The sequence below is a fragment of the Carlito syrichta genome, unplaced genomic scaffold (assembly GCF_000164805.1).
Source record: "Carlito syrichta isolate Samal-C Ts95f unplaced genomic scaffold, Tarsius_syrichta-2.0.1 Scaffold307669, whole genome shotgun sequence".
Classification (NCBI taxonomy): domain Eukaryota; kingdom Metazoa; phylum Chordata; class Mammalia; order Primates; family Tarsiidae; genus Carlito; species Carlito syrichta.
This window is the reverse complement of record NW_007251765.1, coordinates 248978-320306: the sequence shown is the minus strand read 5'-3', so window position 1 is coordinate 320306 and position 71329 is coordinate 248978. Positions and strand designations below refer to the sequence as shown.

The following is a 71329-nucleotide window of genomic DNA, read 5'->3' as shown; positions in this document are numbered from 1 at the left end:
GTCAACCATCTACCAGTAATAGTCAACGTGCTGCCCAGTGCTCACCTGATAAGGGTCTGACAATATCCCTTATCTTGGGAAACCAAGATTGGCATCCAAGTTCACCTTCAAAGACTACTAAAATTTGGGCTGCTCCAAAAGTGCCAATCTTCATGGAACACTCCTGTGTTGCCTATGAAAAAAAACCAGGCACCAATGACTACCAACCTGTCCAGGACCTGCGGGCCATCAACCAAACCACAACAACCATCCATCTGGTGTTCCCTAACCTGTATGCCCTCCTAGGCCTCATACCTGCAGAGGCCCAATGGTACCCCTGTCTGGATCTGAAGGATGCTTTCTTCTGCATTTGTCTGGCACCCGTAAGTCAGCCCATGTTTGCCTTTGAATGGAAAAACCCCACCACCAGCTGAAAGAAGCAATTAACTTGAACCTGGTTGCCCCAGGGGTTCAAGAACCCCCCATATTTGGAGAGGCCTTAGCAGAGGATCTGACACACTCCCCAAGTGCAGATTTCAAATGTACACTCCTATAATATGTGGATGCTCTCCTCCTGGCAAGCACAACCTTGGAGGACTGCACTAAGGAAACAGAGACACTGCTAGACCTACTCCAGCGAGCTGGATACAAGGTGTCTCTTAAAAAGGCCCAGATTTGTGAAAAAACAGTCAAGTACTTGGGGTTTCCAATCTCAAAAGGGCCTCGGGCCTTGGGGTCTGAATGGAAAAAGGTAATTTGGGCCCTTCCAACCCCGAAGACCTGAAGGCAAATCCGAGAGTTTCTGGGGCCGCCAGTTTCTGTCGCATCTGGATCCCTAATTACTCATTACTAGTCAAACCCCTCTATGAAGCCACAAAAGGGGAAGAAAAGGAGCCATTCCAATGGGGGCAATGGCAACAAGAAGCCTTTCTTACCCTTAAGAAGGCTTTATTAGAAGCCCCTGCCTTGAGACTCCCTGAGGTAACTCGAGAATTTAATCTCTTCATTCATGAGAAAAAGGGAATCGCCCTGGGGGTTCTAACCTAGATCATAGGACTCTGGCAACGACCTGTGGTTTATCTGTCCAAACAGATGGACCCAGTGGTGGCTGGATGGCCACCCTGCCTGCGGGCCCTAGCTGCCATGGCTCTCTTAGCTGAGAGGCAGACAAACTTACCATGGGACAAATCCTGAACACCAAAGTCTGTCATGTAGTCACGACCCTAATGGACCACCTATGGCACCATTGGCTCACCAATCCATGCATGAGCCGCTACCAAGGTCTTCTGTGCGGAAACCCCCGGGTGCACCTAGAGACTGTCAGAACTTTAAATCCAGCCACTTTCTTACCTGCTGAACCAAGACCCCTGGACCATGACTGTATTGAAACAACAGGTGAGATCTACTCGAGCCACCCAGATCTCACAGATCAGCCTTTGCCTTCTCCGGACTGTGTCCTCTACACTGATGGAAGCAGTTTCCTGTCAAATGGAAAGTGTTTGGCGGGATGTGCGGTCATAACAGAAAAAGAAGTAATAGAATCAAGGGCCTTTCCAATGGGATGGTCAGCTCAATAGGCAGAGCTAATGGCTTTAATAAGGACCCTAGAATTAAGCAGAGGACAGAAGGTAAATATCTACACAGACTCAAGATATGCCTTTGCCACCTTCCATATACACGGAGCCCTCTTTAAAGAAAGAGGCCTCCTCACCTCAGGATAAAAAGCTATCAGAAATCAAGCTGAGATCCTACGCCTCCTAGAAGCAGTCTGGGATCCCACGGCCATTGCAGTCATCCACTGCTGAGGACACCAAAGGGAAAGGGAACCATAATCAAAGGAAACCAAAGGGCAGACATGGAGACCAAACGGGCAGCCATGACAGACCCCTCAGGCCCCTCCTGGCAAAATTTTGATGATCTTAGTCCTGCCCAAATGCCCAAGTTATGCCCAGGAAGAAGAAAACTGGATAAAAAGGGAAAAGGGTACCAAGGGCTCAGATGAATGTTGGCTTCTCCCCGACGGACGGCCCTTTGTCCCAAACTACCTGGCCCATCCCCTGGTACAACAACTTCATGAGAACACCCATATGGGAAAAATGGCATTAGAAACCTTAGCGAACTGGTGTTACTATATGGCCAGACTCCCCATGCTTTGCGGAAAGGTAACCCGGAGATGTCAGACATGTGTTCACAATAATGCCGAACAAGGACCTTCTCAGTCACCGGGAATACAAAGAACTGGACAAAGACCCTTTGAAGACCTAGAATTAGACTTTACTGAACTACCACCCAGCAAAGGATATAAAAATACCGAAGTGAAAAAATTATCTGAGCTCAGGGATCCAAGACCAGCCTGGGCAACTTGGCGAGACCTCATCTCTACAATAAATCAAGAAATTAGCCAGGCATGGTGGTACGCACCTGTAGGTTCCAGCTACTTAGAAGACTGAGGTGGAAGGAGTGCCTGAGCCCAGCAGGTCTAGGCTGTGGTGGCCATGAGCGTGCCACTGCACTCCAGCCTGGGGCCAGAGTAAGACTCCGACTCAAAAAAAAAAGAAATTCCTGTGGTCCCAAACAGCACACAGTAGAAGGTCTCCTTCCTGCTCCTTCCCCCCTTCCCCACCACCTGCTCAGAGACAACCACCATTTCCTATTTGTATGTCCTTCCCCTTGTGTCTCAAAGTAGAGGCCCTGCTCAGTAGCACCTGGAAACTTGTTGGAAATACAGAATCTCAGGCCCCACCCAGACCTAGAGAATCAGAATCTGTGTTTTAACAAGACTCCAGGCAATTTGTAGGTACACCAAACTTCCAGAAGCGCTGCTCTCAAGGTGGTCTGTGAGACAGCAGATCTTGCTCATTAAACTGCACACCTATGGAACTTCCGAAAAGTCAGCATCTAATTCAGGAAGTCTGCACTGAGGGCCAGGAATCTGAAGCCCCGCCCCCCCAGGGAGAGGCTGATGCCAGTAACCCCTGGACCACAGGAACTCTGAGCAGCTCAGTGGCTATGTGGAAGCGCCGACTTGGGAGGGCCATTCAGGTCAGGAAGGTCATGGAGATGGCTCTGTGGAGGATGGATTAGGGAAGGGGGAAGGACTGGATGGGAGGTACCTTAGAGAAGACTGTTGGGATGTCCCAGGTGCCCTGGGGGCCTGGAACAGTAGAGGGTATTGGCAATGACCTTGAGGGTGGGGACAAAGACCTGAAATCATCAAATAGTATTTAGCACTTAAATGAGAAGCTCTCCTGGTGATTTTAGAAGGTCACAGGGATGACAACCAGACTTCTAACTGGGTGACTGGGAGGGGAAATACTGGAAGCAGAGTTGGCTTTAGGGGTCCCAGGGCTGAGCTGTTGAAGCTGGTTTGGGATACGCAGTATTTGAGCTTTCTGTAGGTCAGTCCGTGAGAGATGGTCCAGAGAAAGTTAATTTGAAGTGATTAAGGCTGGTGTAACGTGGTAGTCCCAAATCTGAGAGAGCCCGCGTGTAATGTTCACCTCTTCCAAAGAAGTCACCTGGAGGTCCTGCATTGGTTTATTACACGTATGAGAGGGCACCCATGGCAGCAGGTTGGTGAGGAGTTTGCTTGAGACAGCACAGCAAACAGTTTTATAGTCATGCAAGTGAATGATTCAAATTCCTACACAGTGTTTACAATCACATTGATTAATAGTTACCTGCATCCATGACATTCCATGACTTACTACTGGGAATATGTGCATATCCTGCAGAGACCAGCCTCGGCCAGAGGTTGCTCCCTGGGAAAGGGACAGAAATAAACCAGATGTGGGGGAAAGAAGCAATATCCAGACAATCTCCTCACAGCTGGTGACAGTGCAGCCACAACCGATGAGAGTGTGGCCTTTAACCTGGATATACATGTGAATCTCTGTAAAACCCAGCTCCAGTATTTATAGGATGCATGGCTTTACATCTTCGAGGGTTGCTGGGAGAATTGATATAATAGGCGTAACAGGATATTGAGTGGGATTTTGCCTTGGAATTATGGTTCTAGCCCTAAATCTGGGGACATAGTACAGACTGGCCCACATTCTAAAGAGCCACCTGGCACACTCTCAAGACTTCTAAGAAGCCAGATACCAGTGCCATCCCCATCCACTCTGCTTCCTTCTCCCCCACCTGCCCAGAGGAAGGGGGAAGCCCAGAGGAACTCAAGGAGAATGGGCTGATTCTGCAGAACACATGGGTCTAGCAGGGCAGGAGTGTCCTTGAAACCTGCCAAGGTCAGACTCCTAACAAATTAGTATGTAAATGCTAAGCACACTAACAGAGAGAGTTATCAGCAAACAATCATTTGCAAGATTATTGCAACCCCTCAGGCACTGAAGCCATCCACTGCTGAATGGCACCCATGCCCTTTTCTGTCTGGCCTCCTTTCCTGACATGCTTCTTCCACACTTGTGCTGGGTGGACTGCTCCCTTTTCAGGCTTCAAGATTCAGCTCAGCACCAGTTAAGCTGCTCTTGGTTCCCGTGTCTGGTCCCTGTTGGGCTGGATTTTAAAGCCCAAATTGTGCCTGCCTGTGTTACAGCCGAACCAGGTTCTTATACCTGCTGCCCAGAAAAACCAAAACTGATGCAGTCATTATGTTATGGTCTGAGTAACACTCGGCTGCTCTCTCTTGATACCAATAAATCAAAGGGGCAGGGAACTGGTCAAAAGAGGTATATTTCTGAATTTGAATCCAGGGAGCAGATAGGGGCTTCTGGCCTATTTAAAGTGATTCTGCTCCCCTTTAAGCTTGATAGTCCACTTTTGTAACTTCAATGTTGTCGGTACCTATACACTGACTACGTGACTAGCAGAGCATTGTAAAGAACCTAAGTTACAGCTGCATTTTGTCAATAATGGCATGTTATGGTCCACATTTCCTGGCGCCACTTACCAGAGGTATCTCATAGTTTTTTGTCAGTAACACCCAGCAGAAGCGCTAATCAAGCTTGCCATAGAGTGAAGGGAGTTAACAGGGCCTAAGATATCATGCATTGTTATATGCAAAAGTTATACAAGTCACAAGACTTATGACTGAATTGATACAAAAGTTATACAGATCACGAGGATTACCTTGATATTACATTATTCAAAACTGTGACTACTAAGAAAAGGAGTGAATGGGGATTTACATCTCTTGGTTAATTGGGCACAGTCTGCAGGGAAGTGACTTCTTTTGAAGTCATTTACTGGGGTGCATAGGGGGCAAGGGGAAGCCCACCTTTTGTTAACGCTCAGGAATGTGGGTACATGCAGGAGTACTCGAATACTTGCCATGTCCTTCTCTAGGGGTTGTGGCAATATGGACAGACAATGGCGGGTCTCCGTATCAGTTGCAGTGGGGAAAGAGTTTAATACTACTGCAAAGCAGCTAAGTGAGGCGGGAGGAAGAAACCACTCAAATTCGCCTCCTGGAAGATTCAGAGGATAAGGTTTTTGAAGAGAACTTGGTGGGAAGAGGGATAGGGGCTATTGATGGGTTGATGATGTCCCTGGGGTTGTTGAAACTGTCTTCCTGGGGTTCTGTGACAGGGAGAGGACTTCCTGGTGTTCTGGGCCTGGGTAGGAGTTCGGGTCTGCCAGAGTACAAAATCTGGAAAAGATCTCAGATCCCATTCTTAGGTTTTACACAAACAGAGGCCGTCTGTAAAACAATTCCTCTGTCTGGCAGGTACTTCCTGCTGGCCTTGAGCCATTATGGAGGCAGTTCTGGAGGAAGGTGTGGAGGGAGGTGGAGGTCCTGGAGAAGGAAGCCCCTTTTTGTCTTCCAAATGGCTTCTTGTTCTCCTCAAGCAGTCTTATGTTGGCTTACATGGCAGCTTCCCCTCCTCCCCAGGGTCAGACAGGAAGGTAATTGCTAGTGAACTTAAACACAGCATATGCGTTAATTTCTAGTCGTAGCTGCAGCATTTACTCCATGACCCAATATTAATTCTGTAGAGGTTGTTTCAGTCAGGGCTGGTGCCCAGGTGGCTCCATATCTGTTGCTGCCTTGAATTGTGCCTCTCCTTGCAGCTTGGGCTGAACCCCACCTGGGACTCCTGACTGCCTCCCTCTGACTCCTGGATGACTCCTGGGAGGCACACCTGTGCCTCCCCCCTCACCCCCCAAGTCTTGCCAGCATCTCAGTCCACCTGACTGCCTGACCAGACCTCTGAGCCTCAAGACTGGACATTCCATTTCCCCTCCTGCAAGGCCCTCTCCTACCCACTGGGGCCTGGGACAACCCCCTCCCCCAAGCCTGCTTTGTATTGTTTACTTTTTATTCCAAGCATTTTTCTTCCTGCAATCAAGCAGCCCTTCATGACCTATGTTACACAAACAAGTGACAACAGTTATGTGACTAACCCACCTATCTGCCTGCTGTCCATCACCGTGATGTCAGTACCTGTGCTTACCTGCCCCTTAATGATGATGTAAAACAGACCACCACCCAGTCACCTTAAAGACCTGTCCCCATCAAAGGAAAGGTTTAAAAAGAATTCAGCCTCAAGCAGCAGTGGCCATGCTTCTCTTTAAGCCCTGACCTCCTCCTCCATCTGAGAAGGTGAATCTTCTCTCTCTCATCTACTCTTCTTTCTTTCTTTCTTTCTTTCTTCCTTCCTTCCTTCCTTCCTTCCTTCCTTCCTTCCTTCCTTCCTTCCTTCCTTCCTTCCTTTCTTTCTTTCTTTCTTTCTTTCTTTCTTTCTTTTTTTCTTTCTTTCTTTCTTTCGGTGGAGTCTCACTCTGTTGCCCAGACTTAGGGGTATAGTAGCATGCTCATGGCCACTGGAGCCTCGACATGCTGGGCTCAGGCAATCCTTCTGCCTCAGCCTTCCAAGTAGCTGGAACTACAGGCACATGCCACCATGCCCAACTATCTAATCTGCTTTCTAAATAAACTATACTTTCCAATCAAATTTCTGTGCACTTCTTTGCATCTTACCCACAGCTCCAGTTCAGCATACCAGCCTACCCACAGACTTAACAACCTTCTAGTGTGACACTCCCTTGAGTTGAGAAGCCTGTCGACAGGGCCAGTGGCAGCTCCAGGCTCAGGCATCCTTTGGGTTTGGCAGTGCCCTGCTTCATCTGCCCTGTTACCCCCTGCCCTCTTTTTCCGTCCCACTTCTCCCAGCTGGTCCAAGTTAGGTGTCATCCACAAGACCAGTGTGCTGACCAAGGAGTGTGTGTGACTTGGGGAGGAGGATTTTTTTCTTTTTTGTTTTTTTGAGCTGAGGTCTCACTCTGTCGCTTAGGCTGGAGGGTAGTAGCACAGTCAAGGCTCACTGCAGTCTCAACCTCCTGGGCTCACGTGATTCTTCAGCCTCAGCCTTCTGAGTAGCTGAGACTACAAAGTGTACACCACCATGCCTTTTCTCATTTCCCGAGCTTGGATCCAATAGAAAAAGCAGATACCACAGGCAGTGTTACTGATTAAAGCTCAAAAGAAGGTCACAGCTTAGGTTTGCATGGTGGCTCTCCTAACATTTGAGTGCAGAATCACATGGTCATTGTGGTCATAGGCAGAACACAGTGTCCCCTCTGGGGGGCTTGGCCTCCCCTGCTGAGCCCACATGGGGTAGAGAGTAGACCAGCCCCGTCCTCTCTGTAGGCCTGCACAGAACAGAGACAGGGCCCAGGCTTGGCTCCGTTCCTGCCCTGGATCTGACCACTGGGATCATGGGGGACACTTTTTTCTCTCTGGGAAGACAAGAGGACGTTTCTGGACTTCTAAGGCAGCATGAGGACTGGAGGCTCTTCCAGTCCCCATCCAACAGAATAGTTCAGTTTACTTCAGAGCAGAAACTCAGGAGCCATTGCTGGGCCTTCTCCAAGCATAGAAATGGACTGAGGACCGACGTAGAGATGAGTTGGAGAGGAAGTCTGGTAGAAACCCCTTGAACACTAGCTGGGTTTTCTCTGTTCCAGGCCCATCTCTCTTTGAGATGGGAGAGCGCATGAAGGAACTGATTTGGAACTGTAAGCAGCTCTGTTCTCTCAGCCATGTCCACTCTCTGCTGCCAGGCACCCCTTTCCCAGGTCACTAGCAAGGGAACAGGAAGAGCTCAGGCAAACTGCGGGCAGGGGGTGTAGTCATGAAACCTGATCTCCTGGCTTGAAATCCCAGATCTGCTGTTTACAAAGCTGTGTCACCTTAGAAGAATTACCTAACCTCCCTGTGCTCCAATTTCTTCTTATGTAAAGCAGGGATAATATCGATGCCTACCTAATTGGGCTATTGTGAGAAGCAGGTGACTTCATACAAAGCCCTTAGGACTGATGCCTGGGCAGTTCTAAGTACTGGCAGTGAGGGCAAGCTGCCATTTTTTTTTTGAGTCAGAGTCTCACTCTGTCACCCAGGCTAGAGGGCAGTGGCATAATCATGGTTCACTGCAGCCTTGACTTCCTGGGCTCAGGCGATCCTTCCAATTCACCCTCCCAAGAAGATGGAACTACAGGTGCACAATACCACACCCAGCTTTTCTTTTTTTTTTTTTCGCTGACACCTGGTCTCGCTGTGTTGCCTAGGCAGGTAAGATGCTATTTTTATGGGGCCAGGTCTAAGAGCAGGATCAAATGGACAGGGGAAAGGGAAAGCTCCCTCCTGTACACCGAGCTTTGCCATAGGGGCCAAGCACTATATAGAGACAGGGCCTGAGCTAAGTGAGTGCTGACGAGAACAGAGGAGGAATGATTATGCCCTAGTTTACAGGTTAAGAGTCCACGTGGCCCAGCGTTCCAGCAGGAATTCGGTCAACATCTGAGATACCCACTCTAGACCCCACGCCTTCGTAGCTCCCCGCCACACTACGTAAGGAGAGTGAGACAAGAAACACCAGAGTAGTTCCAGAGCTCAAGGACAGGCACCTACTGGGGTCTCCGTGAAGGAACAAGGCTGCTCCAGAAGAGCCAGACGGTCTTGACTTTGCTCTGCATGTTGGTTTCGGGCTTTATGGTTGAAGAGCTCTATTTTCCCCTCAGCCCACAAGGCTAGGCCTGGCCACTGGCAGCTTCTGAGCTTTACAGATTTCATCCAAAACACCAGAAGAAAATGAAATCTGGCTCCTGAATCCCAGCTTCAGAATTCCCAGGAGAGGGCATGATGGGCCTAGTTGCGTTGGTCTGTCCTTTGAGGGACAGGGGCCAAGGTTTCTCACGGGAACGTGGCATCTGCAGTCACGTGGGTGCTAGGTGGGGCTGGCGAGGGGAGGGCACTAGGCTGGGAGGACAGGGTGTCCACTCCATAAGCTTCTTCTTTGCTCTGAATCTTTCTTCCACCTCTCAGCTCCTTCTTGCTGATACTTGCAACCTGTTTTGACCTCTACTCATGCAAACGCTGCCTCTCCCTCAGTGTTACTTACTCCACCTCACAGCTTCACCCTCTCCTTACTCCCTCCCCATATGCCTCTGCCACTGCCCAGCACTCAATGTGCTTCTCCATTCAGATCTCTCTGATAACCCCGTGGTCCTGTCCATATTCCCACACTGGGCCACTTCACTGGCAATAACTCACTGAAAGGCCAGCTTCCATGGGGAACACAGCCTATATCCAGGAATCTGCTGGAGCCACACAATCTGCTTTTCTCTGCAGGGCTGTGGCCTGGGTGATTCCACTGTGGGCGTGGATCAGGGGCTGGTATCACAAGGAGACATCCATGATGCTTAGACACAGAAAGGATGCTCTTTCCAGAAGGTCTCCCCAAGCTTTCCCGCCCTGAGACCCTCTAGCTGTTGCACTGGACTCTTGAGACTGCCATGTGTGGCTGAGCACCCTGGCCCAGCTCCTTCTTCCATGGAGACCAAAATGTACAAAGACTTCGACAGGCTGGAAGCTTCTTTTTTGCTCCTGTGTCAATCGCAGATAAGCATTCTGGAGAAGATATGCCAGCTTCACGTGTGGAGGACCTACGCTCCTTCTACCATGCTGTCCTCCCATCCCCGGGATGCCGGCACCATCTTCTTGGATCAAGATGGGTCATCACCACGTTCCGGATGTGCTCTCCTTTCCTTTAAATGCGGGAGCCAGAGTTTGCACACGTCACATCGCACATGTCTCATTAGCCAGACCGTAGTTACATGGTTGTGCCAAGCTGCAAGAGGTGCAGGGAAATGGAATCTCTATTCTAGGTGGCCATGTGCCCAGCTAAGGGCAGGGGATTCCATTACCAAGGAGGAAGGGAAGAATGTATATTGGGGGACAATGGCGCCACCATTCTCCCTTCACCATTTAGGACCACTGTCCACCCTCTGGTTTGTCACCATGTGCTGGATCTTCCCATTCCTGATACTTTTCCCGCAGGGCTCTATCCATCATTCCGACCAATGCCACCATGGACTGGGTCCTTGGGTCCTTCTTGTTTGAGACCTGATGTCTCCCCAGAACCTCCTAGTGGATTCCCCTGCTTCCAGTCTCCCCCGGGGTCATTCTAAAGAGCAAATCTGATCATATGGCTTCACTGTCTAGAAAATTCTTCCATGGCTTCCCACTGCCCATAGGAATATTTGAAGTGCAGAGTTTAGAATCCCTGAAGTTACAAGTTACATGCAAGTTTTGCACAGATGTGCCTCTTTTTTTTGAGTTAGAGTCTCACTCTGTCAACCAGGCTGGAGTGCAGTGGCACAATCATGGCCACCACAGTCTCGACCTGCTGGGCTCAGGCGATCCTTCCACCTCAGCCTTCCATGTAACTGGAGCCACAGGCACATGCCACCATATCCAGCTAATTTTTTGATTTATTGTAGAGATGCGGTATCACCAAATTGCTTAGGCTATCCTCGAACCCCTGTATTCAGGCAATCCTCTCACCTCGACCTCCCAAAGTTCTGGGATTACAGGCGTAAGTCACCATATCTGGTCAGATATGGCTTTTGCTAAAAGGAGCCTTGCACTCTCAAAGGAGACTGCCATTCCCCCTCAAGTTATAGGCTCAAGCCCAAGTTCCTATCATAATATCGACACACGAGTGAGAAAGTTCTCTTGACTTCTCTCTCCCATCTCCTCTCTTGTTGTTTCTCTGAGATAACCAAAACTGAAGTCATTCCGACATTCTCTCCGGTGCCTGAAAGGCCACACCTTTTCACACACCATGTCTATTCACAAGCCTGCTGGTCTATCAAAAATGCCCTGACAAACTCCTATGTATCTTTATGGCTTAGCTGAAAAGCCACCTCTCTGGGAGGATCCCTGACTCCCTCTGTCCAAGCCAGTCTGTGCCTCACTATTCAGACCTTCACTTCTTATCACATTTTTTTTTTTAATTCGAGTGTCTCTCGGCCAGGCTGGGGTGCAGTGGCAGGCTCACGGCTCACTGCAACATCGACCTCCTGGGCTCAGGCAACCCTCTGCCTCAGCCTCCCAAACAGTTAGGACTAGGAGATACGTGCCACCATACCCGGCTAATCCTTTTTTTTTTTTTTTTGCAGAGACAAGTTATTGCTCTGTTGCATAGGCTGGACTTACACATTTCTCAGTCATCATTAGCTTACACTTGTCTCCTCCACCAAACCGTGAACTCTGAAGCCCAGGGCCCTGAATAGATAGTCCGCATATGTTGGTTGAATAAATTTCACTCATACTGAAAAAACCAGGGTGCTCTTTCTAAAATGTCCATCTGAGCGTGGCTTCCTGCATTCCCATTTCCTTCAAGACCCAACATGTTGCTGCGGCTCTCTCTGGCCTCACTTCGCAACCCTTCCCTTTCTTTCTCCAGGAACATGGGCGTTCTTTTCATGCCAGATCAATGTTCTCTGTTGTCTTGGTGCTCTACTCAGTTTCCTTGGAGGAACGTTCTTTGCTCCTCTTTGCCTGGCTAACCCTCACACATCCTTTAGGCAATGTAAACAACCCTCAGGAAGTCATCCGAGACCACTTGTGCACCCCAGGCCAGGCTGCGGGCTACCCCGGCACCCTGTACTCTCCCAGTTGTGATAGGGCTGGCATCACAGAAATGCCTCGTTCATCTTCCTCCCTAAAGTGCTGTGCACTCAGGGCCTGTCTTGCCTGTGATTGTAGCCCCGCCCCAAAATAGTACATGGAAGGGAGTGGGTCCCTGATAAATAGGTGTTAAATGTGGGTTGGGGGTCTGGAGTTCTAAACTCAAATCTGGCTTTAATAGCTTTCCATTGCCTTAAGAATGCAAGGGGGAACCCCCCCAAACTGGATTTATCTTTTGGAAGGCGGGTCCCTTGTAGTACACTTGGAATTGATTCCTCCGGATCAAACGGTCAATCAAAGTTTTTTTTTTTTTGAGTTGGAGTCTCACTCCGTCACCCAGGCTGGAGTGCAGTGGCATACTCACAGCCACCCCAGTGTCGATCTGCTGGGCTCCAGTGATCCCTCCGCCTCAGGATTCCAAGGAGCTGGAACTACAGGTGCGTGCTGCCATACCCGATTCATTTTTTTACTGTAGAGACGAGGTCTCACCAAGTTGCCCGGGCTGTTATCGAACCCTTGGGCTCAGGCAATCCTCTCGCCTCGGCCTCCCAAAGTGCTGGGATGACAGGCTTGAGCCACCGTGCCCAGCCAACCAATTTTTTAAAATTTATTTTTATTTTTTTAATTTGAGTTGGAGTCTCACTCCGTCATCCAGGCTGGAATGCAGTGGCACACTCACGGCCACCCCAGCCTCGACCTGCTGGGCTCCGGTGATCCTTCTGCCTCAGCCTTCCAAGTTACCGGAACTGTAGGCACACGCTATCACACCTGGCTAATTTTTTATTTATTGTAGAGACGAGATCTCACCAAGTTGCCCAGACTGGTCTCGAACCCACAGACTCAGGCAATCCACTTACCTTGGCCTCCCAAAGTGCTGGGATTACAGGCTGAGCCACCAAGCCCAGCCCAACCAAAGTTTTTCTCTGGACTTTGTGAGAAAGTTGTGTCACAATTTGCAGAAGAAACATCTCGAGTTGTGGCAAATGGGTGACCGGTTCTACCACCATGATCATGCACCTGGCCACACTGAGCAGGTATAGGTGTTTGGCAGTTTTTGACCAAAAACGGCGTGACCCCGCCCCACCCCACCCCATGTCCCAACCTCCCTATTCACCCATCTTGTCCCCAGTGACTTTTTTTTTTGTTTCCCTGGATGAAAAGAGTCCTCAAAGGGAAACATTTTGCTGATGTGGAAGTGGTGAGACAAAACACAACAGAAGTCCTAAAAAGCATCACAATTGATGAGTTTAAAGACTGTTTTGAGCAGGAAAAAAAGCATCTAGATAGGTGTATTACATCAAATGGAGAGTACTTTGAAGGTGACTGAAATTTGAACATGTGAGAATCAATACACAAATTTTTATAAATAAATTCCATTTTGGGGGGGTCCCCCCTTGAAGAACCTTACCACAGCTTTCAGAGCACTTTCTGATTTGGTCTCCATGTGTTCTCAGTCTCGTCTCTTAAAAAAAAAATCTCAAAAAGGATGGACAGAGTCTTTTTTGATGACAATGAGCAGTAGTCTTCAAACTTGAAGAAAACCAGTTTGCTTTCTCTGGTAAGTAAACTGGGCTTGTTATTTCTTTTTCCCTCCCTCCCCCCCTTCGTTCTCTTTTTTTTTTTCTCTTTTCCTCTTCTTTTCTCTTCTTTCCTTCCTTCCCATCCTTCTTTCTTTCTCTTTTTCTTGCTTTCCCCCCTCCCTCCTTCTCTCTTTCTCCATGGAGATTGGTCTCACTATGTTTCCCAGGCTGATCTCAAGCTCCTGGACTCAAGTGATCTTCCCAGGTGTGCAACTGGCAATAAGCTGTTTTTAATAGCTGGGCTTAAATGAGATATTAAAAGAGCGACCTGAAAAGTGTTACCCTAACGTGAGATGCAGAAACAGATCCTAAACTGGCAACACAAGACACAGACCCCTGACTGCTGTCTGCAGAGATACAATAGCAAATAAGTCCTGCTCTGAAAATTCCCAGGAACCAAGAGCAGAGGGATGCAAAGAAATTTTGAGGCAGAAGACTCAGAGGCAGCATTTTAATATACAAACAGTAAGGACAGGCCAGAGCCTCGCTACTGGGAGTGTGGGTGGGACCAATGGCATCAGCAGCTCCTGGGAGCAGGTTAGAAATACAGCCTCAGGCCTTGCCCCAGACCTGATGCTCTCTAACAAGACCCAAGTGATTTGTATAGATGTTTGCAAAGCACGGGGCTATAACATTTATTAATGGAGGCTTTTGCTTTTACAATGTGCTTTGAGGTTAAAAAAAAAAAACCCATTTAAAGCATTGTTAGCTCATTATTTGTTCCAGTCGCTCCACCTCTGAGCAGCATCAACATATGTCACGGTGACCTGGGACACGAGTCTCGCATACGAATCGCAATGGCATAGGCGGTGCATACATCGTTTCTGTAGACAGCCTTAATGGGTTACAAATTGGATTCCAAACCTTCCATCAGCGGCTCCTGGTGCAGCCCTCCTCCCAGGAGGTATGTTGTATGATGATTTCTGTTTTTAGAGATGATGAAACTGGAGCCCAAAGAGGCTTCACCCAGGGGGCACCCAGCAAATCAGCATCCCAGCCAGAACGACAACTCCAACTCTTGAGTTTCCAACGAGAAGCTCATCAGACGTTGACCGCCTCTACTTTGCACATAAGGGGGGCTTTTTGTTCATAAGGGATTTGAAGAAAGAACACATTCAGATAACCTTACGTGAGCTACCGAATATGAACCATGCTCGTGCAGGCCCAGGGGATATGGGAGCTTCAGAAAGAATTGCCCTGCCCTCTCCAGGTGCTCCTATGGTCCTGCTGCAGCCCCGCCGGAAGTTCTGCAGCCAGGAGCCTCGGAAAACCTTAGAGCTGGTGTTTGCTCACAGGGGCTACAAGGGGATGCACTGGGATGATCAAGAGGCCATGGAGATGGCTACGGAGGAAATGTGGTGGCTTTCAGGTGACGCTACCCCACCCCTGGAGGAAGTGCACTCCAGCTCATTCGTCTCTCCCCAGGTTCGGAGAAGCTGATGTCACTGGACTCTGCCTGGATACATGTGGTGTGTGCCATTGGACTGAATTAGTTAATCTAATTAATTAATCCTAATTAATTCCAATTTCCCTGGAGCCACTTGATGGCTCAGAAATGGTCAAGACTACACATCTGGCATTGACGCCCATGTGTTTCTTCCTGCCTCGTCTGAATTTAAGATATCATTTCCCTGTCAACCCTGTCTAGAAAAAGGTCCCAAATGGGGCTTGTTTGTCTGCATGGTGATTCTCCTAGGACCCTCCAGAGATTGACGATCAGGGGGTGGCTTAAATCCCCCTCCCACCTCTAGACATGCATATTCAATGGGACATACTTGTACAGACTTTATGAAATGAACCAAAAGACAGTGCACTTTAAAATTCCATGTAAAAAGTATTGCTTTGCTAATGTGTTAATGTGCTCCTGCCTGCCCAGTTGTACAGAGGGTAGAGTCACCAGAAGTTCAAGGCTGAAGGTGTTTCAGATGGTTGGATGACACCAGTGCACCTCACACCTTGTGCCTTGAACCCACTGGAAGCCCTCAGTGGTCTCCAGGCTTGGCCTAAGGCTAAAACTACAAAGCATCCTAATGAGCAGAATTTCACTACAGGAATGTATGTGCATATCTGACATAGTTTCCTCTCTTGAGGGGTGGCCCTTTGGCTGTGACCCCTGCCCTCTCCAGGGGCGAGGGAGGAGTCCAGAGAAGCAGTCTTTTGTTCTGGGTGCCTGTTCTTCTGCAGTCACTACTGCCCCAGGGACCTGCCCTGCTCCGTGTGGGCCCGCAGAAGCCCTGCGATTTCCATATGGGTAGGTGTCTTCAGAACCATGGACAAAGCGGTGCGGCCAGCCTACCGGAGAGAAGGAAAAGGAGAAGGAAGTTGCATCCCATCTGCAAGGGAAGGGTGAGTTGGGAGTGGGGGTATGCCCGGGGTGAAGGAGTCTGTTCCAAGCCCCAGTGGAGGGAAGATTTAAATGGCATGAAGATTATGAGAAAGGGGACCCCTTCCATGGAAAGGACGCGCACTCCTGGGAAATCTGTGCCAGTGAAAATTAAGAACAGTCGCCTGGTGTTTAATGCTTTTTTAAAAAATTGAAAAACAGAGGTAAGAAAATAACCCTTCCTATTCCATTAAATGGACGTAAATGAAAGTTGGCAACCTTGTGTTTCCTGCCAGTCTTTTCCCTTGTGCAAATTTGTTGTTGGTTTTTAAATAAAGGAATGATGGTGTATATCCACTTTGAATCTGCTTTTATTTTTAACTCACCATAGTATACTATAAGATTTTCTCCTGTTTTTTTGTTTGTTTGTTTTTTTTTTTTTGAAGCCAAGGTCTCACTCTATTACCCAGGCTGGAGTGCAGTGGTGTACTGGCATGATCATGGCTCACTGCAGCCTCGACTTCCTGGATTCAGGCAATCCTCGTATCTTAGCCTCCGAATAGCTGGGACAACAAGCACGCGTGCCACCACATGTGACTAATATTTTGACTTTTTGTAGAGATGAGGTCTCGCTATGTTGCCCAGGCTGATCTTGAACTCCTGGGCTCAAGCAATTCTCCCACCTCTGCTTCTCAAAGTGCTGGGATTACAGGTGCAGGCCACCGCACCCTTCCCCTGTTCTTACAGCCATCATAATGTGTCCTTTTTTCTTCTTGGCTATATAATATTCCATAATTTACTAACCCCTTCCATTGGAGATTTATGCTGTTTCCAAGTCTCCACCACCATAAACTTAATGCAAAAAGCAGTTTCCATTTTTTTTTTTTTAAATAGAGACAGAGGTTTCACTGGTTGCTCAGGTTGGACTTGAATGTCTGGCCTCAAGCAATCCTCTTACCTCAGCCCTTCCTAGTAGCTGGGACTACAAGCATGAGCCATTGCACCCAGTATTTTCCCCTTATTTTATTTTTGAGTCAGGATCTTACTCTGTTCACTCAGGCTGGAGTGTGGTGGGCACGATCATGGCTCACCACAGCCTCGACCTCCTGGGCTTAGGCAATCCTCTGCCTCAGCTTCTCGAGTAGCTGGGCTACAAGCGTGCACCACCACACCCCACTAATTTTTTGATTTTTTTGTAGAGACGAGGTCTCGCTATGTTGCCTGGCTAGTCTAGAACTCCTGGCCTCAAGCAATCCTCCCACCTCAGCCTCCCAATGTGCTGGGATTATAGGTATGAGACTACACCCGACCTTTTCCCATTTTTTAAGAAGTGGGCTCAGCATTGAAGGAAATGCACATTTTAATCTCCTGATACATAATGCCACAGCACTTTTTACACTGCCGTGGTCGTGCAAGAAGCTGTCAGTTCCACTGTCTCAAAAGTTTACACCCCAAGGGCTCTCAGCAGGCAACACGGCCATTCTCTACATAGATCTGGCAGCACTCTGGTCTCCACGAGGGCAGCCATTGCCTTTTACGGGTGGGTTCACTCCCGTATCCAGAATTCTGAAGTTGAAACAGCTCCAAAACCACGTGAACTCTTGGTAAACTCATTTGGAGGTAAAACCTGAGCTATGGACCTCCTGTGACTATTTTAACATTTTGCTGGGGAATCAGTTTGACAGGTAGGGGGCGCCCAAGACCCCACTAGATTGTTCTCTGCTATGTATGGGCGGAATTGCTTTCTCCAACGTGAAGCATTCCCTCCCAGAAGCAGATGGGAAGATGAAGATCCCGCGTGCGACCTCCAGGCTTTCCCGTGCACCAGGACGGAACCCAGCTGCCATCAGGCGCCACGTGCAAATAACCACAGTGCGCGGCAAAGTGTTGACCCAGTGGGGAACAAGGAGCAGAGAGAGAGTTCTGGGAGAGGATGACTGACCCCTGTGTACCAGGGTGGGGTGGGGATGGACGGGAGAAGCAGAGAAAGGAAGCCGGACCCCAAACATGGCACCGGGGCTTCTCGAAACATATGCAGTTCTTTCTCTAAAGGTCCCATGACTCCCTGGATTCTTCCTTACCACTCTTACCCTTTGGTATTTGTGGGGTTATTTGTGAAACCTCAGTCTCCATGAGGTCAGGAACTCGCTTGGGTCTCTTCACTGGTGCATGGGAAGGCCTGGCACTTGGGTGGCACTCAACATGCATTGTTGAAAGACAGAAGCCGGGGGTGATGGCTCATTCCTGTAATCCCAGCACTTTGGGAGGCCAAAGTGGGAGGATTGCTTGAGCCCAGAAGTTCCAGACCAGCCTATATAGAGAGACCTCATCTCTACAAAAAATAATTAGCTGGGCGTGGTGGTATGTGTCTGCAGTCCCAGCTACCGGTGAGGATTACCTGAGCCCAGAAAGTCAACACCGCGGTGAGTCCTGATCGTGTCACTGCACTCTGGCATGGGCGATAGAGTGAGACCCCAACTCAAAACAACAACAACAAACCTCCCCACAACATCTAGGGAGGCCAAGATGGCTAGAATTTGTCAGGCAGACTGGATAGCAGAGTGAGACCCTGACTCAGTTTTTAAAATGTGCGTGAGGACATAAAAGTGTTCATTTCTAGTGGATGAAAACCTGAGCAACATAAATCATCGTGTTCTTAAATTGCAAAATACTGGAACAAAGCAAAGACTTCCAGCAGGGAAGTCCTGTAAAAGCGCCCTAAGAGAGAGGCCTGGGTTTTAGGCTGGAGCTCCTATGGCCGGCACTCTGCCCCACTATGATCTGTCAACCCAAGGCTCTACGTCAACAAGGACAGCTGTGGTGACTGTTTATGGGAGAGAGCCCAGGACTGGTCCCAGGAGACGAGGAGGTCCCCCTCTGGAGGGTAGCCTGCATCTGTGGGCTACTCAGTTTCAGACACAGAAAGCGGGGACCCCACTCAGCTCAGGAAATGTGACCGGAAAGACCACCTGGGGAGGGTGAGTATCCCTCAGATGTTCTGCCAGAACCCTGGGAACAAGCCTGTGGCATGCAGCTCAAACAGGAACCAGGCACGGAGAGCCCCTGCCCAGCCACACTGCAAGCCTGGTGAAGGGGACCCCGACTCTGCCACCTGTAGAGATGGGGGCTCAGGCAGCTGGCATGCTTCGTGTGTGTATGTGGGAAGGGGAATGTCTTTCTATAGGACAGGAACTCATCACCAACCCGCTGTGTATCAGGCAGATGAGCAAGACTTCAAGACGTTTTCCATCTAATGGGAGCTTTAAAGAAGGTGCCAAAGCAAGATCTTCAAAGGGTGCATGTCTGGGGCCCAGGGCTCAGTCGTCACCACCCACTGCCTCCTGGTCCTTCACCCCCCTGGCGGCTGGTGAAGTTGGGTGGTGGATTTCCTTGAGATGCTTTCTAAACCCAGGGAAAGTGCCTTGCCGGCTGTGCCGGCAACTTTCAGTGTCGATGACACCTTCAATTTCAGGACACGAATTCTCTCTCAGACTTCCAAGAGAATTCCCAAACGATCCCTGCTACTAACATCTAAACCTCCATAAGAAAGACAAATATGGAAATGATATGGTGATAAGGGCTGAGCTTTCCTTTATCTGTTTATTTATCTTTTAGAGACAGGGCCTTGCTCTGTCAACCAGGTTGGAGTGTGCAGTCATAGCTCACGGCAGTCTCAAACCCCTGAGCTCAAGGAATCCTTCCATCTCAGCCTCCAGTGTAGCTGGGCCTACAAGTGCATGCCACTATGCCTGCTTTTTTTTTTTTTTTTTAGTTGGAGTCTCTGTCACCCAGACTGGAGTGCAGTGACTGCTCCCAGCCACCGCAGCCTCGACCTGCTGGGCTCCGGCGATCCTTCCGCCTCAGCCTTCCAAGTAGCTGGAACTACAGGTGCGCGCTACCATGCCCGGCTAATTTTTGATTTATTGTAGAGATGAGGTCTCGCCAAGTTGCCCAGGTGGGTCTCGAACCCGCGGGCTCAGGCAATCCACTCACCGCAGGATCCCAAGGCGGGGGATTACAGGCTGAGCCACTGAGCCCGGCTGCCTGCTATCTTTTTCAAAAAATTTTTTTGTAGAGACCGGATCTTGCTATGTTGCCCAGGTTGGTCTCAAGCTCTGGCCTCAAGTGACCCTTCCACCTTGGCCTCCCAAAATGTTAGCATTACAGGAACGAGCTACTGTATCTGGCCTGAACTTTCCCCTTAAATGGGAAGTACCCGGTGCAAACCTTGGTACTTGGTAGGGTCTTGTCAACAGTTCCCTCCTCCCACTGAAATTTCTCACTTCGTGGCTAGAGACACTGATTTCACCTGTGGGAAATTTGGGTGTGACTCACGAATCAACCCTGACCTAGGCAGGTGGCATGCGATGCGGGTGTGGGGGAGGTCTAGGACCCACCTTGCCTGTGGGCCTGCACATGCTGCCCGGGCACCCTTGCGCCTGCTGGGCTTTCCCGAACACGCTTCACCTCCCACTATGATCGAATTCTGCCTCCACGTCCTGGGTAGGCCCGCCAGTCCCTCCCTTCCAGGCTTAGAGCCCTGCCCCGACCTGTAGCAGCCTGGTCCTCAGCCTGGCCCGGCTCTTCCTGATCCAGCACTTTACTGGGGACTGGTTCTCCTCGCCCATTTAGGTTTCAGTGCTTGCCTAAACCAGGCCTTGTCGACTGCAGCACCATGGCTAGTTTGGGCCCGAAAACTGTGAATTCTTTGCTGTTCTGTGCATTGCAAGATGTTTAGTGGCATTCCTGGCCTCTACCCATGAGATGTCAGGAGCATTCTCTCCCCTCCCAGGGGCCAGCAAAAATGTCTCCAGACATTGCCAGATCTCCCTTGGAGAGCAAAGTTCGCCCCTGGTCAAGAACCACTGGTCTCAACCAATCAAATCGACTAGCTGGCTTCTCCCTTTGGGGGTCCGGCTCCCTTCTCTGACTGGCTCCCTGACTCCAGACCTTCTCTCTCCCTGCTCCCTCCAGACACTGCCTGCCAATGCCCAGGTACCCACTCATCAGGGAGGTCATTCTATTTCAGCTCTCACTGTCCATCTGTTCATAATTATGACAGTTACCACCAACTGCATACCTCCTAGATGTCAGGTGTGGGCTTTGCAAATGTTACGGCATTTAGGTAGGGTCAACTCATCCCATTTCACAGATGAGCATAGGGAGAGGCTCAGTGGTTAGGTGATCTATCCGAAAGCACACAGTCACTAACTCCAGATTCAAACTCATGAGCGTTTAATTTTAAAGTTTATGCTTCTAACAATCTCGCTTGGGTTACCGGAAGTGCAGCAGACCCCATGGCTCTTCCACCACCTCCAGAAAGCAGCCACATAGCTCTCTTCTCACCTAGCTTGGCTCTCACCTCCAGAGGTGCCCAGGAGAGCTCTCAGACTCACTGCCCAGCTAACCAGGGACTTCCGAAGCTCATGCCCGCCCATCCCATGGGTCTCCCTCCTCAGGCCTCTTCTGGGATTCAACAGTGATCACTTCTAAAGGAGTAACGGCTGAGTGTGGTGGTTCATGCCTATAATCTCAGCATTTTGGGGAGGCCGAGGCAGGAGAATTGCTTGAGTGCAAGAGTTTGAGACCAGCCTGGGCAATACAGCGAGGCTCTGCAAAAAAAAAAAAAGATTTAAAAATTAGCCCGGCAGGGTGGCACACACCTATAGTCCCAGCTACTCAGGAGGCTAAGGTAAGAGAGGATCGCTTAAACCCAGGAGGTCTAGGCTGTGGTAAGCCGTGATTATGCCACTGCGCTCCAGGCTGGGCAACAGAGTGAGATCCTGACTCGAAAACTCACTAAATAAATAAATCAAAATAAGAAAAAAAGAAAAGGGTCCCAGGCCTTTGGTGTACAGGCCTGTTTCAGATTAAGGGCCATGGCCTTTCCCCTAGAGCGGGTCCCACAGGAAGCTCATTCATATACAGACCTCTATCTGACCACATCGTGTTTAGAAAAGGGGGCTCTCAACTTCCAGCAGCCCATCCTGTTCCCATATGAATGTCAAGAGGGTCCCTGCTCTGTAATGATCTCAGAAATGGCTTTGGGCAAAGCTGGGTTCACGGGTCCTGGAGACACTGGATGGGGTGTCTGCTCTGATGCAGGGACTCAAGAGCTTGGGTCACTGATGAGTCCATCTCACGTAGCTTACAATGCAGCCCCTTACAGGAGGCACTGTGCCTGGGCAGGGAGGGGACTCTTTCCCTCTCCAGGCTTTTGTTCTGTTCAAATCATGACTGTTCAGAGAGCACAAAGACGTCTGGTGACAGCATTAAATTGCAGCACCCACATTAATGATGCTGGGGTTAGGGCTGGGCTTGAATCCCTGCTCTGAGAATCAGCAGTGTGTAAGCCTTAGGAGAGTTACACGACAGACAGCTCCGGTCCTGTTTCCTTATCAGTAAAAAGTGGGCCTCACTGTCCGTCTGACTGGATTACTGAGCGGATTCATAGTAATGCGCAGAAAGGCTGAGCTCCCATAAATCCTCGAGAAGTGTTACCAGCTGTAATGATCAGGACAGGATCCCTAACTGTTGACTTACCTCCAGAGCTTAGGGGTCCATTCACTTGATGGTCGATTCATGAATGGATATGTAGCGGGCATTCTGCTAGGTGCAGGGACTCAGAGACATGGATGCTTCAATGTGACAACCGTGGTGATGACGGACCAGTGAAGAACATGGCCTTAGGGGTTTGAGGGAGCTGGGTTCCACTAACTATGTGATCTTGGGCATGTAACTTAATCATGTGTTGTTTCCATTTCCTTGAGCAAAATGGTATCAGCAAGAGGATCAACCTCACAAGGTTGTTGTGGGATTTTTATTTTTTTTTAGTCAGTCGCCCAGGCCAGGGTGCAGTGGCATGCTCATGGCCACCCGCAGCCTCAACCTGTTGGACTCTGGCAATCCTTCCGCCTCAGCCTTCCAAATAGCCAGAACTACAGATGTGCGCTACCACACCCGGCTAATTTTTTTGATTTACTGTAGAGATGAGGTCTCACCAAGTTGCCCAGGCTGGTCTCGAACCACTTAGCTCAGGCAATCCCCTTCCCTCGGCCTCCCAAAGCGTTGGGATTACAGTTTTGAGCCACCACACCAGGCCTTTTTTTTTCTTTTTTTCTCCTAGGCTCAGGCGATCCTTCCATCTCAGCCTCCTGAGGAACTAGGACTGCAGGTGCATGCCACCATGTCTAGCTAATTTTGTGATTTTTTTTTTGGAGAGATGAGGTTTTGCTATGTTGCCTAGGCTGGTCTCAAACTCCCGGGCTCAAGCAATCCTCTCACCTCGGCCTCCCAAAGTGCTGGGATTACTGGTGTGAGCCACCACACCCTGCCTGTTGTGGGATTTAAATGAGATGGTCCATGGCAAATGCTTTGTAGAGTACCCAACACAGAATAAGTCCTCAATACTGTTATCACTATTGCTATCATTATGTATCACTTTCAAGGAAGTTTATTGAAGAGGCCCGGGTCTGGCAGTGCAACTCAAGCAGGCTGGCTCAATGTCATGGGGTCAATGTCAGAGAGGCATTTTCAGCTTAGTAACTACAGAGCTGATTCCGTGAGGCTGGTTCCTTCATCTGGCTTTCCAGAGTCCCCACTGGACAGCAGGGCTTCCCACCCAAGCTGCTGCCTCAAAGCCGCTGTGGAAAGCGAGGGTTGCGGGTCTCCCAGCTCGAAGGCTCCAAGCAGGGACCATGGATCATCTCATTTAAATCCCACAACAGCCTCAGAAGGCGGACATTACTGCCACCGCCACATGGTTACTCGGATTCTGCTGGCCGGCTGGGCACTTTTCAGGACCAGAAGTGAAACAGCGACGCGTTAATTGCCTGTAAGTCTCACCTTGTCAGTCAGGCTGCTGTCGCAGGCTGGGTGTGCCAGGAGCAGCCGCACCAGGTCGGCGTTGCCGTGGCGACAGGCCAGCATGAGAGCCGAGGATCCATCGTGGTCCTGCAGGTTGACATCCGCCTGGCAGCTCAGCAGCGCTTGCACCATGTCCTGCCTGTCGTGGCTGACTCCCAGCATGAGCGCGGTCTGGCCTCCCTGCACACGGGGCCGCAGGGACGTGGTGAGGTTGGTGCCAGTGGGGAGGGGACCCCCTCCAGCCTTGGTGGGCTCGGCAGAGGCTTCTTGAGAAAATGACCCCTGATCTGCATCACCTGCCCTTGGTATGGGACACAACCTTTTCAGCCCGGCGAACGTCTACCCTCTCAAGACACTAGTCAAACGCGACAACCTCTTGAAAGCCTTCCCTGACTCCCCAGTCATGGGACTCACACACACAGCACTTACCTCTTGGTATAGCAACTTGTCACTCTCTCTCTTTCTCATGGACTGTGACATTTTGGATGGCCTAAGCTGCTTGTGTCCCTGTCTCCCCAGTGCCCGGCACCAAGTACATGCTGATAAATGTTGAATGATGGAACAGATAAAGGTTGAATGGAGGTTGAATGCCCCAGTCCCACTTTCTCCGGGAAGCCTTGGTGTGTTCGACACCTCTGGCGTTTTCAGGCTAGTGATACCCAGAACCCTCTTGTCTCGGCAAAATCTCTGTTTGCGCGTCCCACGGTCGGTTTTAATCTACAGCCACCAAACACTGTGGTTGACATTCCTGTCATCATTGGCGGGCATAACAACGGATGGGAGTCAGCAATGCCTGAGCGCGAGTTCTGCTGTTTTCTAGCGGGCAACTCTGGCCATGCCATTTGCCTTCCCTGAATCTTGGTTTTTCTTTTCTTTAAAAATTAATGTAATATTTATTTGTCCTGTGCATCTCTTAGGGCTTTTGTGGGAGTCAAATGAGATAAAGGATGTAAATATAATAAAGTATGAGGGCAATTTTTTTCTGATTACAAATGGACCATCATTTCTCATTTCTCATAGATGTTCTTGTAGATACTAATATGTTGCTACAGTCCTCTCAGCTGATTTTATTATATTTTGCCCTCACGGTTCTCCTGGGTCCCAGGCAGGTCTCTCTGATGAGACAAGTTGCAGGAGTAAGACAAGGATTGTGTTTTCTCTCCCTTTGTCTCCCCCGAGGCTCTGAATGCACTATCGTACAGGTAAAAAGTGCTGAGCACATGTTTACTGACATGTTGACCGATTAAAGCTCCAACCTGTGGTCATGGGTGGTTTCTGCCTCTCTGCTCAGAATGCTAGAGCTTAGAAAAAAGAAAGGGGGGTTGGAATCAGAAAAATCCTGGCTCTGCCACTTATTACCTATGTGTCTGTGGTCAAGTTAAGTTCTCGGCGACTCTTCCTGACTTGGTGAAATAAGAATGCTGGACAGTGTCACCTGCCTTCTGGGATTGTGGTGGAACCCAAGTGCTTAGCCAGTGCTAGTCAAAGGTCAGCTACGATGATCACTACGAGGGCAGAGACAACGCGTGACAGATGCTCAGAACGTGGGCCTGTGTGGTTAGATGTCCTGGCTCCCATTTCTCTGGAACACAGGCGGATCTTTCCAGAGGAGCCTGTTTGCTTTTTTTGGTTTGCCTTTACTCAGCCCTGAGGTAATGGTTGTTTACTGGACTAACTAACAGACCATGAGGTTTCCATCCAGACCCCTCTCTCGACTGTTATTAAAACCAGATGACATCTGCAGATGGTCTTCACGTCTGTCCCTCTGCCTGACACAGGACCCCTTCCTTCCTCACAGTCCCTCATGTCCAGTTTAATACAATTGACTTCTATGACGTTTACAGAGCGCTACTATATGCCAGGCACTGCAGTGACCCTGGAGACACAGAGAGAGTAAGTTGCTTGCCCCCAACCCTTCTGATCCACCTCTTCTCATGCGTGGAGGCCCCAGAGGAAGCCAAGGAAAACAACTGCAGCTAGGAATCTCATTCCTCTTTCGGGGGCTGGGGAGAGTCCCTTAGCCTCCTAAAACATTTGTTTCTTCTCTGTAAAAAAAGAAGAGGTTGGATTTTGATCCACTTGCAAGCATCCCATCTTGCAAGTGGGCCCATTTGGGAAAAAGTTATTTATGGGAAACATATTATTTAAAATGAAAATAGGTATATTGAGTCTTACGGAAGAGGAGTTGTAGGTGGTTGGAAACACTTTGAGAACCGGAAAGTAATCTACAGATATGTTTCCTGCCATCACTAAGTTGCTTCTAGATGAAGTATGCAAAGCGGCTTTGGTTACTACCTACAGTCACTTTGGGGAGTGAGTTCTCCATAAGTCCCTTGCTTTTCTACATGTCTTGTCAGTAAAGCACCCAAGAATCTGTCCTTTTGTTCTAGACTATCTTTTTAAGGATGTTTATACAGTGAATAGCCTTGGAAGACAGAGAAAGTGCCTTCTTCTGAAAAAAGAGTGGGCTTGCTTACTGTCCATGATAAAAGATCAGGTTCCCTACGCTCAGGGTCCCTCTCCTATAACACAACCTGCTCCATGTTCAGGCATCAGGCCTTCCTCATACTGCCCTGTAGGAACTGGGAATTGGGCCAAGCTGATACTGTGGCTACTGCTACAGCTGTTGGTGCTATATTGTCCTTTGTCTCTGGTACAGAAGTCTCGTGTATTCTGCCAGCATCCACAAAACTGTAGCAGGCTACCTTGTTAACTGTTCACACAGGATAAAATCTCAGACTCTTTACCCTTCTTGACAGTTACACTATCATCTATGAACCTTCTAGGGGGAAATGTACTCTATTCTTTCCTGTGCATCAAAAAATGGGCAAATGACCTTTTGAGGAGTCCCCGTTGTTCCATGTAGAGCCCTGTCTAACTCAAAGTCCTACAGGCTGAGGTCCACACTCCCATCTCGTGTCCTCAAGTAGAGAAGCCCAGAAGCCGCACAGAGACATTTCAGCCCTGAGTGGCCTTGTGTACCTCTGCCATCGTAAGATCTTTTGGGGCAGGAACTACAATCAGCTTCTACTTAATCACTCTATGAAAGATTCAGAGTATCCAGTTTTGACTTAGTTTAAAAAAATTATTAGAGCTGTCTAGAGTAACACACGGGTTACTTTGGTAGAGCACACATTTCCTGACACCAGTGGTCATAGTGTTGGAGACCACTATGAGGAAGCTGGAGACCACAGTAGGATTTTGCAAAAGAATAGGGATGACAGAGGTGATAACTTCTTTAAAGGACTGGCCCACCTAGGTAGACCTAGGCAACTGTAAGGGCTCTTTTGACCTAAGGCAAAGGTGGCCAGTGAATTAGTGTAGCCCACGTGTCCTGACCCCTTGGCTACTGCCTTTGGGTAGGGCTCCACTGGTTCTTGGCAGAGCTGCTTTCCCCAGCCTGGCCGATGGCACTGCTCCCTGGGGCGTGATTTGTGTGCCCAGAACAATGTCACTCTCATTGATTGGTGGGGAGGTAAGGAAGACTGGGGTGTTCTGAGACCCAGTAATTTCAAAGACTGAGAAGGCACGCCAAGGGGATTAATCGCCCTCAGAACTCTATAATAACTCTCCAGGCTTAGCTAGGGCCTCAGGAGTGGGCATGCTCTTTACTCTGGGGACTGACCAGGAAATGCTTCTGTCTGCTCTGTCTATCCACACCTTCTCTCCATCAGGCTAGGGGCTTATGACCTTGTTAAGAGGCTTTGGGGAGAGAAGGGATGACAGAGGTGATAACTTCGTTAGAGGACTGGCCCTCCAAAGAGCATCCTGCCTCATTAGGTGCCCATGGGTCATGATCAAGGTAGGTCATGTACACATGCTTTCCTGGAGCAGCCAACCAGCAAATGCTTTCTCAAGATGCTAACTTTGGGAATGTAGACTTGAAAGGTCAAGCCCAGATGGAATTTTCCCCGTTTCAGACTGGGACCTGGATTAGAAGCTCAGGACCTCTGTCTCAGCCTGTCTGGGCGTCAGGAGCCTACAAAAAAACGCAAATATTCAGGTTTGGCTGGATGCTACTTGGAGGTGCCAGCCTTCTTGAGTTAAAACTACATGAAGCTGCATGGAATTTCTCAGCCCACTGGCAGAATAAAGCTGGGAGGTGCCCCCACACTTATTAAAGAGGAGATTATGTTCACACCACCCACCTGAGTAGCTTGGATATTCACATTTCCTTCTCTTAGGAGCTTCCAGACAACAGCCATGTCTTCATCGGTCTCTGCAGAAGCCAAGGGAGTGATCATCACGGCAGTATAGCCAGCTTTGTTCTGATGGTCCACGTTGCAGATGCCTGCAAGAGGAAGGGGCGCTGGAATGGCTCCAAGAGGCAGGAGCCAGACGTCATCTTAGTCGGCTCCACAGGACGCTGCCTGCTGGCTAAGAGGCCACGGAACAGAGCAATCCTTTCCACAGATGGAACCGGTGTTTTCCAGCTTTAGCAGTTTAAAAGTGGCTACTTTTCTTTACAAGTTTTCTGAAGATACCCAGCAAAGGAAGACCCTAAGAGAGCCACAGACAGCCACGGGAGCCGATGGCTGTGACTTCATTTCCTAAGCCAGAGCACAAGATGTTACTCCCATTTTACAGATGAGGACACTGAGGGTCAGAGTAATTATATAAACCGCTCAAGTGAACGTGAAGTGGGACCAGGACTCAGGTCTGTCTGGTTCTAGGGTCCATCACTCACCTGGCCACACGTCACCCACAGCTGTGTATTTTAGGTTTCACACTCACGAAGTCATGTTTGTGTGTAACTCAGATGGATAGCTGTGTTTGCGGGGCCTTTCCAAGGGCCTAGGGATCTGCTGTGCAATGTACCAGGGGCATGAAAAACACCACAGGCACAGAAACAAAGAACCGAGTGTCACATGTTCTCACTCATAAGCGGACCTTGAACAATGATCGGAATACTATGAGAAAAGGATTGGCAGTAGCGGGAAACTGCCAGGAGGGGAGCGGGGAAGCGGGATTGGCAGTAGTGGGAGTCTGCCTGGGGAAGTGGGGCACACCTCATCAACAAGGGTACCTGCATCCTGAACATTTGTATATTTAACCCCGAATTGTGCCCCACATCTTTAAAATTTTAAAAAAAATTTTTTTAAATTAAAAGAAAAACACCACAGGATAAACACCAGAAATCTTCTAGAAGCAACTTGGAAAATGAAGTGAGGAAAAACTTCAAAATTTCTATATTAAAACAATTAAAGCTGGGTGTAGTGGCTCACACCTGCAATCTGAATGCTGTGGGAGGCTGAGGTGAAAGGATTGCTTAAAGCCAGGAGTTTGACACCAGTCTGGGCAACAAAGTGAGACCCCCATCTATACAAAACACTAAAAGAAAAAGTCAGCTGTGGTGGTACACGCCTGTAGTTCCACCTACTTGGGAGGCTGAGGCAGAAGGATCACTTGAGCTCAGGCATTCAAGGCTGCGGTAAGCCCTGATGGTGCCACTGCATTCCAGCCTGGGCAACAGAGTGAGACTCCAACTCAAAAACAAAAACAGCAATTAAGACGATACATCTCACAATACACTGAAAAACTGGCATACACCCACAGTATATATTGCTTATTTCTTTTTAAAAAAAAGGCATTTTTTTGGTTTTTAGTTGGAGTCTCACTCCATCACCCAGGCTGGAGTGCAGTGGCCCGCTCAGGGCCAACCCAGCTTCCACCTGCTGGGCTCAGGCAATCCTTCCGCCTCAGCCTTCCAAGTAGCCGGAACTATAGGCACTTACTACCACGCCCGGCTAATTTTTGCTTTATTGTAGAGATGAGGTCTTGCCAAGCTGCCCGGGCTGGTCTCAAACCCGTGAGCTCAGGCAATCCCCTCACCTCGGCCTCAAAGTGCTGGGATTACAGGCTTAAACCACCGCACCTGGCCAAAAATGACATGTTTTTAAGATGAAGTAATAAACAAGATTTCTAAAGGAATCCCTGCATCATAGCTCTGGGACTATGCATTCATACCCCTTTCCACCAAAGAGACAGGGAGGGGATAATTAGACACAGACTGAGCTCTGTTATGCAAATGATCCCCCCCCCCAAGGGTGATATTGCGTGGAAAACCAGCATCTGTATTGCTCATCTGAAAAACCCAGGTGGTTCTCTTGGGCAATAATAAAACTATCTCAGAAAATCAAGTCCCTTAGCTTTTCTTAGCATTTCCTCCTCTGTAAAATGGGGATAATAACAGAACCTACCTCTTAGGATTATTGTGAAATTTACTGAGTTAATATATTCAAAGCACTTAGAACAGCCCTCATACACGATAAACACTCAGTAAGAGTTAACTGTTATTACCGTTATTGTCTGGAATGGTATTCATTGTAACCAATCTGGTATATGAAAAAAATGTCAGTTAGGACTACTTATGAAATTTGTGCAAGAGGAAAAAAAAAACAATGTTTGATATTCTCTCCTTGCCAGAATTTTTCAGTTTTTCAAATGTGCCATAGTAATACCAGTATGCCAGTCGATGTAGAAAATCAGTCTAGCGGATCCCAGCTCACTGCAGCCTTGACCTCCTGGGCTCAGGTGATTCTTCCGCTTCAGCCTTCTGAGTAGCTGGTAATACAGGCATACACCACCATGCCCAGCTAATTTTTAAAATTGCGGAGATGAGGTTTTATTATGTTGTCCAGACTGGCCTCGAACTCCTGGGCTCAAGCAATCCTCTTGTCTTGGCCTCCCAAAGTGCTGGAAATACAGGCAGGAGTCGCTGCACCTGGTCCGTCTGTTTCTCTCCCTTTCTCTCTCTCTCATTCTTCTCTCTGTCTCTCTGCTGCTCTGTCATTCTCTGTCTCGGTCCCTCTCCCTCTCCTGGATTATTTTTCTCAGTCGACAAACACGATGCTCAGATCTCTTCTCTCCCCAAACACACAAAGTCACCAGTGGCATCTCCCACTTCCATCTGCTGAGCCTGGGCACATCCTTCAGGGACCCTGCAGCATTTGGCTCAGTAGACAATCTTCACTCTTCTACTTCACTAGCTGTCATTCCCCATCCGCCCCTAACCTGCTGTTTCTCCTGGTTCTTACAAGACTCCATCTGGGTTCCCTCCACTGGCTCTCCCTCCCTCTCTCCCTCCCCACCCTGCCCTCTCCGTCTCCCTCTCCTTCTGTCTCAACCTACAGGATAACCAAGAGCACAAGATGCCTTCTCCCCACCCTCTTCCCTTCTCCACCCCTCTCCATACTCCCCTCTAGGCCTCCATTGCCTGTGCCCCAATCGGCCCTACCCAAAGCTCTATTGCCCATTGATTTTGCATCTGGAATTCTCAGAAGCCTTCCCGACATTCTCGCTGTAAACTCAGAATCTGCCCCAAGTCGAATGATCCCTTCTGCTTCCCCCACACTTATTCTTCTCTTCCGTCGCAGCCCAGGGGCTTCTCAGCCATCCCGGCTCGACAGAGAGCCCTGGCTCCCCTCGTCCCTCACAGCCAGTCGGTCCCCACAGTGGCTTCTTCCCTCCTCTGTCGCTACCATCCTCACTATCTCTCTTTGGACACTTGCAGCAAAGAGAGTGTCTGCCCTGCCTGCCCTGCCACCTCTTTCCTGGCCCCCTCCGCTAACCTCCCCCGCCCCTGCCAAATTCCCCTTCTTAGAGAGCTCCCTGGTGCCAGCGCTCCCTATACAACACCTTGGCTCGTTCCAGGGTCTTCCCCACAGGGTCCCACGACTCAGCCTGGCACTCAAGTTCCCTGGGCTGTGGTTCCAGGTCACCTTCCCAACCTGAGTTCACAGCCCATCCTGGCTGGAAGCTTTCTGGCCTCCAGGCACCTTTTCCTTTCTAACGTAAGTGAATTTTCCCTCCCTGGGACACTCTCAGCTTCAGGAGCCCCACTTGCTCCAGGGCACCCATCCTTCTCCCTGAACCGGACACGCTCTCATTTCTTCTGAGTCCCGAAGTCACGTGCTGTATCTGTCCCCCACAAGCCATCATCCTACTCGGCCCTGATGGTCAGGCTATAAGCTCCTAGGCAGCAGAGGACTCACCTGGCTCACCTTTGCATCTCTGGCAGTCGCCAGTATGAACTTCATGTGTCGTCAATAAACACCCAATGAAGGATAAATGAATCACTTGAGCCAAACTGGGCAAACAGAGCCATGACCTTTGTTTCAAAGAACTGTATCTTATAGTGACTGGGCATGGTAGTTTACTCCCATAATCACAGTGATTTGGAAGGACAAGGTGGGAAGAATGCTTGAGGCCAGGAATTTGAGACCAGACTGGGCCACATAGTGAGATACCTCCTCAACCCTCCTTTCCCCCATCTTTACAAAAAAAAAAAAAAATTAGCCAGGCGTGGTGGTACATACCTGTAGTCTTAGCTACTAAGAAGGCTGAGGCAGGAGGATCGCTTGAGCCCAGGAGTTTGAGACCAACCTGGGCAACAGAGTGAGACACCGGCCCACCCCCCAGCCCCGATCCCCTCCCTTTCCCATCTTTATAAAAAATATTAGCCAGGCACAGTGGTGCATACTTGTAGTCCTAAGATACTCAGGAGGCTGAGGCAGGAGGATCACTTGAGCCCAGGAGTTAGAGGCTATGATGAGCTATGATCATGCCACTGTACTCCAGCCTGGGTGACAGAGCAAGACTTCCATCTCTAAGGAAAAAAAAGTATCTTATAAAGATGGGAAAATGTGACCTTCCACAGAGGCAGTATGGTATATAGCTCTAGAGCTGGACCGACCAAATACAAAACTAACCCTAGCATTTACCAGCGCTGTGGCCCGAGTCAGTATTACAGCTCTTGAGCCTTCGTTTTCTCAACTGCAGCATGAGCACAATATTACATCACAGGGATGCTATGAAGAGTAAATGATGTAACACAGGCAGAATGGTCCAGTCCAGTCCCTGGAATGAAGGAGCTCAGAACAGGGACGCGTCTCCTTGCTGGAGGGAAGCACGGCACAAGAGCCGCCCTTCACGGAGGGACGAGGACGCACGGACGAGACGCAGTGTCTCCTGACCTGTCTCCAGCAGCAGCTTCGCGATGGCGAAATTGGAGTGGGACACGCTGTAGTGAAGGGCCGTGTTCCCATTGCGGTCGGCCAGGTTGATGAGCAGCTTCAGGACACATGGGGAGAGGGGCTGGACCGTGAGCAGGTAGGCAGCCACCACGGCGGGGCTGGATGACTTGCGGCTGGAGATGCGGAACCACTCCTGGCTGATGGTGTTCAAGCTTTGCCTCTGAAACCCCAAAAGAGTCCAGTTCCAAGGGGGCCCCCGTTGGCCTGGGGAGCCCCAGCAAGGGTTCCCACCAGACACTAGGAAATGTCAGCTTTGGGTGCCTCTGACGATTCCCTCAGCCCCCTCCAGCCTCTGTGGCTCAGAGCTGGTGGGGTCAGGAAGGCAACGGCGTACTCTGTGCCTGTGTGACTGCCCCGTGGGAGGCAGAAAGGAGGGTGTGGAGGACAACACACCAACCAGCAGCAAAGCCCGTGCTGGAGTCTACGGTGAGCTTGGTTCACACCCCCTGGACGCACACAACTAGGAAACCCCTCTTTCACGCTCACACGGCCAGCCTAAATGATCCCTCCTCAGACCCTGCGTGTTTCTAAGAGGCATAGCTGGAAAGTCACAGCTTTCTAACAGGGACATCTGCATGCTGAAAGCTAAGAAAAACAACACACCCAACGGAGGCTTGAGGTAAAACCCAAACAGGTGTGCCTGACTGATTTGCAGCCTTCAAGCTGTGCTGAGACCTTCAGAGTTTAACACCCCATTGCAGTTCTCCACTATCTGTAGGATTCAGTAACTCTGCGACCGTGAACCAGAAGGGTGGCTGAGCCCAGAACATCAGCTCTGTGTATGACATGATCTAAGTGTTGGGTTGTTTACCTAAAGGTGAGGAGAAGTCATTGAGATGTGATTCTGATCCATGATTTCAGGCTCGTGCCAGAAGGAGCCATGGACTTAGAGTCACAGAATCTGCGTGACCAGGTTTAAGTCCTGGCCCCGCTATTTAACCCTGGGTGTTGAATAACCTTCTGGAACATTACTTGCCCCTAGAAAAAACTGAGAGTAAAAGAGGGGCGGGCTCCTTTACTTCCACGACTCTATAGAGGCAGGTCCTTACACAATCCGTTTTGTCTCTAAGGTGGGAGTAGGGGGTGTCCAGTACTTTGATCCTAACATGAAAGTGGTGTCAGGCATGCATATATTCACAATCTCTGTTTTCCTAGAGCAGAAACAGTGTTCGTTCTGTAATTCATTTAAGGATAAGTAACTGAAGTTTCTGTCAACATCCATATTCCATATTGGTTCTCGAACAGTCTAGGAGCAGCTACTTGCCAAATCAGCTAAGAGCAAATGGGTTGGGCAAGTAACAAACACTGCCAAATTGATCGCTTTTACTCCTAGGGCTCTTCTGCAAAGGAAGGCAAAACGGCTTTTAAAAATGCTTCAGGTTGTTCCACTGTAGAGCTTTGCAGCTCTCACAACTTGGGAAAATATGGTTGTGCCAATATCCCTTGATTAAAAGTAGAAACCAGTCATTCTACGTTTAAATTTTCCTGGGCCATGGAGGTGGGAAGGAATAAACATGTATTTTCGGTTTGTGTTTTGGTCTCTTGACTCAGAGGTAGGCGTCAAGAAAAACAGTAAGTGACTGCAGAATTAGACGTAAGGGCTTGAGGGGATGGGTGCACGCTACCCCCCACCCTCATTTTGTTGATGAGGAAATGCAGGCCCTGAGCACTGAACTGACCTGCCCAATATCTCACAGATGAGGGTCTTGGGAATAGAACCCCCGGTTTCCAGTCAGCACGCCTTTTCCACTCTACCCACCGTTCTATGGGACCACAGGGTGGTTTTGAACCTAAGCCACAGAGTTGAGGACAGACATTCAGGGTGCGATGCCTAATGGTGCCTGGGCAGTGCCTCTGAGCCCTGGGCCTGCCGTGTGTGTGCACATCCATCAGGTCTACTTCCCCAGCAGGATCCATCACCTCGGGCAGCAGGTTTGGGTAAATGAGAGAACGCCCAGAGGAAAGGGCTCTGGCCTGCAATCACACTGCTGCCTCAGGCAAGAGACCAAAGTCACCCTGTGGGTGCTAACCTCTCGAAAAGAATGGAAATCTTGACACGACAATGAAAAATCAGAGTACCAAGAGTTGGTCGGTGATGGTCCCGGTTTCCGGCAGATGTTGGCTCAATGCCCGACATGCATTAAGAAATTCTTCTGAGGGTTTATATCTAAAGGAAACAAATACAGGCATTTATTTAGAGAATCATTCTCCACGTTGACAAAAAAAGACTTTCATTCTCTTCCTCTAACACTTCTCAGCAGCTCAAACACCCAAACTGGGCAACTGCCCCAGGACAGGGCCAGTCTTCGGAAATGAGGGGTGACCACAGCGTCCTGACGATGCAGTTTGATCTCTGAACTCTTCTGAAGAGTGAGTCAAGCCTGGTGACCATTTCATCCTGCGTTTATCAGGGGCTGGAGCAGATAACCAAAGCCCCGGGGGTGAGAGGGAGTGGGGAGGTGGCAGGAGAGACAGGTCCAGCTGCAATTCCTGGCACACTGGGAAGGGGAGGAGGGGAGCGCTGCCTTTCTGACTTTGGACCAAACATTTTTCTGCCTGGATGACTATAAAAATCCAAAGAGCCTCCTAATCCATACCAGCAAATTTCTTCCGGTCATTCTTCCATGAAGGACACTGTAAGTACTGGTGGAGTCAGGAGAGGGAGACGCATTTAGGCTGGGGCGTCTGTGGTGACAAGCACTCTTCCTGTGTTCCCACGAAAGCAGACGGCACCAAGAGGCCTCAGTTGGGACTCAGTGGCACCGGTCCCTAGGAAGCCTGTTCACTCGGCACATCTCTATCGCGCTGTCATGATGGAGCATCCCTGGGGGCCTGTGCAACTCTCAGCCCCCCTTCACCATTCCTCACTGGGTCAGGATGGTGATGATGATGATGACCATCCCGGCCGTGTGGTCCCGACTCTCTTAGTGGCGGCCCCTACATAAGGCCCCTGTGCTCACTGGGACGCTGGCTTCCATCTTATTTGAACCCCAGATATTCCTCTATTATACCTAGAACACCCTTTCGCTTTTGGAATTAAGAGAGTGATCCTGGCCAGCCCTGTGTCTGCCATTTACTGAGAGCCTATGATGTGCCAGGCACCGTGCTGAGCAGACACTCGCTTTTTCTCACACAGTCCTCAGATCAAACCTCTCGGGCTGGTACATTTTACGGATGAGGAAACTGAGGCGACCACAGTTTAAGGACCCAGCCTAACGTCACACTAGGGCAGAGGCAGGATATAAATCCAGGTGAGTCCAACCCCAGAGAGGGCACTCTTCTCATCACACCGCATGCCCCCATCACTTCAAAAGACAAGGGATGTCAGTGTGGCCAAGGGGGTGGGCAGAGAGGCTGAGGGTGAGGACTGGGAGGACCAGGGAGGGAACCCCTGCTCCACCAGCTGCATCCCTGCTCTTCTCTGAGCCTCTGTTTCCACATCTGTAAAGTGAGAATTATAATAATTTCTACTTTAAAGGATTTTTTTTTTGAGTTGGAGTCTCACTCTGTTGCCCAGGCTGGAGTGCAGGGGCACGCTCAGGACCACCGCAGCCTCAACCTGCTGGGCTCAGGCGATCCTTCCAAGTAGCTGAAACTACAGGCATGAGCCACCACGCCTGGTTAATTTTTTGACTTATTGTACAGGCTCATCTTGCTAAGTTGCCCAGACTGGTCTCGTACCCATGGGCTCAGGCGATCCTCTTGCCTTGGCTTCCCAAAGTGCTGGAATGACAGGCTCGAGGCACCGCACCCGGCCTGTAGGATTGTTAAAAGGATTATCTAAGGTGATACGTGCAAAGTCCTTCCCGTTTTCAGTGCTGGGTCAATGCTAGCTTCCTATGTAGAAATCCGGCTACCAAAGTGTATTCCATGGACGCAGAAGCCACTGTTCAACCTGTGCACAGAGCCTGGCATGAACAGAAGCCTACACACATGGGTGACTGATGGGTGAGTGCTGATGGGGAAGAGAATGAACACGTGACCGAATGAAGAGTGGATGTGTAGAGGAACAAGTATCACATCTTTCTGCCCTTTTGTAGAGGAATAAGTGTCCTCATTTGTACCAATTTGCTCACCTCTCAGCCTTGGTATGCAGGACTTCTTCCCCGGGCTCCCTGTCTTGGCTTGCATAGTGTGTGCCCTCGGGGACGCCCTGCCCAGCTCCACAGCTGGGATGGGCCAATTTGGCCCGCCTGTGCTCTGGACCATCACACTTCTTCTCAGCCTCGCTGTCAGACAAGTCTTCTGGGGAGCTGTCCTCACCGCTGGTCTCCTCACTCGAGGTGGTCTCATAGCTGAAGAAGGAGACAAAGGTCACTCGTCCTGTCCCTCCTGCCCCGTGCCCACGCCAACATCAGTGACAACCAGGGGGGCCTCAGGTGACACCCCCCAGTATGCTCATCTCCTCCTCCCTCCCCCATGCCTGCAGCAGGGAGGGGATCCCAGGAATCTTGGCCTCAGAGAGACAGGTGGTAAAGGACTCTGGCTCTGACATGGGGGCTGCTTGGGGGAGGAGACCATTCACAGTGTGTGTGGCAAGCCGAGCTTCTCATGGAAGCATTGGCTTGTGGAATCTTATGTTGGGTCCAGAGAGGATCCCCAGTCCGGGCCCACATTCCCACCTCCACCCTGAGTTTGTTGAATTGCCTGACAAATCGTCTCTGGGTGAGAGCGAGCCTCCCCTGAGCCCGCCTGTCCAGCCTCCGGCTTGCCCTGGTAGGACGTGTACTCATCTGCACCAATTCCCAGCAGGCTCCGTGGGATACATCAGCCCACACCTGCCTCTCGGCTGCAGCCCGTTTGAACTAGTGCTTGGAGCAGCAAAAGGGAGAGTACGATCGTTTGACTCATGGCCTTCCTTCCCAGCAGCAGTCCTTATGTTCAGTTAGAAGTGACTCTACTGAGTTGGCAAGATCAGAGGGCATGGAGGAAAGTCCTGGAAGATTACTGATTCCTCACTGATGTTCAACAGGAGACACCCAATGGAGGATGCTCATAAGATGAAGATTTCGGGTTCTGGGGCCACCGGACCCAGCCACAGGGACCAGTGGCCATGGCCTCCACTGGACCCAAGGCTCTTTCTCCGAATGGTGGCCCCTACATAAGGCCCTTGTGCTCACTGGAATGCTGATTTCTGTCTTACTTAATTCCTCTATTGTACTTAGAACAACCTTTTTCCTTTGTAATTAAGAGAGTCGGGACATGTTACGTGTACCAAGCAGTGCTCATTTTAGAACTGCTTCCATAACAACTTCAGCTGGAAGTTTATTCATTCACTCAGCAGGAATGTATTGAGCACCTACTATGTGCCAGGCACTGTTCTAAGTTCTATACCCAAGTCCCTGCCCTAGTGGGGCTTATATTCTAGGAGGCAGAGGTGGAAAATAAACATGTAAATAAATACCACATTCAGATAGTGAAAAGAACAATAAATAAAACAAAAAAGGGCCATGAGATGGGGTGATGGGAGGAGGGGCTACTTTAGTAAGAGCAGAAGTTTCTTTTTCTTTCTATTTTGAGTTGGAGTCTCACTCTGCCACCCAGGCTGGAGTGCAGTGACACAATCAAGGCCACCGCAGCCTTGATCTGCTGGGTCAGGTGATCCTTCAGACTCAGCTTTCCAAGTAGCTGGAACTACAGGCATACATCACCATGCCTGGCTAATTTTTTGCTTTATTGTATAGAGATGAGATCTCGCCAAGTTGCTCAGGCTGGTCTTGAACCCCTGGGCTCAGGCGATCCTCTCACTTCTGCCTCCCAAAGTGCTGGGATTACAGGCATGAAGGGCAGAAGTTTCTAACCTTGGTGGCACATTAGAATCACTTGGAGTGTTTAGAATTCCCGGTATGTGGACAACACCCAGACTGATTAAACCAGCATCTTCAGGAATGGGACCCAGACACGGGGATTCTGTAAAGCTCTCCCCGCATTTCCAATGTGCAGTGAGGTTGAGAACCATGGCACTAGAATGACAAATACTGAGGAGTCTCTAAGAGACAGCACTTTAGACAGAGGAACAGCAAAGGCCAGGGCCCTGAGACGGACGCAAGTCCAGCATGCTGGGGAAAGGGAAGACCTGACAACGGCGGGAGCTGAGGCAGGCCAGAGCCATGATCTGGCCCTTCCAGGTTTGGGCGCAGAGTCGGGACTGCTGGGGAGTTTAAACTGGGGAGAGAGGTGGCCTACATGGGGCTTTGAGATTGACCGATTCTCCTTTTCTATACATGAACTGGAGAAAACTCAGAAACCCAGGGTCAGATGTCAGCGGAAGCAGGACAGCAGCTCTGCTGTGACACCCCGTTTCTTCATTTCTGACACTTCCCTCATGAAACCTGCAGTGATGCCGTCACCCCTTGTTTGCAGCTAGCGTCTTCCCTTCTAGTGTGCCTTGAAGTAGTAGGGCATCCCCCCTCTCTGGGCAGTCTTGGTGGGTCCCCTCTTTTGGGCGTCCACAGCATCCTACATCCCCGGGTCTACAGAACTCATCTTGGCACACCAGCACTTCTTGTCATTTCTTTTTTCAAAAATAAAGACCAGTTGCGCTATGCCGCCCAGGCAGGCCTTGACCGCCCGAGCTCAAATGATCCTTCTGCTTGGCCTTCCAAAGGGCCAGGATTACAGGCGAGAGCCACCATGCCTGACCTTCTTATCCTTTCTGTGAGCTGAAGCCAGGACCATGATTTACTTGGCTTTTTTATCTCCACAGCCTGGCACATTGTCAGCATTTAATAAACGCTTGTTGAATGATTTAGAAAATATTCTCAATCCAATATTTCAGAATATATAAGGCTGGGGTCATTCAAGTTCTAAATCAATAGACTGAATGTTTTTCTTTATCCTCAAACCCTTGGGTTTGGTTGGCAGGAAGTTAAAGGAAGAAAAAATTAAGTGGATGAAATTTGAAGTTCAACCAATTAACAGAGTTTGTACTCGTTTCAGTGTTGTGGTTCAGGTTAAATGCCTTCTTCCAGGGGCCCCTGTCCTCCCCCAAACTCCCAAGAGCCACCTGGAGTCCTGGCCCTAGGGGAGACCAAAGCCAAGACTTATTAAAAGCAGAGGCTCCCACAGACCACCACAGCTGGCCAGAAGCCAAACACATGCAAGCCCGAGATGGAGTTTTAAAGGGCCATTGAGATGAATTCCCCTGAAGAGGAATGAAAACCAGATGCCTCCCCCGAGGAAAAGAGAGTGCTGAGGGTATTAGCAGGGGAGGTGGCAGGGAAGGCGGTCTGGGCTTCACAGGTGATGCTTACCCACCGTTAACCCCAACAAACTGAAGGTTCTTTTTGGTCCCATTACCTCCTGCACGGAAGCCATAGTCTTTCTTTTTCATTATGGATTTAAGGCTGGTCGACGGGGAGATCTCTAGGCAGACACAACATCACAGGTTAGAACGATCCTGGGGGTGTATGGGAACACGGCAAAGCTGCGATCTTGCTTTGAGGGGACACGGGGGTAGGAAGGGGCAGGGAACCAGGTAGATGACACTATCAAATGTTTTGGGGGTCCCTTAGGGGGCCTGGCTTTCTGGCCAATGTCGGGAGAGTTGTCCCCATTAATGCCCGTCTAGATGTGGATAAAGAACCACGTGGCGTCAACGCCATGGTCGTCTCTGTCTTAGGACTGGGGTATCCGAGATCAGATTTGCTCAGTGAAGGGCAACGCCAGAGCAGAATTTTGGTCTCCGGACGCAAGGTCCCGCACCCCCCTCTGCTCGAGGGCACCGGGGCGGCCTTCCTGGCTCACAAGTACACGTTGACACTCGGCACATGAGGGAATGACACTGTGCTCACGGCAGACACATGAGCAGGGGCACAGATCTTCCTGCGCTGTGCTCGACCGTCCAGGGGGCATTTCCTTACAGGCAAGGCCGGAACTGGCCCCGAGATCATGAGAAAGCAGCCAACTGGCGATCTGTGGCGGGAAGCAGACTCACAAGCGCCCCGCTGGGCAGAGCGAAATATGGTTCCACTTTACCCCACGGCGAAGAGGGCTTGATCCGTTACAAGAGGAAGTGCTTCTCAGCCCAAAGGCCGATTTCCACATGTGAGCAGCACTCCATCTCCCCACCCCCCGCGTGCGCACACGCACATGTACCCACGTGCACGCGTACACATACCCGGAGAAAATATTCAGTGAGCTCCTTCCAACCTCAATCCAATATTCCTCCAAACCCGGGCTAGAGAAAGCCTTGAGAGCCAGAGAGGAACACAGGCACGCAAGAGCCCAGGGAATGCTGCAGGCAGGCCGAGGTTTGGAACCCACGCCCTGCAGGGCCTCCCTGGGCCCCGACCCTGCCTTGTGCAAGGCCAAGGAGTGCAGGCCCCTCTGGGTTGGAAGCGGCGCCATGTACACGGCCTGGCAAACAGAAGGGTGGGCTGGATTTCCACTCCGATTTGCCCTCCCCGTCTGGCATCTTGGTGCCCGGAGCTATCTGAACAGCTGGAGGGGGTGGCCTTGCAGTCAGACCCAGACTTAGAGCAATGCCTGGAGTACAGGTCCTGTGCTTCCACTAAAACACCTATCTGTCATATTCCACTGGGTTCTTGGAGGTGCTCAAGTTTTTTTTCTTTTTTTGGTTGAGGTCTCACTGTGTCGCCCAGGCTGGAGCACAGCGGCACAATCACGGCTCACCACAGCCTCGGCCTCCTGAGTAGCTGGGATGACAGGCGTGCACCATCACACCTGGCTAACTTTTTTATTTTTAAAAAAATAAGATGAGATCTCGCTACACTGCCTACTCTGGTCTCGAACTCCTGGGTTCAAGCAATCCTCCTGCTTCCTCCCAAAGTACTGAGATTACAGGTACGAGCCACCCCACCAGGCCTTAAAAGCTTTTTGAAAACATACTCATGGCCGGGCGCAGTGGTGCATGCCTATAATCCCAGCACTCTGGGAGGCTGAGGTGAGAGGATTTGCCTGAGCTGATGGATTGGAGGCCATCCCGGGCAACTTGGTGAGACCTCGTCTCTACAATCAATTGAAAAATTAGCCGGGCATGGTGGCACGTGCTTGTATTTCCAGCTACTCGGAAGGCTGAAGCGGAAGGATCGCCTGAGCCCAGCAGGTTGAGGCTGCAGTGGCCAGGGGTGTGCCACTGCACTCCAGCCTGGGCAACACAGTGAGACTCCAACTCAAAAAAATAAAATGAAAGACTCATGCAACTGAAAACCTTTTCGCCTCTGCCTCTTCACTAAAGGAGAAAGGGTCCCTAGTCTCAGGCCCCAGTATTTACCCATCGGTGGGGAGGAGGGGGCCGGGGGCTCCTCTTGAGGGGGCGCCTGGGCCGAGTAGGCGGAGAGCAGCTGGTTGAGGGAGCTGAGCAGCTGGTTCTGAATGCTGCTGAGCTTGGAGGCCGGCTGCTTGATGGCGCTGGCCAGCTCCGGGTACCCGTGCTCCAGGCAGCTCCACTGCTCCTGCAGGAGCTCCTGGATCTTCTTCACGTACTGCCCGATGGTGGCATCTGTCGGCGAGCTGGGCGGCCTTCCCGCGCGCTCCTTCCCTGGGAGCTCTGAGCTGGCCTCCTCCCTCCCCGCTGGGGGGGTCTTTCCGCCACTCCACGAAGAGCCACCCGTGCCCCCGACAGCCGGGCCCTCCGCTCCTCCCCGAGGGCCTCCCTCCTGCTCAGAGCCCGCTTCTTCGATCCTGAGTTCAGTGGAGAGGCAGCTGTGTAAAGAGGTGAGGGCCTTCTCAGGTCCCTGCGGCAGTGGCTGCTGGGGTGACAGCGCGTGATCCCCTGGGCTGTGATCTCCTTGTTTGTCACTGTCTTGCCCCCACGGGAGACCATTCTCCTCTCCTCGAGCCCCCCAGATTTCAGGTTCTGCTATGCCCAGAAGGTTGACCTCAACGCTCTTGTCACATGACTCCCTGGCCAAGAGTCCGAGGACTGGGTCGGTGTTCACCATGGCGTCCGTCTGGCCCCGAGCATCTCTGGCATTCTCTCGGCTAAGCTGTCCTTCCAGCTGGGCTACGGCACCCTCCAGTTCTTGAATCCTTTGCTCCCGAGTCTTGGTTTCCTCTTCCTGCTGCTGGAGCGCAGCTCTGAGCTGCACCAGTTCCTGAGTTCTTCCAGACAGCTCGCCCTCGAGGGCCGAGACCCGCTGCCTCAGGCTGGAGACGCCGCCTACAGTCACATCGGGGAGGCCCAGGCTTTCCTCGGTCACCCGGATGCCGATGCTCCGCACGTCCACCTCTATCGGTGGCGGGGGCGGGATCTCACTGATGTTGAGCTCGATTTCTTCCAGGGGGAACTCACTCTCGGGGATAGGAGACGGCAGAGGCGGGGGGCTCGGGGGGGGGGAGCCAGCGGGGAACACCCCCTCCGCTTCTCTGGGTTGGTGTTCCTCTTCCCCATCCTCTAGAACCACCAGCGCGTTCTGGAATGAGGAAGGAGGACCTGGGAGAAGGAGGTGAGTTGGAGGCTCTGGAGGTCCAGCCTCCTCCGGGCCTGGTTCCAGAACCCCAGGCACCAGGTCCCCCGATTCTCTGACTCTTGGCTGGGTGGATGCTTGAGGGCTGGAGCTGTGAAAGCCTGCCAATCCTTCAGCGGGGCCAAAGGTGCCGTCCCAGAGACTGCCTTCTCCCTGAAGGGGAGGGAGGGCCGGAGGTGTGGGGGGACCCAGGCTGAGGCTCGGCTCTTCGGGGGCCCTGTCGGGCAGCAGCGTGGCCGGCATACTGGAGGCCCTCAACAGCTGGGGCCGTCCACTCCCGGAGGCCAGCTCTGCGGCCTCCGGACCAGCAGCCTCCAACTGCCTGCTGGCCTCTGCCAGCACAGCCCTCCTGTGGTAGCTCACCTCGCCGGCGCTGGCTGAGGCCTGGGGGCCATGACCAAGTGGCGGCAACTGGGCTTGCTCCTGTGTCCCGAGTGACACCTTCCTCGGCACCGCCGGGGACCAGTGTTGGTGGGGCAGAGGGGCATGGGGGCGAGCCCCACTGTCAGGGAGGCTGAAGTTTCGGGGCAAGGTGCTAAACTTGGCCTGCTTGGCCCGTCTATGAATGGGAATCCTTTTGATGGTGTTTCCCTTCTCGATGTCATCCACATACTTGAGGAAGTCCAGGTCTAAATGAAAGCCGTAGGGGGTCTCCACAGAGTATGGGTGGCTCTTGGGAGGGTCTTTCTCTTCGTCCCCCTGAGAGGGCTGGTCTTTGGCTGAGAGACATAAGACATGTTAAAAAAAAGAAAAGCACAAAGTTACTTAAGGATTGCAGGATGATGAGGTCTAATAGCTGTGATTTTGACTTAACCCTGTCACGTGAGCCTTCTCTGAAATGCTCTAGCCTCGACATTATCCCAAGATGCTCACAGGCTTTTTGGTTGTCCTGAAATCATCTTATTAAATCAGTGGTGTACTTAGCCAATGTCTGCAAGGAAATAGGTCGAGGGAACGGTTTCCAATTCGCAGTATGTCATCTCAGTTACTACGGTGGAATCTGCCTGCAGACCAGCAAAACAAAATCATCTCATACCGTTTTTCTGAGTTTGACTCATGCAATTGCTCCACTGGCGTGGCCAGAAATTTGCCAAATCAGGGTACTAATTGGCAAGGACGGGCATGGAAGTTTTCGAAGGTGGAGACGCACAAGTGTCTCAGCATTAAACAAGAAACTTGCAAAAAATGAAAAGACTTGCATGCTTCAAATAGGTAGCAGCATAACTGGCTAAAGCCGGAGATATCAATGAATTATGCCTTCTGCATTATTTAAGCTGTCTGCTGATGCCCGAGTCTCTCAGGTACACAAGGATCAGAGAGAACTGGAATGAGTAACCGTGCGTGCACAGCCTGTGCTCTTTCCACCCGAAGACCGCTTCTTGCTTAACAAACGTGAACTTCACCTTCCAAAACCCATGCCAAATAAGATAATAATCTCCTTTGGCCTAAAGAAAGAAAGAAAGAAAGAAAGAAAATACATATTTTGCACAGACTAGAAAAAAGACAGAGAGGGAAAAGGGCCAATAATTGTCAAAAGGGACACTGGCATACAACCTCCAAGAGGCATGAACTTGACTTTCAGGCCTGCCAATGTGGGACGTCGCCACGAGCAAGTTGTGAGTCCCCAGAAAGTCTGCATTACAAGTTCTGCGTGACACTAGTGCACATCAATCTCCCTGCAGTGTCTACCTATGACTTCAGCAGAGGACACCGAGAACAACTCAGTTTACAGAACAACTTTAATTAACTTTAATTAACAACTTTATTTGAATTCATAGGGGCTTGTCTCCACGTAGCCTCTTCTCTAGGCTCAACAGTCTCTGTTCCTTCGATGTTCTTCATGTAACACCCCCAATCACCTCTGTGTCATTCTGCGAAACAGTCTCTGAAGATACTGAGCTCAGGAGAGAGCAGTCACGGATAGTATAGAAGTTAAGAACACAGATTCTAAAGCCTGGACTAGATCTCTGCTCTGTGACCGTAGGGAACTAGCTTAGCCTCTCGGTGTCTCACCATCTGTAAAGCGGGACTAATAATAGGTAAAATAAGATTATTGTGAGGACTCATTAATTAATAATAAAGTGCTTAGACTAATGTCTAGCACACGATAGACATTCAATGCATGCTTAATATTATAGTTATCTACAGTATTGTGGAAGCCCAAAATATAGACGACTGAAGCCCCATAATGGAAACTGATTATGTGACTCACTTCTGGGTCTCCACAAATTCTTTGTGGCTGATGGATTGCTTGGTTTTGAGGGTAGTAGACCCTGGGTGCAAAATCATAAAATAGCAGTAGTTCAATTCACTTAACCACTAATTATTAAGGACTTAAGTGTGCTGAGTTAATCTTAAGCTAGATTCCAGGGACACCAAGATGAATCAGGTTCAGACTCTGCCCTCAAAGAATTTATTATGGTCAAGTAGAAGAGACACCAACAAACACATGCAGTGAAATAAGACAGGAACAGATACATGCTCGTAGTACAGTATTCCCTGACTTATTTTTTCATTTTCTCCAGAATTATTTTCTTGGACTTGGAGGTCAATTTTGCCTAGGTAGGAGAGGGACGACGTCACACACACAAGTGACAGAGGTCTGGGTGTTAATTGAACAAAGAGGAGTTTGCCAGGAGAGCAAGAGAGTGAAAAACATATCAGTTTATCTTCAAGATGATCGCCATCAGGTCCTACCCCCTTTAGACAAGCAAGCTAATCCCACCTGGAGAGGTGTGGTCTAGCTCTCCAGGCCTTTGAATTCAGACTGGCCTGTGACTTCTTGACCAAAAGAATATGGCAGAAATGATGCTGAGAGACCTCAGAGGCTAGGTCATAAGAAGTCTTGTAGCGTCCTCCTGAGTCCCTCATGATGCACACTCCATGGGGAGCCAGCTGCCATGTGAGAAGGTCAGCGTCCCTGAGACTGCCATGCTGCACGGAAGCCCAAACAGCTCCAGAGAGAGGCCACGTGGAGAGAGGGAGAGAGATGCCTAGCCAGCCCTTGGCTGTTCCAGCCATCCCAGCCCAGATGCCAGCAACCAGTAAAAAGCCGTCAGCCGTCACTTGACTTCAACCACAGGAGGAAACCCAGGTGAGGACCACTCAGCTAAGCCTGTGTTAATAACAAACCACCTACAAAGGGTGGTTTATTCCGTGGCGATGGGTAGCCAGGACAGACATTCTAGATCCCTGTCGGAGAATGTGCAAAGGCACGGCAGTGAGAACCCCACAGTATTTCGGAGTTCTGCAAATGACGCTGACCTGGCCTGAACTTAAAGTGTCACAGAGAAAGGCAGGGGGTGGGGTGGGGAGATTAAATTGGAAAGGTAATCAAAAGCCGGGTCACGAAGCAACTTGTACACACAGGAACACGCTTTGACTTTACTCTCTAGGTCTTGGGGGTCACTGAAAGGTTATTTATTTATTTGAGTCAGAGTCTTGCTCTGTTGCCCAGCCTGGAATGCATTGGTGGGATCCCCTCTCACTGCAACCTTAACCTCCTGGACTCAGGTGATCCTTCCTCCTCAGCCTCCCGAGTAGCTGGGACTACAGGCACATGCCACCACTCTCGACTTATTTTTTTATTTTAATTTTTGTAGATCTGAGGCCTTGCTATGTTGCCCAGGCTGGTCTCGAACTCCTGGGTTCAAGCCATCCTCCCGATTCAGTCTCCCAAAATGCTAGGATTACAGGCGTGAGCCACCACGCCCGGCCTCACTGAAAGGCTATAAACAAGAAAGTAGCTTGGTCAAATATGATTTCAAAATGGGTGTCTTGCAGAGGATTAAAGGAAGGGAAAACCTGAAGAGCAGGGGCGGGGGGTGGGGTGGCTGCTAACACGGTCAGGGTGACAGAAGTTAAAGGTACTGGAGGGAGAGGGATGGGTTTTAAAGGGTGCAGATGATGGCGTTTCCTGGGGCACATTGGGATGGCTCTTCCTCCGGAAGGTGACAGATCGGGGCTGAGCTGCCCCCTCTTGCCTGCCTGATCTCTCCTTCTTCTGGGCAATGACAGATGCTTGTCATGTGGCCCTCTGTGTTGAGGGAAGCACAGTCGTAGACAGAGAAGGAAAGGATGCCCCTGGATACATAAAGGTTGGACTGAACATGGACGCCACTGCGCCCACCGCTATCAAGGCCAAGTAAAGCCACAGCGTCTGTGGGCAATGTGTCACAATCACAGGAAGGAACAGAACACGCATCGCTGCTGACCCCAGGATGGTCTCTGTCCGGCTCCTGAGCTTCTGGGGCAAACACCTAGACTTCCCGTGGACAAGGGGTACATGTCCCTCTAGAGCTCAAAAGACTCCAGGTAAGTTCCCATTAATACACACAATTTTTTTTTTTTTACCAATTTGATCTCCGCCCCCCGAGAGGCACATTATCCATTTCAGTAAATGAGAGCAATGATTCTTATTGCTCTCTGCTAGTTTTCCAGGCTGCACTCTGTATCCTTAGACCTACTGTCCACTCAGCAGCCTCCTGGGTTGCAAGGACAGGCCAAAGCAGAGAAGAGAGATTTGTCTAAAGTTAAGTAGAGAGCAGATTTACGACCCAGAGGGCAAAGAACTCCCCTGAAGGAGAGGCTGCATTATTTATCTGCTTATTGCCTCAATTCTGTGGAAACACACTGATTTGCCCGGAGGCCCCTGGGAGCAGGTCCAGAGCACAAAGACATAATAGCATCAAGGAAGAAAGAGCAGATTCGAAGGCAAAATCTACCACAAGGGGGAGGAGGGGAAGGGAGACTGAGCAACTACTGAGGATGGCAGGTTTCACGCGTGCTTTCCTGAGCTGGCACCGAGGCGTGTCTCTCTCTCTCTCTCTCTCTCTCTCTCTGTCTCTCTCTTCTTTCTCTTCTCTTTGTTTCTCTCTCTCTCTCTCCTTCTCCCTCTCTCTGTCTCTCTCCTTTTTCTCTTCTCTCTCTCTCCTTCCCTATCCTCTCTCTCAGGCTCTGCCTCTTTCTGTCTCTCCTCTCTTTCTCTTCTCTTCTCTCTCTCTCTCTCTCTCTCTCTCTCTTCCTCCCTCCTTCTCCTCTCTCTCTCTCACTCTCAGGCTCTGCCTCTTTCTGTCTCTCTCTCTGTCTCTCCTCTTTTTCTCTTCTCTCTCTCTCCCTCTAACACACACATATGCACACACTCATACACATGCGTGTGTGCGCACACACACGTGCGCGCGCACACACACACACACACACACACACACACACAGAGTGATCCACCATGCGGCCCTGCCTGCCACTCCACATTCCTTCTCTTTCTCTCCGGGCAAGGGAAGGATTGCAGGACTTCGATGAGGGAGCTTGAGTTGATTCACTGAGAGACCTCCCCTCACATGAAGCACTGACTCTCTTAATTCCACCTGGTGACAGGTATGCAGGAGCTCAGAATTCCAGGCATTAGGCCAGGGCAGGAATTAATGAGGAGGACTGTCTCTGCTCAAAATGAAATTCAGATCAGATAAACCGACACATGGCCCGAGGGCTGGATCGGAATCCTGGCTGTCATCTCCTGCCTGCAGGACTCTGGGCAAATGATTTCATGGCCCTATGCCTCAGTTTCTCCATTTGTAAAGTGCAGCTAGTGATACCTAGCTTACAGAGTTGTGACTATTGGCACAACCGCAGTAGAGAAGAGGGCACAGGGTAAGTTCTCAACAAAAAACCCCAAGGGCAGGAGTAGGCTGCTTCTGGAAGGGGCAGGGGAGGGCTCCCAGAGGTGTGCGCTCTCCCTGTGCCGGTCTCCATGGGAGATGAGAGTCCAGGAAAATAATTCTGGAGAAACTGGGAAAATGAGTTAGATGTGAAAAAAAGTGAAGCTCTCGGAGGCTCAGAGCTACCTGAAATTCCCTACAGTCTTGCTTGAAAGCACAGCAGATCACTCGACCCTTTAATGGAACCTACAAACCCAGTTTAAGAGCTGCACGCAGACGGGAGGAAGGGGACCCGGAAAGGGACGCGGAAGGGAGGGAGCGCTGCTGTCCTTATCTTCAGGGACACGGTGAAGTTCAGCAGGTGAGCCAATGAGCGGCGCCGAACGTGAGAAAGAGAAGTTCAAATGTCTGTACTCCATTTCTGAAGGAAATGGGAAAAACAGAACTTAGAGAGTGGCCAGAAATGAAGCCAGAAAGAAGAGGAATGAAATGAATCTCTTCAAAAGGCCAAGACAGGGAGGGAAGCTTCCCACCATCTGCCTTTGTTCCGTGTGAGGGGAGGGCACCTGTCTTGAGCGGGTTGTGCGCAGTCACGTGGAGCGCGGTCCCCGGGGTGCTGAGCAGGGACGAATGAGGCAGGCGGGATGACAGGCCCTCGGGGCATTCAGGGACTGAATGGGCGTTCTGTGGGACGGCTTCCAGGGATGCACTGCAAAGGCAGGTCTCTGGGGAGAAAGACCAACTCTTGAAATATATGGTAACTGCATTTGGAAAAGAAGGAAGAGGCAGGGCTGGAGCTGATGTCTGGTCCCTCCGTCCTTCACCAGCAAAGGGCCATGTGATTCAAGGGGGATTAAGGGCTCTCTCATTTCCTGACATTTGGTGATCTGGAAAAAACATTTCACTAGAAGCCAAGAGATGGGGGTCTAGTCTGTGACCTTCAGCAAGCTTCCTGCAGAGGAGAAGAGGAAAGCGTTCACTGAGACGTGCATCCTGCTAGATAGGTAAGACTCAACAACTTAGCACGCATCATCTTGTTAGTTCTTCACCAACCCAAATAGCCCGATAATATCCCACCCCCTGCATCCCCTAACACACTGAGCCTTGCTTTGACCAGCGGGTCAACAGCAACGTGATATATGTAGAGATTTGAACATTGCTTGCACATTGAGGTTTGTCTGTTCTTGTTGTGCTTGAACCCTTCTGCCACCATGTAAACAAGCCCCAGCTAGCCTCCTGGGTGACCAGAGACACACAGCCAAGTCATGTGAGTGTGGCCATTCTAGCCCATCCAGCCCCAGCCAAGTCACTCAGAGCACCACAGACAGGTGAATGAGTCCAGAAAAGGTCAGCCAAGCCAACCCAGGCCAGGCCAGAGTAATGGCCCTGGGAACCTACAAAACCTTTTGAGAAATAATAAATGTCTTTAAGTCACTAAAAACATTTTTGTGTTGCTTGTTACACAGCAAAGCTAACTGATACACAAGGGGATTGAGGCTCAGAGACATTAATGACTTGTAGAGTGGCTTAAGTATGAAAGGAGGCTCTCTCACTATAACATACCCTTTTCCTTCGCTGGAGATACATGGAGATACATGAAACCTGAAATATGTGGTTTGTACCCATTGGTACTCCCTTTCCTGGGGACGTCTCCTGTAGGCCTCTCTTAGGCTGTTTCCAGCACTTACGGTAACAGTCCCTTTCCTGCCCCAGTGCTCACGTTCAACCAGGGACTGCAAAGCAGCCTGCCTACCATCTGTCTTCTCCATCCTTGGAGTGCTGGCCCTCAGTCTCTTAGGTGTTCTTCATCTGATGAGTCTGTAAAATTTGTTGGCGAGTTCTGAAAGAAAGGATAGAGAAGTGGTTTGTCTCCTGAGAGTCAGAATAAACACTGGGAAACAGAGCACCAAAGTGATACCCATCCTGCCTCTCAAGGAGGGAGATTAAAAGCCTGCACATATTCCTACAGCTCAATTCTAGTTGTTTCTTTGCGTGGAATGTTCACAATAGTTGACACCAAAGGAAACTCTGGTCCAGTCCCCTCACTTGGCAGATAAGGGAACTGAGTGAATTTCCCTGTCCAAGGTCTCTCAGCGTATTAATGAAGGAGCAGGAAACGGACCTAGGGCTTCTGACAACAAGCACGAGGCCCCTTGTATAATATCAGGAGTTGAAATATACCTATCCCCATCCTGGTAAGAGAAGCATAATCCATTTTGTGAAAAAGCCAGAATCAGAGTACTAATCATAATGTGTGACATTGCAATCAAACACAGGACAAAGGTGAGATCATTGCAAGCACTGACAAGGAGCAGATACTTGGAGGTGATTTCCAGCCAAGGGCAGAACAAGAGGAAGTTCAGCCCCAGTGGCCAGGAGACATTGGTAACTATTCGAGTAGAATAGTGTCCTGCCTCTGAACTAGCGTACCTTGAGGCTTGACCGTAAATTCTCCCCAAAGTTCTAATCCATTCCCAGGACTCTTTCTTCAAATGGTGAACATCTTAGCTCCTGCCCCCATGACAATAAGTCACTTAGGAAACTGGCTTTTTATGAGTGCAACCCCGTCCACACGCATCAGGATAATGAATTATCTGTGACACCACAGCAGTGGAAGCAGGGTTGTTGTAGGCATTCCAACGTGCTTGACAATGAACTTCAAGCCAGAAAAGCGAACCAGTGATGAGGGAAGGGTTGGGGAAAACAGAGCCAGAGAGAAGGAGGCGGCGTGGCCCCCAGCAAGAAAAGATGGAAGACAGGGCCACAAGCAGGTAGCTGGGGAGCTGGGAAACATGAGGCCTGCCAGGTAAGAGAGACATTCTAAAGTCGCCGACCAGGAAGGGTAGTGTAACCTCTCCCTGTGAGTGCCGCCTCCGCCTCCAAATCACAGCCCTGCTTCCTGCCCGGCTCCTCACCTTGGCGGAGCAGCTGCTCGAGGCGCCTTCCCCGTCATGTCTCACGGAGCCCCAGAGGGCAGGCACGCTTTCCAGAAGCAGAGACACTCCTTGCAGAAGGAGGTCAGCGCTAAGTGTGTCTTGCTTCCCTCTGAGGCAACAGTGACCAGCAAGCAGTGGAGTTGGAGGGCGGACAGAGCTGGAGCAGAGAAGTTAGGGATAAGGGAGACGACAGTGGACAGGGTCTTGGGGAGGCTGAGCGTGGCCGCCAAGGAGGCAGACAGTGGAGAGATGCGGAAGGGTCCAACCTGCCCTTGTTATAAAGAGAAGGTTCCCAGGCAGAGGACACCACTGCCCCCTCCCTGCAGTTTTCCAGTCTGCAGTGGGCAACGTTGGCAGGAAAGGCTCGGCCGAGGCAGGCAAAACCTAGGGAAGAAAAGGGTGGGGAGAAGCCGGGCATGGTGGCTCATGCCTGTAATCCCAGTACTTTGGGAGGCTGAGGCAGAAGGCTCACTCGAGGCCAGATGTTCAAGACCAGCCTGGGCAACATAGTGAGACCCCGTCTCTACAGAAAAGAAAATTAGCCAGGTATGATGGGACGTGTCTTTAGTCCCAGCTACTCAAGAGGCTGAGGTGGGAGGATCACTCGAACCCAGGAGGTTGAGGCTGCAATGAACTATGACTGCAACACTACACTCCAGACTGGGTGACAGAGAGAGATCTTGTCTCTAAAAAACAAAGTGGAAAAGAGTGATGAGGCTTGGCCTAAGCTTGGCCCCTCATCTTGGCCATCACATCCTCTGCTCCTCCTCCTGCTACCCTCTTGCTCCCACCCCCATAACCTTGCTGCAAAGCTTGGAACACCTGGGCCTTCACGAATAACTTCAGGCCAAAGCGGATGACAACGATTATTCCCATTTTTCAGGCAGGGAAGCTGAGGCTGACCTGCTCAAGTTCACGTAACAAGCGAGCATTAGAGCAGAATTTGCTCTCAGGTCTAGCTGATGCCACGCCAGGGTTGGGAAGAGAAGTGATCTGTAAACGTTAGTCCACCCTGTGACCCATCCCTGGCTTTCCTGTGAGGGGAAAAGCATTTCTGACTGATGCATCCCATGGGGCACCTGAAGGGGGCCACACCCCGCAGGCCTCCAAAAGAGAGTGCGGCCTGCAAGACTGGACACCACGAACAGGTTTCGGCTGGGGAGAGGGCCGCACCAGTGCAGCTGCACGAACTCACACCATCCACTCGGGGGACTTCCATCAGGCACCCGCCTTAGTCAGAATTAGGAATTCAGCCATCGTGCATCCAGTCATACGGCGTAAAAGCATTGCTCGGCACACATTAGGTCAAATTTCATTAAAAATAACTCTATAGAGACCTCTAAGATTTCTCTTCGACTTGGCTTTCACCAAAATTAATCATGTCAAGACTACAGAAATTAAACGGAGCTGACAACTCTCTGTAGAAGGGACTCGGCAACTTTTCACTCTAGAGGGCCCACGATGCAGGAAGGAGACAGGGACCCGTCACACACACAAGCGCCATCGCCAGCCCTGATCGCCACCACCAGCCTTCTCCACGTTCCTCCAGGTCCTTACGTGGATGAGGACGTGGACGTGGACGTCTTGGAGTTCCGCCAAGGAGGTTTCCCTCGAGGGGACGGATGCTTGATGTGGTTAGGTGAGTGGAAAAGAGTAGCTGCTACATCAAGATAGGCTACTTTGTTGCAATAGACTATACTGTAACAGACTGTGGAAATCGCTTTGTTGGGCAGAATTCCCCCTTTAAAATGGAATTTCGCAACCCTCAGTAGCATTTAAATCTGACACAAAGCCACTTAGTTACTCATTCTGTTGTGCTATATCCCCAGTGTTCAGAACCTTCTCTCTCTCCCTCCACCCCTTTCCTCTCTCTCCTCAATATGTTGCCCAGACTGGTCAAGCAATCCTCCTGCCTCAGCCTGTCAAAGTGCTAGGGTTACATGTGTTAGCCACCATACCCTCCAAGAACCTTTTACTACTTGGTGTTATGTGACTTTTCATTTATGTCTCATCCCAGGATCAAGGATCCCCAGTGAGAGTCCAAACTCTCTCCTTAGCTCACCATGGTCTAGAAGTTTCTTTCTCTAGCTCTTCTCCCCTACTAAGCTGCAAACTTTAAGACCAGAATTCTTGCAAGACTCATTCCTGTGTCACCTGAACTCCCCACGTCAGCATGTGGCAGACCACAGTTCTTAAATGAGCAAAACAAAAAGAACAAAATGCTCTGAGTTCAAATGGAACCCATGGAAAGAAATTAACAGGTGCTAAGCACTTACTCGGGGAACCAGGCACTTGGGTATAGTCCCGCATTTCACCCGCATACAAACAGTTCTGGGAAAAGGAACTAGGTCCAAGCTGCAACTAGGAAACCAAGGCACCAAGCGTCTATGTGGCCACCCCAAAGTTACCCAGTTAATCCGGAGTAGGACAGCTTGTAGGACTCCATCACTCCACGGTGCCTTTCAAAGCCTGGGGGGTGGTGAGGAGGGGAACCGAGGCTGCCGAGTCAAAAATCCACCCAGGAGGAGGTCACTGGTGGGCGGTCATGATGGTCCCCGAGCAACTCCCAGGCCAGCTTCGAAGCAGTTCCAGCGGGTTCCACTTGCGGCCAGGAGCATGGACTTCCGCAGGAGCAGGTCAACCCAGCTCCTGCGGCATTTATCCACGCCCTCCTCCTCTCCCCACTTATTCCGCTTAGAATATCATTTTCAGCCTCATTGCTGACCTCAAATCCAAATATTAAAGAGACGTCCCCGATATAGTCCTGAAACTGAAGCCTCGTTCCGCACTTTTGTTCTCTTCAAACCTCTCTTTATTCCGCAATAATAAAAATGCCGTATTTCATCCCAGAACAGGCTGCATGCCAAAATAAACAGCACCTTGGATTTCCTTGAAAAGAGAGCTTGGCTCAAAGCACAGCCTTACTGCCACGAGAATTCTTGGAGAATTCACCCTTTACAAAGTCAAATATGTAGCAAGGTAGGACACCCAGCAGCAACCTGGCCAGTCCCCGCACAATCCCTTGCAAAGACAAAGCACTCTTTCCCAAAGAGAGAGAGAAAACGCACTGGTAACTCGGACGGATCCTGCCAGGATGATGCGAGCTCCCCGGTTCCCCAGCCCGGGACCCCACACTTCCCTGTGCAAAGCAGCGGGAAGCATCTGACAGCTGCTTCCAGCACCGAGAGGGCTGAGCGGACACCGGGGTGGGGAGATGCACTCCTGCAAAACATCCTGCCAACAATGCTCCAGCAGGCTCCCTTCCCGCAACCCGGGAAACAAAGCCCTAACTCAGGCTCCGTCAATGACACGTTCACCCAACCTCATGCACTCCCACCCCACACGGTTTGCAAGTGTGTGTCATTTCTGCCCGCATTGCAGCAGCTGGATCTGGGCTCCACGAGGAAGAGGAGCCGGCTGGAGGAAGCCGTGCCCACATCCCCTTCCCTTGCATTCTCCTGCTGCGTAGCCTGGAGTGGAGGAGCACTCGTCTCCTTCCCAGGAAGCAGTCTAGGCTGCGGGACAGAGCTGACAGCTCATGCATTCAGCACTGCCGGGTCTGCTTCCCAGCCGCTCCAGGACTTGGTCAGATGATCCGTGACCTTGCTGGAAAAGCAAACGCTGACTTCCTTTTTGCTCCCGGGAATAGGTGAGTGGGGTCACCAAGGCATTCGCTGCTAAGAAGCAAATACTGGATCTTGCAGAAAGAGGAAGAATGCTCGAGTCCTTCAACTGGGAAGTTAGTTCCCTGAGCTACCATCACTACGGGGGACACATCTAAAGACGCCCAAACAACACGGAACCTTCCTTCTCGACCCCCCTGAATCTGGCAGCTCATCCGAGCAGCCACAATTAATTGTGCTTCCCTCCTTCCTCCCGGCAGCCGACGTGGCTCATTAATGAATTTGTTCCTAATGAGGACACAGACTCCTTACAGTCAAAATCCTTCGCGTCGCTTCCTGCCTGGCTCTGCTTTGGAGACATCCTTCCTCGACCCCCTCCCGGGGCCCCAGGACCACATGAAGCCTCTGATCATTCAATGGATGGAAGTCTGTCTGGGCAGAGCAGAGACAGAAACAATGACCCGTGGCTTCCCAGGCCCGGACTGGCAGCTCCTGCTTCCTGCCGCCCTGAGCACCAAAACGCACCCAATTCTGGCAGGGAGAGAAAAGCAAGGAAGTACCTGCTGTGATGACCAAATTACTGTTCAGCGGATCCAGCTCCAGGCAAGGTTTTCTAACTGCAGCGCGGACCACAGACTTCAGAGGGGCGGGGCAGAAGAGCCCGGGAGCCGGCAGCTACAGGAGGAGGAAGGTCTCAGAGTGTCCCAAGCAGGCGTGTGAAGGGTCCCCGTCCAGCCTGGAGCTGCCGCCGTCTTTGGAGCAGAGGCAGGTGTGAGGGGCGGGCACCAGGCTCTGCTGCTCCCGGACCTAAAGCAGACACAGAGGGGCGGGGGCGATCCAGGAGGGCTCCTTTATGCAGGCTCAGCAGAAGGGTCAGAGAAACTTGTCCCCTCAACCTCCCAGGGTTCTAGCAAGTGAGGCCGTCCTGGGAAATGAAGCCGCATGCCTAACACACATCCAAGGCAACTCTAACCTTCACACACACTGTCTGTCAGGAGGTGCTTTCTAAGACCAGGGCAGGCTCCTGTCTGACCCTTGCTGAAACGGATGCCGGTGCGAGTGTCACCCTGAAACACCGCCTGCATCCAGTCCGGCCCATGTGGAAAGCATTTCCCACGCTGTGTCCCATTTCTCCTCACATCGGTGCCTAAGGCACCCAGCCCAGAACAGGACAAGTCTCTCTGTCGTGCTGATGGGGAAAATGAGGCAGACAGTCTAAGTGATTTCCCTTGGGGTTGCCCAGAAACAAAGGGCCCTGGGGTTCTTCTGTGTTCGTCCCACGGCACTGAATCAAATTCCTTATTTTCCTCGGAAGATTCTAGAGCCTCTTGCTCAAAATGGAGGTTAGGAGACTTTCCGAAAGGCACAGGATAACCTGGCGGTGGACAAGTCTATGGAACAGTCACATTCACTTTTCTGGACTGTTAACAGTGTTTTTCTGTGCTGAGTGCAGAGACCAAACCATCTGAATCAAAAAGAATCGGAGATATTTCTTGAACGGAAAGGTTGTAGAAACATATATTGAGGAGCAAATGTTTCAAACGATCACTGAACATTCCTCCAAACTGGCTGGAGGGCAGGCAGAGGTATGCAACATTTCCCTAGGACACAGGATTTTAAAAGCCTCTGTGTCACCAGGTCCCATCCCTTTCCCACCACCCGCCCTCCCCCTCTGGTCTACACACACTCTCTTTCCCTCTCCCAGGGTAAGTCCTTCCTTTCCAGGACAAAAAGGTGAGAGGCTTTCTCCAGAGTGGTGCCTTTCCTGCACCCCACGGTCTGCCTGGGATGCTATTCCACTGTTTCTGCCTGCCCAGTTCCCACCTGTCCTCTCCGCCTCCACCCAGACGTCCCCTCCAAGCACAGTGGCCATCCGTGCGGCTGCCACCACCCCTGTCCACCAGCTACGGCAAGTGTAGAGCCACACTTGACTAGCTGCCTTTGCATCTGTCTCCCGGCCAGCATCACAGGCTCGCGACTCTGTAAAGTTTGCGAAACTGAACTTATCTGCAATCCCTAGGGATCTGGACACAGGTGACCTCTCCAGACACTCCCTTACATGCCACGGAGTGCCTGGGCTTTCCCCACAGGTTCCAGGCTTTTCATCAGTTTAAAGAAGATGTCAGAACAAGGGAAGGAAATACAGGTTGAGTGTCTTTTACCTGAGATGTTTGGAACTAGAAGTGTTTTGAATTTCAAAATTTTTTGGAATGTTTGCATACACACGACGAGACATCTAGGGGATAGGAACCCAAATCTAAACACAAAATTATCTTTCACATATTGCTTATACACATAGCCTCAAGGTAATTTTTATACAATATTTTAAATAATTTTGTACATGAAACAGAGTTTTGACTGGGTTTGACTGCAACACATTCCATGAGTCCAGATGTGGGATTTTTCCACTTGTGGCATCACGTTGGCGCTCAAAAAGGTTTTGGATTTTTGAGCATTTTGGATTTTAGGTTTGCAGATCAGCAATGCTCAACTTGTAATGGCCCCCAGCAGTGCCAGTGATCAGCTTGCCTCAGACTCCAGGACAGAAGGCACACACACAAAGACACACAAACGTGTGTGAACACACACACCCTCACCAAGTTCCCTCAGCTTCTTCAGACCTCCTTCCAGGAGAAGTAGTACTCTCAGCTCTCGGGCTTTGTGTGAGGTGCTGGACAGGAACTGTGCCGACTGCCTGTGTCTCTGTCCCCGTGTCTTTGTAACTCACCCAGGACACTCATTTGAACTCCACAGTCAGGTGGGGGGGGGGGGTGAGCAGAACAAGGAATGTTATCCTCCATTTTCCAGATAAGGAAACAAAGTCTGTGCCAAGAAAAGGTCAAAGCCTCAACTCAAACCCAGACACCCTGTCTCCCAGTCCAATGCACTTTCCACTAAACCACACAGCCTGGACCGGGCATGCAGGTGTTGTCTAAGCAGAAGGTAACACCTCAAGAAAAGGTCTTCAAGGGAAGCCATAGCCATTTTCTCTGGGGGAGTGCTTCTGTGCTTCTTTTGGAGATCCCCTCCACATGGTCTTGCCACGTCTGGGGCACCGGCAACCCCACCTCTATGCCCCGTTCAGATGTATGCCTTAAGACTGGTACAACACACCAAGCTACCTGGAGAATCTCCTGGACCAAACACATTTATCCATAAGAACTTTCCTGACAAGAACCACTGGACTGGAGGGAGGTCTGACTCCTTTTCAAACTGAGAATTGCTCAGCTTCTACGGTCCGGGTCCCTTCTGCCCCATGATGCAAAAATGGCGAACTAGGCTAGGCATGGTAGCTCACTTTGGAAGGCTGAGTTGGGAGGATTGCTTGAGCCCAAAAGTTTGAGACCAGCCCGGGCAGCATAGCAAGAGCCCAGCTCAACAAGCAATAAAGAAAATCAGCTTGGTGTGGTGGCGCACACCTGTAGTCACACCAGCTTCTCAGAAGGATCCCCTGGGCCCAGGAAATCGAAACTATGGTGAGCCGTGACTGAGCCACCACACTCCAGCCTAGGTGACAGAGTGAGACTCCGACTCAAAAAAAGAAAAAAGATGAACTGTCCAAGCCCAGCAAGATGGAAGCCAGGCAAGAAGGTAGAAGAAGTTCAAGTATCTCAAGAATGTGCCTTTTATCTGGGCGGTCCCCAAGGCTTTTGCACTCTCCCCAGGAAGGTCAGCTGGTTGGCGTCTGTGTGGTTGCACAGGGCCGAGAAGGGCACGCTTGTTAGGAAAATGCACAACTGGAATCGAGCCTCTCAGAGCAGACGGGTCACGCCAGGCATTCTCGTGGAGGCAACTTAAATAGACAGAGAAAGACAGCGTGTGTGTGAGCCCTGTGGGTGCAGCACGTTGGGAGGGAAATCAGCTGCTTAAAGATGGATTCTATAAAGCACATGCGATTTTTTGAGGGAAGAAACTGGGCCAATTGTGGGCAGAGAGGAGGCTGTACTAGCCAGAAAAGTGCTCCTTGGAGGGGAAAACAAGGCATCGGGGTCACAGGGGAAAAGACTTGCACTCTGTGTCTCTTCCTGCACATGGAGGCTTCCAGCGTGCTCTTAGCCCTTGACTCAAACATCCTGTAAAAATCAAGCTGCCGATAGATAAATGAGGAAGGGGCCCAAGCAGGGGACTCATCAGAGAAGAAATACAAATGGTTAATATTAGAAAACTGTTTAACCTCCCACACTGATCATCAAAAAGATGTCAGGTAAACACTGAAATGTTATACTCTTTATTTACCCTGTAGTGAGCCAGTTACTCTGGGTCCAATCCAAACACCGTCTAATTTAATTCCCATAAAAATCCTATACAGTAGTGTACTTATTTATTTATGGCTTTGAGTTGGATTCTCACTCCGTTGCCCAGGCTAGAGTGCAGTGGCATGATCACAGCTCACCACAGCCTTGATCAGCTGGGCTCAGGTGATCTTTCCACTTCAACCTCTCAAGTATCTGGGACTACAGGCACGTGCCACCACATCTGGCTAATTTTTTGGGGTTTTTTTTTAAGAGAAAGGGACTTGCTATGTTGCTTAGGCTGGTCTTGAGCTCCTGGACTCAAGCAATCCTCCCGCTTCAGCCTCCCAAAGTGCTGGGATTACAGGCGTGAGCCACCACACCCAACCAGTACTGTTATTTCTATTATTCAAGGTCAGGTTGGAGGTTCTGAGCAGTTTTGCAGGTACTGAGACTATCAGTGCCAAGATCTAAATTCATGTTTTTCTGATGCTAAGGTGCTTTTCTTTTTGAGTCAGAGTCTCACTCTCACCCAGGCTGGAGTGCAGTGGCACGCTCGTGGCCATCGCAGCCTTGACCTGCTGGGCTCAAGCAATCCTTCTGCCTCAGCCTTCCAAGTAGCTGGAACTATAGACACACACCACCGGGCCCAGCTAATTTATTCATTTATTTTAGAGATAAGGTCTTGCCAAGTTGTCCAGTTTTGAACCCCTGAGCTCAGGCAATCCTCTCGCCTCTGCCTCCCAAAGTGCTGGGATTAGAGGTATGAGCCACTGCGCCCAGCTAAGGTATTGTTCTTAACCATGGTACAACAGACTCTCTTTCAAGTCAGAAAAAAAATTTCTTTCAAAGAAAAGTTCTCAGCATTGATAGGATTGTGATGAGAAGGGACACACCCATCCCAGATTGCAGCAGAGTCAGGGCAGCTGCAGTCAAGAGAAGAGTTCCTGCAACAGGCTGTTGCAGTTCCCGGGCACAGACAGGCATCTCCCAATATACCCACTGCCTGCAAGTTCAACAGCACAGTTTTGATTGTGCATGTGCATAGGGGAAGTCAACATCAAATACAGTAAAATAAAACGATAAAGAGGTAAGGAAATGAAAAAGACAACAGTCGCGTGATGTCTTTCCTTGGTCCAGAAAATCATCACTATTAGGATGTATTCTTGGGGGAAAACAAATACATAAATAACCTGGGGGGAAAAAGATGGGAAGTCACCATGATTCTACCACTTGGAAATAACAATTTTCTTTTTGTTCTTTTCTTTTTTTTTTTTTTTTGAGTTGGAGTCTCACTCTGTCACCCAGACTGGAGTGCAGTGGCTGCTCCTGGCATACTGCAACCTGCTGGGCTCTGGCGATCCTTCGGCCTCAGCCTTTCAAGTAGCTGGAACTACAGGTGTGCGCTACCACGCCTGGCTAACTTTTTGATTTATTGTAGAGATGAGGTCTCGCCAAGTTGCCCACGCGGATCTCGAACCCGCAGGCTCAGGCAATCCACTTACCTCGGCCTCCCAAAGCTCTGGGATTACAGGCTGAGCCACCGAGTCTGGCCGAAATAACAATTTTCATGTTCACCTATTTTGTATGTTTTCATATCATCGAAGGACAAGTTCTACAATGGTTAAGAGCCTGGGCTCTAGTCAAGCAGTCATGGCTGAAATCCCAGCTAGTCACTGGCTGTGTAACCTTGGACCAATTACTTAATCTCTCTGTGCCTCAGTTGTCTTGACTGTCTATGTGACTAGCAATGTTTCCTACAAGTCATGGAGCTGTTAGTAGGGTTAAATAAGATGAGGATACATATAAACCACTTAGAACCGTGTCGGGCATAGAATCTGTTCAGTGAATAAATTAACTGGTTGCTGATATAATAATATAAATCAATTATGGATTCAATTTTGTATCTAAAATTCTATGACATAACCATTTTTTTTTTTTGGTTGGAGTCTTACTCTGTCGCCCAGACTAGAGTGCAGTGACACTGCCGGGCTCCAACGATCCTTCCACCTCAGCCTACCCTGGAACTACAGGCACGTGCTACCATGCCTGACTCATTTTTGATGTATTATAGAGATGAGGTCCTGCCAATTTGCCTGGGTGGGTCTCGAACCCGTGGGCTCAGGCAATCCACTCCCCTCGGCCTCCCAAAGTGCTGGGATGACAGGTTGAGCCACCGAGCCCGGCCAACATAACCATTTTAAAACGTACAGTTTTACCAGCTTTAATATGATTATCATAAATGGCTACTCAAGACTCCAGTGACTTATACCTTGTGTTCCAAACCCACTCCCCACTGGAAGTCATACTACCTCCTGTCTAACTCTCCCTCCGATGTCCTCAGATCAACCAGCTTAACAGGTGGTCCTCAGGACGGGTCTCCCGGGAAGATCACAATTCCAGGTGACTGGAACCCAGCTGCACGGGCTCTGAGATAAGACAGACCAGGTTCATATCCTGACTGTGTGACCTTGAGCAAGCAGCCTCATTCAAGAAGCGCCCAGCTCAGTCATCCTGTGAGGACTGCAGGGGATAAGAGATGCAAAGTACTTGTGCCGGTGCCCGGAATATAACAAACACTCGATACATTTAGCTATGATTACTTTTTAAAACCCACAGTGCAAAGCAAAGGAAGGGCAGGGATCATGTTTGTTTTATGCATCGCCCTCTTCTTAACATTTAGCATGATAGAAACTCAATAAAAATGTGTTGAATCAACAAATAAGTAAGTGGATGGATAGATCAGAGACTGTCAGAGCAGGAAAGGATTTTTAAAAACAGGTTTATTGAAATATAATCTACACACCATATAATTTGCCCTTCTAAACTGTACAACTCAATAGTTTTTTTTTTTTGACTGTGGTAAAATACACATAACGTATTTATCATTTTAACCACTTGAAAGTGTATCATTTAGTGACATTAAGCGCTTTCACAGTAACAACCATCACCACTATACTCAAAATGTTTTCATCATCTCCAACATAAACACTATACCCATTAAACAAGAACTCCCCATTCCATCCTGTCCCCAGTCCCTGGTAATTTCTTTTCTGCTTTCTATCTCTATGAATTTGCCCGTTCTAGGTACCTCAAATAAGTAGAGTCAGACGGTATTTGTCTTTGTGAATCTGACTGACTTCACTTAGCATGTTTTCAAGGTCCACCCAAGTTGTAGCATATGTCAAGACGTCCTTCCTTTTTAAGGCTGAATAGTATTCCACTGTCTGTATGTACCACATTTTATCTGTTCATTCATTGTTGGACTCTTGGGTTGCTTCCACCTTTTGGCTACTGTGAAAGATCCCGCAATGGCACTGGTATGCAAAGCTCGATTCCAGGCCCTGCTTTCAGTGCTTTGGGATATATACCTAGGAGTGAAATCGTTACGGTAATTCTATGATTAACATCTTGAGAAGCCACCAAACCATTTTCCACAGCAGCTGCACCACATTTTATATTCCTATCAGCAAGGCATGAGGGTTCTAGTTTCTCTACATCCTCAGGAACAACTGGTTTTGTTTCTGGTTTTTTAATGACAGCCATTCGAGTAGGTTTGGTGGGTTTGAAGTGGTATCTCATTATCTCATTATGGTTTTGATTTGCATTTCCCTAATGAATAATGATGCTGACTATCCTTTTCATGTGCTTATTGGCCATTTGTATATATTCTGTGGTGGAGACATATCCATTCAAGCGTTTTGTCCATTTTTGAATTAGGTTGTTTTGTTGTTGTTTTGTAAAATTGCTTTACATATTCTGGAAATTAACTTCTTAACTTATATGATTTGCAAATAATTTCTTCTATCCTGTAGGACATATTTTTGCTTTCTTGATAGTGTCCTTCGATGCACAAAGGTTATTAATTTTGATGAAGTTAACATTATTATATTTTCTTGTGTTGCCCATGCTTTGGTGTTGTATCCAAGAAACTGTTGTCATATTTGATGACATAAGGATTTCTCCCAATGTTTTCTTTGAGAAGTTTTGTAGTTTTAGCTCTTAAGTTTTGGTCTTCGATACAATCTGATGTAATTTTGTATGTAGTATAAGATAAGGGCACAGCTTCATTCTTTTACATGTGAATATTCAGTTTTCCCAGCACCATTTGTTGAAAAGACCACAATTTATTTTTAGAACATTTTCATCACCCCCAAAGCAACCCCATACTCATCAGCTGTCACTCTCCATTCCCTCCACTCTGGCCTTGGCCCTAGGCAACTGCTCATCTACTTTCTTGTCTGTGTAGATTTGCCTATTCTGGACGTGGCCCGTAAATGGAATTACACAACATGTAACCTTTTGTGACTAGCTTCTTTCACTTTGCATGATGTTTTCAAGGTTCAGGAGAGCTGGAAAGGATGTTTTCAGTTCATCTCATCGAAACTTGCTTTCTAATCACACAGTATTTCTGTGATAGAGTCCATACTGTCCGGTGTTTTCTACCTTAATAACCCTGACTCTAGAAACATCTCAATGCATGTGAAGGGTGGTGAGTTCTCAGTGAGCACTGTACTCTAAACCTCTCTATCAAGGCCTTAAGCCTGTCCTTACTGAGACTGTGCCACGTGGTTAGACCACTGTTTCCATATCATCTCTTGCCCAAATCCCAACCATCCTTCTCAGCCTACCAGACTCCACCTTCCCCAGAAAGCCATCTGGAGAACCCATTTGGGGGTAATTCCCCATCTTCTGAAATCCCATGGTAGAGAATCCCCATTTAACCTGTGTGGGATCACATGGGATTAGGATCCAGGTTCTAACTAGAGAAGCCCTCCTCCAGCTGAGAATGACAAATCTCCACTTTGATGGGAGTGAGCACCGAAAGGCTTCAGGAAGGTTCAGCTTGATATGTGTGGAGATGCTTTGGGTCCTCTCTTCTGCACAGGGAGACCAGCTGATCAGTGATCTGTTTCTCAGCCTAATGGACAGGGTAGTGGCAAAAGTCAGCTTTGGAGTCCAACACGCATGAGTTCACATGCCGCCTCTCCTACATATCGGGACCTCAGGCAAATTAATCAACGTGTCTCATGGTACCCATCTCGTCCTGCCATTCCACCTTTGACATCGGATAATTGTGTGATGTTTCTTGCTGGACTGAAAGCTCGTTGATGGCAAGAACCAGCCCTTTCTCATCTGAGTCTATCACAGTGCCCAGGTGTCTTTTCACAGGGCCCTAGAAATACCCTACAATTACATGTCTCAATTCTTTAAATCTAGAATTCTCCAAGCAGAGTCCCTGGCCCAGTGGTAGAGGGTAAGGTTTTCCAAAAGAGCCAGATATGGATCCTAAATATGCGTGTTTTCTTCAGTCTTACACAAATAACACAATTACATGGGATTTAATTTTTTATAAAAAATTGAGAACATAATATATGAGTCATTGGGTTAATAAATCTTTGCACGGATGACAAAAACTAGTTTGTAAGATTCTCAGTAAGAATTTACTGAGAACATGAATTCTCTAATATGCAAAGAAGAGTGACCTCCATCCATCAGGAAACAATACTACAAAATTCCTGTGTATGCACCCAGGCTAAGAGCTGGAATTACTGCAATTCTCAGGAAGGGCGTTTTGTTATGCATGCAGGCGACACTGGTTGCATTTTTTTCAGCTACCCAGCACTTTGTGAACACCCTTCCTATGCTTGGGTTATTTTCCTCCTTAGGAAACACCTCCTAGAATACACAGTGCCAGTCTCCTTGACAGGAAGGACCAGCCTCCTTCACAGGAAGTGATTCTGGGGAGGTGGTGGAGTGACATTCAGTTACTTGACATCCCTTAATAAATTCCCCTCTACATAAGCCTGCCAGAGTGGGTTCTGTTGTTTGCAACTATGATGCCTGACCACTGCAATGCGGCATCAGCGCTGTCTTGGTTTAAACTGCTTTTAATCTATTAATTTATATTAATAATTACATAATAAATTAGGAGTTTCTGTTGGTTGTTGTCCTGAGAATTTGCTGTATTGCCACTTTGATTATTCTTCTCTTCCCCTTTAATCCTTTGTTATTAAAATTCTTTCCCAGCACAGTGGCTCAACTTGTCATCCCAGCACTTTGGGAGGCAGAGGCGAGAGGATTGCCTGAGCCCCGGGGTTCGAGACCAGCCTGGGCAACTTGGCAGGACCTCATCTCTACAATAAATAAAAAATTAGCTGGGTGTGGTAGCACTCGCCTGTAGTTCCAGCTACTTGGAAGGCTGAGGCAGAAGGATTGCCGGAGCCCAGCAGGTCGAGGCTGCGGTGGCCATGAGCATGCCACTGCACTCCAGTCTGGGCGACAGAGTGAGATTCCGACTCAAGTAATAATAATAATAATAATAATATAATAATAACTTCCCACTGAAAAGTGGGATGAGTGGACTCAGTGGGCCACAGGGTCTTTGGCACCACCGAACTGAGCCACAGACCAGAGGGCTTAGAAACTACAACTTGGAGAAAATGATTCCTAAGAGTTCAATTTCACTTCCTCCCTCCTGGGTCACGTCAGTGAAAGTATCTCAAGAGTAGGTGCAGATACCCTGCGCCGTGGGCCCCCCGCATCCCCTCTCTGGGCAGCTCCCATCCCGGCAGTATTATCCCTGGTAAGGATCCAGCGGAAGCCTTCCTGGGCCTCAGTCCAGCGCCACAGCATGAGTTGCAGGTGTAGACAGTTTAGAGCTTGCGTGGGCTGTGGCATCTGCCTTCTGGGTTGGGAGGAAGGTTTTTCTTGGCTCAAATACACACAGCCTGCACATCCAGGAAAGTCAGTTGAAACCCAACCGAGCCTAAGTGATCCCCAGACACCTGGGTGGGGATAGCTATGTTTCCAGATCTTTCAGGCACGCTGGAAGGCTTTTATTATTATGGCGCAACGTCCTACCTAGCCCTGTAGCAACTTCAGTCTGACAAGGAGTGGATGTGTGTGATGTGGGTCAAACAAAGACGATGAGTACCCAGGCTCAGCGGCATGCCAGCCAGAAGAGGGGCAGGCACCATCAGACGAACCACAGAGTGGTAGGGAGGGAGGAAGGGTGCTGGGAACTTCTCTCAACTTGAGCTTTTCCTTGCAGGAGACGGGATTCCTTCAGTGTGTCCCCTGGCAGTACAAAGGAAAGTTCTAGACTGCTGTGGTCTGAGTTTTTCTTTGTTTTAATGTGGGCAAAGTGGCTAAGAAAATGTGTTGACGAGGCTGGGCATGGTGGCACATGCTTGTAATCCCAGCATTTCAGGAGGCGAAGGAAGGAGGATTGCTAGAGCCCAGGAGTTTGAGAGCAGCCTGGGCAACACAGTGAACCCTGTCTCTATCCAAAAGAAAAGAAAAGAAAAGAAAACTTGTATTGCCAAAATTGACATCAGGTTTGTATCGCCCCACAGGCACTCAGAGGAGTCACACAATGGTTGGACATTTGGCACACAGAGACTTTTATTAGTAACTCTGCTCACATCTTTCCTCCCAGCCAGCTTATGGGCTCTTTCAAGTCAGGGTTCCTTTTTCATGCTTCTGGGTACCCTTTATGGCACCAGTCCAGGGTGAGTACTCAGGGACAGGTGGCGAGTACTCAATCAGTCCTGCTGAGAATCTACAGTTGGGAGAAGAGAAATATAAAACAGCTCCTCGGACATCATCTGCATGTACGAAGCAGGAAACTGAGGCTCAATGACTGGCTCATACCATACAGGCAGGTCAAGATCACATTCTGCTTTCTAAACTCCAGTGCCTTCCTTTGTAAACCTCATACTGGTGGCACTGGTCTGCAGGGGAATATTGGAGGACACAGAATTGCTGACTTCTTTAAAATGTGTCTGGCATCCCCAGTTTAAACTTGGAATAATTGGAGTTTTTATTATGGTACAGCGTGCCAGAGAACTGCTCATGCACCCATTGATGACCTCTGCTTGCAGCTTCTGGCTACAGAGAAAGTACAATGCATAACAATAAAAAGAGTTGCCAACATCAATTAAGCACTGAGGAAGTCCTTTACCCATCCTTACTCAGACCTGGGATGCACCCTCTTGACTGCTCTGTAAACCAGATAAAGATGCTGCCTCATGGCCCAGCCTGAGTTCAGCGCTGCGTTCAAAGAAATAGCCGTTAGGTGGAACAAAGTTAATTGGAGGCAAGCCAAGCCTTCACTGCAGTCTCTAGAGAAAATACCAAAGAATTGCATTCTTAGCACAAAGCAGAAGTCTCACCATTTTTCTTTGCTATCTCCGCCGCTCTCAGTATCTATTTCCAGCAAAGTGACTGCCCAGCAGCAGCGTTTGCTGGTCCCTGACATTCCTTACACAGACTCTTCCCCTGGCTCTCCCTCCTTTACCTCCTCCCTGGCCTCTGGCTTCTACTCGCCTCTCCTCTGCCAGTCTCTCTCTGCGCTCTTCACTGGGAATCCCAATATTGGTTTCATCTGTCCAGAGCTCTTTCATCCCAGGGTGACCCCAATCTGCATAATAACACAGGAGCAAGGGCCAAGCAAACTATGCCAGAAATGTCCTTAGAAGGAAATTGCTTAGAAGACTTCACAAGCAAAGGCGTTTTTAAAGACATGCTAGAGGTTTTATTCCCTGTGCATCCATTCTGTAGATTAGAAAACTGAGGTTTGCGAATACTAATGCCAACAAGAGTGAACACTTATAGTGTCATAAAAAGAATGTTTATTTATTTATGGATTTATTTATTAAGAATTAGGGTCTCATTCTGTCACCCAGGCTAGACTGCCGTGGCATGATAGTAGCTCGCTGCAGTCTCAAACTTCTGGACTCAGGAAATCCTCCTGCCTCAGTCTCCCAAGTAGCTGGAATTACAGGTATGCACTACCATGCCCGGCTAATTTTTTAAGTTAATTTTATTTTTTAGAGCTGGGGAGGTCTGGCTATGTTGCCCAAGTTGGTCTTGAACTTCTGGCCTCAAGCAATCTTCTCACCTCGGCCTCTTGAAGCACTGAGATTGTAGGAATGAGCCACCATGCCTACCTATAATAATAATAGTAATAATTATTAGCTAGATACTGTCCTATAATGTACAAATGTTAACTTATTTAATTTCACGATGACCATATTAGGTAGGTGTTACTACATCCTTTTCACAGATGGCAGGTTCAGGGCAACACATCGAGTAAGTGGCAGGGTTGGAATTCAAATTGAGGTTTGTCTGACCCCAGAGACCAAGCTCTTAACCACAGTGTTTTCTGCCTTTCGGGTCCTATTTCTACAATCATCTATGAAGCAAATTGCCAGTAGAGTCTAAAAAGAAAGAGAAGGAATCAGATCTAAGGGGTTTAGCAAAGGGACGAGTCTCGCATTAAATTCCATCACCAGCCATGCTTATTAAATATCAGATGATTATTGCACCATAAACAACATATTTGGGGGATGCAGTGGGCCTATAAATAAGATAAATTTATTTGTGAAGGAACAGTGTAATAATGCAGCGACTTTCTAATCAACTGAAAATTATTTAATCAATAAAACACAATTACTCCTCAAATAATCTTCGAAAGTTCCAAGGAGTCTTGAGGTGTTTAATTGCTATTTAACCAGATAGCAGGAGTTGAGCTACACAGATATCAGTTTCATATAAAATGCTCTTTGCAGATCTAACCCTCTGTCAAATTGTCCATTAGAAAGACATATTTTCAGGCCCGATAAAAGGGTTTTAGGTTCCAAATTAATTTTGTTTCTCTGTTGTTCACTGGGCTGGGATAAAGTGGCTGACGCAGACATCCACGATTCTTGCTTTGCCCAACTTGGGAGAGCAACAGGCCTCCCTGCCAAGGAGGCAGTTCCCCCCAAATCACAGGGTTGCCGCCACCAGTGACTCGGTGGAGGGTCCAAGTCCAGCCCACTGGTGCCGGCAGATAGAAACCTCAAGCCACCTTGGGCCAAGACTTGAACCAGGAGTTTGCCTGGATCCCACTCCAAGGAACCCATGAAATGAAAACAATGGATACACCGGAATAATCAACAGATACAACACCAGAATCTCTAGGGAAGAATCTGTGTTTGTTTTTCTTCATACAGAAAGCTTCGCCCATCTGCGTATCATCCTTGCATAAGGGCCATGCTGATCTTCCCTGTATCATTCCAATGCTGGTGTACATGCTGCCCAAGGGAGCACGGGCATCTGTATTTTAGCTAGCCCTAAGTGATTTTAAGGCACAGTCTAGCTTGCTACTCCAGCGTACTATAAAACATTGTGTAAACTGTAGCTCAGGGCTTCTTGAACTGTATTATCTATGCATACAGATCTGAAGATCTTGTAAACATACAGATGCTGATTCCATAGGTCTGGATTGAGGCCTGAGAATCTGCGCTTCCCACGAGGAAATGCAGATCTGATCAGGGTGTCTGTCTAGCTTAGGAGGGAGGGGAAGGAGCCCAACAGACCTAAGCACACTTCCTGGCTCCAGGGCCTGAGACCACGTGACCTTGGGCAAGTCACTCTAGCCCTTTGAGCCAGCTTCCTCAGCCACAAGAGAGTGTAAACTAACACTCTCCACTTTACAAGGCCGTTCCAACAGCTACATGCCTGCACTTAGCACAGTACTTGGCATGTGAGAAACACTCACACACAAGTGGTGGTTGCCATTGCTTTTGAGGGAAAGGAGAAACCATGAAGTGTTCAACAACTGTCAGTCACTTGGTTATTATTTATTGAGAGGTGCCATATGATATATTAGGCTCTGTGCCGGGGATCACCCTATTATCATTCACTCTTCCCAAAGAATCAATGTGCTAGGCAACTTTTTTTTCCTGTTTGACCGATTAGGAAGTCAAAGCTCAGAGAGGTTTAGTCACTGGGTCAAAGTCGCAAAGATTGTGAAAGGCAGAGGGACGGTTGAATTCAGGTGTTCCTGCCTAAGCCTTGAACGGTCTAGACTGAGGCATCGTTCTGTCCACCCCTGCCTGGGTCCAGGGAAGGTGCTGGGCTGGTGACAGATGACGCTGCAGGGTGGTACTGTACAGGATAAGGAGCGTACAGGCAGAGAACAGGCAGCAGGAGAGGCCTCGAGGCAGGGACACCAAGAAGCAGAGAAAAGGCAGGCCCAGGGGAAGGAGTGGGGCCGGTTTCTACGAGGATTAGACACCCAGCAATCAGGAATAGAGCCTAAAGTAACAAGGACCGTGTCTTCTTCAGTCTCCCTAGTTCCTGGTACAACGCTGACCCTGGTGGCACTCCACAAAGACGCAGTAGCCGAATTAATGAATGACTTAAAAATGGGTTAATTCCATGGAACCGACCATGCTGCCCATTGAAAGTGGATGGACTTTAAAAAATGTGGTGTATATACACGATGGAGTATTATGCAGCCATAAAGGACGAAATTATGGACTTCACGGCAACTTGGATGGATTTAGAGTCTATAACATTCAATGACTTATCACAGGAACAAAGAATCGAGTACCACATGTTCTCACTCATAAGCGGATCCTGAGCATTAATCATAATACTATAAGAAAGGGATTGGTAGTAGCGGGACATACCAGGGTGATGGGCATATCGATAAGGGCACCTGATCTCAAACCAGGTGAAGTGGGGACCAAAGGGAGGCCCAAACCTTACCTGTACGATGACCACTAGTATACCTAATCCTGAATTGCACCCCACATCTTTAAAATAAAAATTTTTTTAAAAGAAAAAGAAAAAATGGGTTAATTCATGTTTTGAAGGCAGCAAATGATTTGAAGTTGGTGGGCAGGATGTACTGGAGTGGGAGAGAGACATTCGCTTCTGGACTTTTCTTCTTTAAAAGAGGGA

The 71329-nt window shown here is 49.5% G+C and overlaps 1 protein-coding gene across 1 annotated transcript; it reads right to left on the bottom strand.

Annotated features, from left to right (window-relative positions):
- Positions 1-13940: 13940 nt before the first annotated feature.
- Positions 13941-50639, bottom strand: KANK4 (KN motif and ankyrin repeat domains 4). The gene is made up of 8 exons (XM_021715785.1): positions 50553-50639; positions 39969-40080; positions 36792-37010; positions 34795-34882; positions 32656-32875; positions 27829-27971; positions 23660-23860; positions 13941-15783 (listed from the first exon to the last, which is right to left on the bottom strand). Exons 1-8 carry the CDS (start codon positions 50566-50568, stop codon positions 15679-15681), a joined length of 1104 nt encoding a protein of 367 aa, XP_021571460.1. The 5' UTR covers positions 50569-50639; the 3' UTR covers positions 13941-15678.
- Between the last annotated feature and the right edge of the window lie 20690 nt (positions 50640-71329).

Excerpts from the sequence above, each read along its gene's own strand:
- KANK4 (XM_021715785.1), bottom strand. Across the intron at positions 34,883-36,791 it reads CTGCATACCAAGGCTGAGAG|ATATAAACCCTCAGAAGAAT; the intron begins GTGAGCAAATTG and ends TGTTTCCTTTAG. Across the intron at positions 15,784-23,659 it reads ACAGCAGCCTGACTGACAAG|GCTGGCCGCACCGCTTTGTC; the intron begins GTGAGACTTACA and ends TCTCTCCGGTAG.